Source organism: Vombatus ursinus, unplaced genomic scaffold (genome assembly GCF_900497805.2).
Source record: "Vombatus ursinus unplaced genomic scaffold, bare-nosed wombat genome assembly UNPS02014935.1, whole genome shotgun sequence".
NCBI classification, from domain to species: domain Eukaryota; kingdom Metazoa; phylum Chordata; class Mammalia; order Diprotodontia; family Vombatidae; genus Vombatus; species Vombatus ursinus.
The window spans coordinates 2710533-2771203 of record NW_020954713.1 but is presented as its reverse complement, the minus strand read 5'-3'; the positions used below and the strand labels follow the sequence as shown (position 1 = coordinate 2771203).

The 60671-nt window shown below is 39.4% G+C and overlaps 2 protein-coding genes across 5 annotated transcripts in view; one reads left to right on the top strand and one right to left on the bottom strand.

Moving 5' to 3' along the window:
• The first annotated feature begins 14709 nt into the window (after nt 1-14709).
• On the top strand, nt 14710-55850 carry ANKLE2 (ankyrin repeat and LEM domain containing 2). 3 transcript variants are annotated; one of them, XR_003567511.1, is made up of 14 exons: nt 14721-15084; nt 31128-31607; nt 34459-34653; nt 35243-35436; nt 35602-35790; nt 36778-36900; nt 38788-38854; nt 40793-40971; nt 41607-41713; nt 48763-48956; nt 50911-51673; nt 52521-52652; nt 53683-54969; nt 55279-55850. XR_003567511.1 is itself a non-coding variant. In XM_027844156.1 (13 exons), exons 1-13 carry the CDS (start codon nt 14802-14804, stop codon nt 53882-53884), a joined length of 2556 nt encoding a protein of 851 aa, XP_027699957.1. In that variant the 5' UTR covers nt 14710-14801; the 3' UTR covers nt 53885-55850. The 3 variants fall into 3 exon arrangements, 2 of the variants coding, with proteins under 2 accessions (XP_027699957.1, XP_027699956.1); XM_027844156.1 differs by having other exon boundaries at nt 14710-15084; nt 50911-51121; nt 53683-55850; XM_027844155.1 differs by having other exon boundaries at nt 53683-55850.
• A 4320-nt stretch (nt 55851-60170) lies between these two features.
• PGAM5 (PGAM family member 5, mitochondrial serine/threonine protein phosphatase) overlaps nt 60171-60671 on the bottom strand; it is an 8419-nt gene continuing 7918 nt past the window's right edge. For both annotated transcript variants that reach the window (XM_027844244.1, XM_027844245.1), the window contains exon 6: nt 60171-60671. This exon is cut by the window's right edge and continues 637 nt beyond it. The gene's annotated coding sequence lies outside the window, so the exon portion shown is untranslated.

Below are 60671 nucleotides of genomic sequence, written 5' to 3'. Positions count from 1 at the left end.
ACATCTGAGGCATGGAAGCAAAGTCCAGAGTAGGAGGGAGGAGAATGAGAGTGTGGAAGCAGGGGGATGTGACTAACAAAGAGGGCAGTGGAAGCATAAGGAAAAAAGAGAAGAAAATTTTGAAAAACCATTCGTACATGTTTCATCTGTTGTGTAACAGAGTTAAAGTTGTAGTGATTATATTATTTTCCAAATAAACACACAAAATACAAGCTGTAACTGATCAGTGGTCAAGTCAGAAGACAAGTCTTAAGCACGTGTTGGCAGATGAGACTGCCACACATTGTCCAGAAGTCCAGCGTGCATCGGCAGGAATATGTGCATGTAACGACTTGTTTACAGTGCGATACTATACGGTTACACGTTGCAATACTGTATCATCAAAATATCGATACAGGAAAAAAACCACAAATTTACAATAAATTATTAAATTTAAGATGCATCATTTTAAAAAATATATATATTTTTTAATGATGCAAATTTCAAAAAATATATATATATTTAAGGGTGGATTTCCAGGGGGGCACTGAGTAATTTTTTTTGAAAAGGGGGTAGCAGACCAAGTAAGTTTGGGAACCTTTGTATATCTATATCTATAGATATAGATAGATACACACGTATATATATACACATACATACATATACATACATGTGTGTATGCATGTACATATATATATGACTAACAAAAGGAAGAAATATAAAACTAGAAAAAAGTAGGAGAGAAAAAGGAACTAATAAACAAAATCCTTAAGGGAAAGGTGTAACAAACAAGAAGAGGAGATCAGAGGTGAGGAGAAAAGAGCCAATGGGAACAGTTATCTTTAAAAAAAAAAAAAAGATCAAAGTAAAGTGACTGAAGAAACATAACACTGTGTTTATAGCAAAAAAGGGAATTTGAAAGTAAAAAACTTCTACACAATGTTAATGTACCTAGGATAAGAATGGAAGAGGTCAAATAGGGAAAAATCTTTTTATCAAATTTATCTGATTAGGGTTTAGTATCCAAGATATATATAGATATAGGTATATCTATGTGTATATGTATATATCTTTATGTTATATACATATATGTATATATGATATGAACAATTTTTTAAAAACCTACAAGTATTCACAACATTAAAAAAAAATGCTCCAAATCACTAATAATAAGAGAAATAACAAAAGAAACAAATCAAAACATTCCTGAGGTTTGACCTCACACTCTACAAATTGACAAAAATTTTAAAAATGGCAATATTGAAGAGGTAGTGCAAGGATAGGCACATTAATACATTGTTAGTGGAGTTGTGAAACTGTCCAACCATTATAGAAAGCCATCTGGAAGTATGCAAATAAAGTGACTAAAATATCCATTCTCTTTGAACCTGAAATTCCATTATTGGTGAGAGAAATGATGATTTCTTTCTTATATCAATAACCAATTATTAACTGAGATTAAGATTTTTATTTTCCTATTTCCTCCTTCTCTACTAGGGCAAATCAGCCTCTGAAGAAAGGGCTGATGATGAGATTCGATTTAACATTCTCCTCAATCTTGTTTGAGGCCCTATCCAACTGGGGAAGCTTAGTTCTGATTAAAGAGTAAATTCCACCCATTATGTTCTATTCAGACTGGCTTGGTTGGGATGGGGGTTGGGGTTAGAGGGAGATACCTTTTGTATAAGTTTCAGAGGCAGGAGTAGTCTGCCTTGAGATGAGTCTCTCTTTGTCCATGACTGACATGATCAGAGTCACTTTACTTCACCCACCACTCATTATAACATTCATTCTCATTAATTGTTAACCAAGTAGAGCTGATTCCCACCTATGGGGAACACCCACTCTTCCAAGGGTATAGAAGTTTCAAGAGGCCTCCATGAGAGGCCTCAGTTTATGAGAGAAAGCTAAATGATCATTCTTTTATTAATTACTAGCTATAATTAATAAAATGATTAATTACCCAGAAATTATGTCTCAGACTTTTCATGCATCACACTGGGCTTAAACCCTAAGGAAGCATTGATAAAAACAAAATCGGGGCAGAGCCAAGATGGCAGAGGGAAAGCAGTGACTTGCTTGAGCTCTCCCCCCAAACCCCTCCAAATACCTATAAAAAATGGCTCTAAACGAATTCTAAAGCAGCAGAACCCACAAAAAGACAGAGTGAAACAAATTGCCGGCCAAAGACAGCCTGGATAGTTGATTGGAAAGGTATATCGCACCGGGCAGGGAGAGGAGCGCAGTTCAGCGTGGGTGCGCAGGCCGCAGTGACCCTGGAGCAGGCTTCAGAGAACTGAATCTCGGACAGCTGTGGTGGTTTCCAGACTTCTCAACCCAGGAACACCAAAGACAACTTAGAAGGTCAGTGGGAAAAGTCTGTGACTGCGGTGAGAGAGGAGCTAGGCCTCAGCCACAACTCTCAAGCGTGGCCTGGGGCCACGGCTGTTTCCTGAGCTTCCAGCCCATAGACTGAGGCATAATCAAGTGGCTGATCAGAGGGGGATTGCAGGGATCTCTTTGCCAGGGCTGAGGCAGGAATCTCTTGCTTTACCAGTGCTTGGATCTGGGTCACAGTTCTGAGGGGTGGTCCTGGGGCGTGGAGGAGCACTGGCGTGGTGGAGCTTGTGGCTGTAGAGAGAAAACGCCTCGCCCCTTATCAAAGCACCTTGGAAGAACTGAAAATTTTCAGATCCCTAGAAGTATCTCTGAAAACAACTGTACAAACCCCCGAAGCTTGGGACAGTACATTCTCCACATTGGAAGCAGACTTTTACCTTAACAAAGAGTTTAAAACTCCAGTAATTTGGCCGGGATCATAAGTAAGCAGTGCAAAAAGAGTCAGACTATATTATCTTACTTTAGCGACAAAGAAGATCAAAACATACAACCAGAAGAAGACAACGAAGCCAAAGCTCCTACATCCAAAGCCTCCAAGAAAAATATGAATCAGTCCCAGGCCTTGGAAGAGCTCAAAAGGGATTTTGAGAAGTAAGAGAAGTAGAGGAAAAACTGAGAGTGATGCAAGAAAATCATGAAAAACAAGTCAACAGCTTGCTAAAGGAGACCCAAAAATATACTGAAGAAAATAACACCTTAAAAAATAGCCTAACCCAAATGGCAAAAGAGGTCCAAAAAGCCAATGAGGAGAAGAATGCCCTAAAAAGCAAAATTGGCTAAATGGAAAAGGAAGCCCAAAAGATTACTGAAGAAAATACTTCCTTAAAAATCAGAATACAGCAACTGGAAGCTAGTGACTTTATGAGAAATCAAGACATTATAAAACAAATCCAAAAGAATGAAAAATTAGAAAACAATGTAAAATATCTCATTGGAAAAACAACTGACCTGAAAAATAGATAAAAACAAAATCCCCATATACTCCAAAATATTTTTAGCATTACTTTTTATGATAGCTAAAAACTATAAACAAAGTAGATGGCTATTAATTGGGGAATGAATAAATAAACTGAGGTACATGAATGTAATGGAATATTACTGTACTGTGAGAAATGATGTATGTGTGATGACTACAAAGAAGCATGGAAAGATCTATATGAACTGATGCAGAATGAAGTAAGCAGAGCCAAGAAAACAACTGTTGTTGTGTCATTTTCAGTCATGTACAGAATTGTTTTCATGTTGTTTCTCCCATTAGACTATAAGCCCCTTGAGGACAGGGACCATCCTTTGCCTTTCTTTGTACCTGCGGCACTTGAGCACAGGGCCTGGTACACAGTACAAATGTTCATTGACTGGCTGGCTGATTCCATGTAAGTCCTTTACAGATGTTATACTTCAATGCCTCACTATGGCATGGTGGTAATCCTGGGTTCTTGAAGACTATGCCACTGGAATACAAACGCTGTTTGGTTCTAGTCATTTTGGTCCTCTTCAAGAACAAAGGACAACAACCACCAACCATGCTGGAAAGGCTTTGAGTGTAGGCCCCATAACGGACCATATATATTGTCCAAGGATCAACCTTGTTGAAGTTTAGAGAGGTTCATTACCAAGCTATATATGGGTTGATTGTAGAAGGGCCATGTTCTACATCAATGGAGAAAGCACCGATACTGATAAAAGCATAGGTCTTTGATATAACACAGTTTGCCTGGGCACATACAGATTGCCCAACATGGAGCCTCCCTAAGTCTTCTACCACACAGATACTGAAAGCCACCGGAGGGACCAAAGGGAGCAAGAAAGGTCATGGTAAAAGCGGTGTTGGTCAAGGCTCAGGGTGGAGAGGAATGACCTGAGGTCACTTATAGACCAAGTGGTGAGCCAGAAGTGCAGTGACCAGGGCAGCTAGGTGGTGCAGTGGTAGAACATTGGCTCTGGAATCAGAAGGATCTGAGTTCAAATCCAGCCTCAAACACATGATACTTACTAGCTGTGTGACCCTAGGCAAGTCACTTAACTGCAATTGCCTCACCAAAAAAAAAAAAGTGCAGTGACCATATCTGGCCTTGGATTATAGAACATTGGAAGAACCAAGAAATCAAAACCCCTCATATGGAGCTCAGAAAACAACAAAAATGAAAAAAAAAAAAAAAGAAAAGAAAACCCTGAAGCATGAGACATTATCTCTCACACCCTGGGAGCAGAGCCCAACTCTAACATCAAGTTAATGGCCAAGAAAATAGGCCATTTAAAAATGAGTAAAAAACAGAGAAAGAAACCCAACCATAGATAGCTACTACTGTGATAGAGAATATCAGGGTTCAAACTCAGAAGGAGAAAAAACAGGTTCTCATAAAGCTTCAAAGAAAAATGTAAAATGGCCAGAAGCCAAAAAGAGTTCTTAGAAGAGCTTAAAAAGAACTTTAAAAATCAAATAAGAGAGGTTGAAGAAAATTTGGAGAAAAAAATAAGAGTAATGCGAGAAAATCAAGAAAATAACGAAAAGAAACTCAATCAATTAGAAAAAGATCCAAAAATTTGTGGAAAAAATAACTCCTCAAAAATTAGAATTGAGCAAGGGGGAAACTAATAACTTCATAAGATATGAAGAAATAATGAAACAAAATTAAAAGAATAAAAAAAAGAAGAGAATGTAAAATATCTCAGAAAAATAACTGACCTGGAAGGATTGAGGAGAGACAATATAAGAGTAATTATTGAAAGTTATAATCAAAACTGAAAGTTATAATCAAAAAAGAGCCTACACACTATACTTCAAGAAATTATTAAGGAAAATAGCCCTGAAGTTTTAGAACTAGAGGGGAAAACAGAAATTGAAAAAAAAAAACCCACTGATCACCGCCTGAAAGAAATGGTTGTTGTCCTTCATTCTCGAAGAGGACCAAAATGACATCACTATGCCAGAGTCAAGTTGCAGTGTGTCTGGCTATAGCTGATCAAACCAACACGAGCTCTAAATGCTCTACCACAGGTTGGGCACAAATAATCCATGTGAACATTTGGGGTGGATTCTCTAAATTTGTGCATCTCATGTTTCTTTTGAGCTGCTTCAATTCTGCTTTACTCAAAGAGCACAGCACATTCTCTTACGAGCAGTCCTGTGCCAGTGTCTCCCATGCCACACAATCAATTCCAAAGTTCTTGAGACCTTGAGAGTGTCCCTGTATGACTTCTGACCACCATCTGAGTGCCTGCCCTGTGTGAGTTCTCCATAAAATAGTCTTTTTGGTAAGGGTACATTTGGTATTCAAAATACATGGTCAGTCCATGGTAGTTGTGAGAACTCCACAGGGTTTACCAGCAGGATAGTTCCATCTCTAAGAAGGCAGCATTTAATTTCATCAAAAGTAAAGTACAAGCAAAGCTTAAAGAGATGTGGGATTCTTGGCTCAGTAAGAAGGCAGATAAAATTCAGTTTCATGCTGATAGTAACAATCCGAAGTGCTTTGATGATGTCCTTAAGGTTATTTATGGGCCAAAGACCTATGGTGCATCTCAGCTACTCATTGATTAGTGATAAGGACATGATCCTAGAGAGATGGGCTGAACATTTCCACAGTGTTCTCAACAGACCATCATCAATCAATGCTGAAGCCACTGACCATTTACCTCAGATTGAAGTCAATCCCTCCCTATCTGAAGTTCCAACTGAAGAGGTTTTGAATATCATTAGGCTCCTTTTGTGTGGCAAAGCACCTGGTGCTGATTCTATTCCATATGAGATTTACAAGGGGGGGTGGTCCATTTTTCATACAAAAGCTGATTAAAATTTTCCAGGTTATATGGCAAGAGGAGGTTATCCCCCAGGAGTTCAAGGATACCTCCATTGTCCATCTCTATAAAGGAAAAGGAAACAGATTGTCCTGTGACAATCACAGTGGGGTCTCTCTCTTAGTCATTGCTGGCAAGATTCCTGCCAGAGGCCTCCTTAATAGGCTGATCCTTCACCTGAAAGATGGTCATCTACATGAGAGCCAGTGTGGCTTCAGAAAGGGCCAAGGAATGGTCAATATGATGTTTGCTACCCGACAATTCCAGGAGAAATGCCGGGAGAAGAACAGAGGTCTGTACACAACATTTGTAGATCTGACCAAGGCCTTTGACACTGTCAGTTGTGAGGGCTTATGGAAAATTATGTCAAGGTTTGGTTGCCCAGGGAAGTTCATCAGCATTGTACATCAATTTCACAAATGGCACGCTTGCCGGGTTCTGGACAACAGATGATACTCTCGTGCTTTCCCAGTCACCAATGGAGTGAAACAAGGCCTGAAAGAGACAGCAAAATGAAAACTCATAGCAACATTACAACTCAGTTTCAAAGCTCCCAGGTCAAAGAGCAACTCTTACAAGCTACTTGAAAGAAACAATTTAAATATCATGGCACTACAGTATTGTGCAGTATTGCAGCACTACAGAGGCACACGGACATGGAATGTGATATCCTGAAGGGCAAAAGAGCTGGGTTTAGAACCAAGAGTAACCTACCCTGCAAAGTTGAGTGTAACCCTGCGAGGGGAAAAAAAAATGGATATTAATTAAACGACTGTCAGGTATCCTGGAGGAAAAGACTAGAACTGAACTGAAAATCTGACTTACAAGAATCAGGAGAAACATAAGGTAAACTAATTGTAAGGGATTTAGTAAGGTTAAACTGTTTACTTCTTATATGGGAAAATGATATTTGTAACTCTTTAAGAATGTTATCATTATTGAGGGAAGGCTGTGCAAAGTCACCAGCCTCACTTCCCTGGAGCCATCTGGGTCCAGTGGCAAGACATCAGGACGACTAGAGATGGCCCAGGATGCAGTGGGAGACCTTGGCCCTTTTATTTTATTTGTTTTTGGGCAATTGGGGTTAAGTAACTTGCCCAGGTAAGTGTCAAGTGTTTGGTCTGAGATCAAATTTGAACTCAGGTCCTCCTGACTTCAGGGCCGGTACTCTATCCACTGCATCACCTAGCTGCCCCTGACCTTGGCCCTATTAAGCAAAGGTCTTTTCAGGTTTTCACTTTGAGTGAGGCAAAGCTCATTCAGTGAATAGGGCTCTTTAAGAAGTGAGTCAAGAGATGGACGGCTCCTTTAATAAAAAAAAGAAAAATTTAGACTGTGAGCAGAAGACTTTCAGAGTTGTGGGCCAAAAGAGAAACTGTTACTATTTACATTGACTCTGAGCTTGGAGAGCCCAAAAAATAACCATTAAGTGGTGCTTGGGCAGGGAACTATGGTGCAATCTTTGAGATTCAGAGTGATTTGGCTTTAAGGCTTGATCTTTGAGAAAGAAATCTAGCCAGTAAACCCCAAGTTAACTAGGTAGCTTTCAGCCATCCAAATGCACTTTCCTTTGGGAGTGAGAAGAGGGAGAGGGAGAGGGAGGGGAGAGAAGAGAGAAGAGGATATGTTGTTAATAAACAAACACGTTGTGAATAAAATTCCAAGAGACAAAGTTCCGGATATGGAAAAATCAATGTGTTAATTAGGCTAGTCAATAATCAATAAATTGAGGTCAGTGATCTCTCTCGGCAATTAAAAATGAAAGGGTGTCTTTGGGCCATATTACCCCAAACTCTAATGAAGGGAACAAGGTCACATGAGTAGCTCTTGGTAGCCCTTGATAGCACTGACAAGCTTTGTTTGGTTCCTATTTACAGGACAAACAGAAAGGCTCAGCTTCTCCCTTGGGAGAGGCAGGAATGTGATGACATTCCTCAGCTGGAACAGGCCTAGTGGATTTTTTCTGTAAGCTAATAAAGAAATGGCCTTTTGAACAGAGAAGGGAATATTAAAAATTAACATTAATAATCAAATTATACAGTATTAAAATTAATTTTCCTAATTCTCTCTTTGATTAATTGAAAGACACAGTCTCCTCTATGGATCAGATTGACTGACAGCATTGACAGGGCCGTTGGGGACAGTATTCTTTGCAAGCAGGCTTTGGGAAGGATTGAAAGGGAAGGGTAACTCACTCCTACTGTCCATTTCATCAGCAGCTTAGGGCTCAGATGTCTCATGCAGCTGTCTGGTTTCTGAGAACATCTCCTACTGCAATTATCTGGTCTTTTGGAAATCTCTCCTCTCAAGCATTCTGGAATAGACTCAGAGTCACTTCTAGCAGATCTGCTAGGTCACTTGTAGATTCCCCTTTCTGTTAAAATATCTTGCAAAATAGATCTCAACACAACTGAATTCAGTCATTTTAACTTGGCTATGCCAATAACTAGGTCATGTTGTAAGAGCTACCTCAAACCTTAAGCTCTAATATGAACATCAAATTAGGAACCTCTAGATCAGAGAATTTACATTTTTTCATATTCTTTTCTGCTCCTATCCTCATCTAAATAAGGTACTTGATTCAGAGACTGCCAACCACAGGTTGAAGGGAGAATCTAAAAAAGAGAACCTATGAGGATATGACTCGTAGAATGAGTCCTTCTGGTTATGAATTTGATATTTACCAAAGTGGTTATGTCAGCGAAGGTTAAAGAGTACTTTTTAAATTGGCATTAACTCCACCATCATTTCACTTCTGGCATCCAACAATTTCATCCTTCACCTTGGATTTAAGTCCCAGAAATGGGAGAAACTTCAGTTTATTGCCTGTAATTTTCTTGTGATTTAAGTTAGCAAATTGTTATGTTGATATATTCAGGAAATTCAAATAACAGCTGAGAAATCATAGATTTTTACAATTTGTTACTAGAACATGCTCAAGGCTTTTTGTATCCTAGTAGAAAAATTTATATTTGACACATATAATCATCTGATCTTGTTATTTTCTCAAAAAATTTTCACTCTAGCTATTAACTTGAGGTATTGCTCTAGTTATTTAATCTAGCTTCTCGATCTAGTCCTATACTTGAGCACATAGCTAACACCCTTTCTAAATATGTTACTTCTATGCTTAAGCTCAATGGTCATGAATTTACCTAAAAGATGCTTCTTTAACTTCAATTGTAACAAAAGGCTAATTGGGTACATGAATAGATTAAGTAAATAATTCCAGATTGTATCAAATGAGTTGTTTATAGTAAAACATGTTTACCCTTCAGGTCATGCTCTACACATAGGTGTTACTCCCACGTTAAATAATACATCTAAGTAAAATTGGATTTTCTTTTAGGGTAGCACAAGATAGGCCACAAGTTTCTCTCTTCTAAGAAAAATGATTATGCTGAAGTTCTTTTCTTTAACATAAAATAAAAAATGTTTCTGATTTGACCTCACTAAATAGTAAAATTACATCTTGGTTGCGCAAATTCTTACACCATTGTCTGATTATTCCTATATCATTCTGAAGGAATGAGAATACTTCAGGGACTTAATTTTATACTTAGGACAATTCAAGCACTAATTTACTCCTGCTTTGGCTATGGAATGACTAGAAATTCAGATAGAAAACAGTAAGATCATTCTCACTTGCAACTTATAGAAATTTGGATGTTTTAATATTAATCTAATAACTAAGAGATTCAGTACTGCAATGATAACTTTCCACTGTTCGCTTGCCCTGATAATAAAAATTTGATATGAGAAGAAGAAATAAGGATATAGTTATAACAACCCAGGCCCAAGCCCAAGGGCACAGAATAACTCAACACAACATCCGTATCAGGATAAAACATCCTTGGCTCTGTTTGATTCCAGGTAAGAGTCACAGTTAAGTTTCTGGCAAAGTCCCATTTCATTTACAGGGTGCCAAGGCCAGACTCAGAATTTAACCGGGTAGGAAACATTCCTGATCAAAAGGAGGTAACACAATTCTTCCCTTTTAAAAATATACCCAATTAAATACTTCATAGGTTTTAACCTTTTCATAATAACCTTTAATAACTTAACAATAATTTCATAATTTGTATAAGTGATAGTTGAATAATTTCAGATAAAACTTCATCTTTGCTATATGCAAACCTGGAAATTTCCAGTTTCTTAAATTACAGTACTTCGGAATATTACATATAACAAAAGTTTTCAAACGTTTTTTTCTTTTTTCATTTTTTTTTTCAAAGTTCTAACATCCAGATGAAAGAGAAGCTGCTTTCCTAACAGCATATTTGATACAGCAGTTTACCGAATTTCACAATATTATAAACAATATTATGGATTTGAAACATGCAACAAAACCCATTACCATGACCTCAATTCAGTTAAATGCATTTCCAAATTACCTTACACAGAAAATCCTTCATCCTCTTACATGTGGCTTTAATACAGCTGAACAAATTTAGGTAGGACTTACTTCCTTAATGTAAACTGATTTATAATGTGAGCTGATTTATAAACTTTTTCATTCTAACTATAGAGATGAAGCTAGTTCTTCCACCTCTGAATCTGGAAGCTCTCAGGTTTAAGTATTACAGGACCTTACACCATATCACCAGTACAGCTAAAACAAATTTATAACTATGTCAAATAGCAGGGCTCAAACATCTTATCAGAAAAAGAAAAAACAACATATTTTTGAAACATTATAAATCTTAATAAAATAAGATATACTCAAGAAAAATAGCAGCTTTTAGACAACTTCTTTTTTTTTTGGGTGAGGTGATCGGGGTTAAGTGACTTGCCCAGGGTCACACAGCTAGTAAGTATTAAGTGTCTGAGGCCAGATTTGAACTCAGGTTCTCCTGACTCCAAGGCCAGAGCTCTATCCACTGTGCCACCTAGCTGCCCCTAGACAACTCTTTAAAAACTAAGTTTATAATCTAACAGTATCTAAATTACAAGATAAGTCATTTTTCTAACTATGTTGATGTTTCCAAGTTTCACAATATAGACATGTATTTAATTTTACATTAACAATACTAAGAAATACATATAAAGCTTTATCAATTTAAATTCTCAACTATTATTATTACGTAAGCTCAAAGTACACCGGGCTAAGTATTACAAGCTACTGCTTTTAAAATCTCTTACTCTAAGATTCTAGGTGGAAGACTGATTTTCTGGCGCAGGCAGAAAGCTCTAAGGAATTTCGTCATTTGCTGGCATAGTGGCCCCTAATTACTCAGGCAGAAATCCTTGCGAGTTTTCACTGACAGAGTTAACTAAATAATTCTCAATTTGCACAGTATAAGGAAACACAAGGTACTATAAAACAGTCATAACTGAAACAGAATAGGGCACTGAAGATCATAATAGCCAACATTTACATAGGGCTTGATGTATAATATATGGCAATGCCGGATGCTAAGCGCTCTACAACTGGAGCCCTTACAAATGATCCTGAAAGGTGGTTGACTAGCAGATGTTTATCTGATTTCACTTTCAGGCAACTAAGAAGTTAGGCAGTTCAGTGTAATGAGTAGGGATACGGACTGGATTTTTTTCTTTTTATTATATCTAGTTCTCAACTAAAATTAAATTACTGTCCTTTAACCTGAGCATAGGGCTAGATCTTGAAGTAGGTCAGTCTGCTGCCAGAGTTCAGCACTCAGCACTATTTCTCAAACCTAATTACTTCAAACTGTTAGCAGGGTTGGAAAGATCCTACAATTCTACCTTTCTCAGATGAGGACATTTTAAGGGGTCCTTGCTATGCCAATCGCCACAGAAAATCATTATTATTATCTTCTACATTTCTCACGAGTTTTTGAATTGATCTGTCTGTTTAGAATGTTGACTTATTCTTTGTGAAATATGTGAAACACTATTCCTCAAATTCATTGTGTGTGATTTTTTTTCTGGTTAACTGATTTACTGTATTACAAAACTATGTTTTCCTTTTGAGCTTTATAAAAATTTCAACATAAAAATATTTATCTCTTTTAACCATTAAATCTATAACCCAAGAGAATCAAAGGTCACTTTTCTAATAATATTTCTAATACAATAAATTATCACATTCATATTAGGTACTAATTCCATACAGCTAACAAATTGGTAAGTAACTTGTAAGTAAGGTAACTTGGCTTAAGACAACACAGCTAACAAATTTTCTATCTATGTATTTTCCCAACACTTGGTCTTATTGCCAACTAGCAAAATAAAGTTATAATTGTCCCACTTAAAATGAAATCAGAATTAATTCAATCACACCTGGATCTATATTCCCAAATGGTATCATACAGTATACTTAAGTAATAATAATTTCAATTATTTAGCATTATTCTTTATTAAAGACTTACTATGTATCAGGAGGGGCAGCTAGGTAGTGCAGTGGATAGAGCACAAAGCCTGGAGTCAGGATGACTTATCTTCCTGAGTCCAAAACTGGCCTTAGGCACTTATTAGCTGTGTGACCCTGGGAATGTTACTTAAACTTGTTTTCCTCAGTTTCCTCATCTGTACAATGATCTGGAGAAGGAAATGGCAAAGGACCAAACAGCCAGAATGAAGTGGTTATCCTTGCTTGGATTGCTGAGAGAGGCTGGGATATCATGACCAGGCCTTGCTACCATGTGTTACCTCCTCCGCCTTTCCTCCTAAAACCACAAAAACTTTTTCATGAGTCCTTTTGGTTGGGAAATCCACTGGATATCCTCCAGGATGGCAGGTTTGCTACCCTGTTATCTCAATTAAAGATGCTTTATTCTTCAACTCATGGCTTTGATTTATTTCAGGACGTGACATGTACAAAGCCACTGTAAATACATTAGCTCACTTAAACTTCGTAAGTTTGTGAAGTATTAATTATTATGAATACAGACATTTCAATTATGTCCATTTTAACATTCTCCATTGTACACCAATTAGCTCATCTAAACTTTAGAAGTCTATGAAGCATTAGTTACTATTAATATAGACATTATGAATTATCCCCATTTTTGGAGGATTTTGGAGGCTCAGGTTAAATGACTTCCTGTGAGTCACATAGCAGTAGAGAATACAGACAAGATCTGAATTCAGGTTTTTCTGCCTGGAGGGAGGTACAGTATAGCTTTTGATCTGATACTCAGTCATACCTCTAAAAGTAGATGAATATTTGTCAGATATGTTGTAGAAGGCATTCTTTCTATTTCAGGCATTGAACAGAGCCCTGAATTTGGAGTCTTATCACCTGTGTTCAAATCCCTGCTTTGCCATTTATATTCCCCTGTGTGACCTTAGGCAAGTCACAGCCTTTGTGGACTGAGGAGGTTAGATTTAATGGTCTTCAAGGTTCCTTTCGTTCCAAATCCTAAGAACTACATGCCACCTGAGATTCCTTTCAAATCTGATACTCTATGGTTCATTGATTCCTGAATTTAATCAATTAATCAATAAACATTCATAAAGCACCGACTATAAACCAGTCACTGGGAATACAAAAAGAAGCAAAAGGCGGTTCCTGCCCTCAAGGAGCTTAAATTCTAATGGAGGAGACAACGTAAAACAACTATATACAAAGCACGCTATATAAATAGGAAATAATAAGAAATAGTTAAAAGAGCGAAAGCTCTACCTAAGAGAGGCTAGGCCTGGGAAAGATCACAGTCAGGCAACTTTTTACTAAGACCAAGTTGCAGAGGTGTGGCTGATCTGCATTGGGAGACGGAGTTTCCTCCCACCGGAATTTCCCGACACTAATGAAAATGTAGGTGTGGACAAAAACCCAAACAAAAACCGACCAATCATTCCCGAGGTCTGCCGGGGGGGGGGGGTGTACACACTGGACGCCCTTTAAAGTTTGCACTATTAACATTTTCTCCGTCTAATCCACAACCACCATAAATTGCGCCCGTTTCCCGAGGTGTAAGGGGCCTCGCTGGGCTCCAGCCCCTCGGCCCGGGCGCCGGCAGGGCTCGCGGATGCTGCTGCCGCCGCTGCCCAGGACGCGCTCTCCCGGGAGGGGATCGGCTGTGCGGACACGAGGGGCTATCATGTGGATTACCACGCGTTAGGAGCGTTAGGAACCGGGCAAACCTGGCAGGACGCTACCCAGATACCAACGAAGAATGGGACCCAGGACGAGGCTCCAGTGGGGCAGGGCCCCTGGGGTGGGGACACTGGGGCGGCTCCGTTGGGATGGGCGGGGCAGAACTCGCTCCAATCCATTCAAGGAGGAGGAGCCATAGCTTATTTAGCGGGCTCGCCTCGTCCCCATGACGGAAGGAGTTCGGGTGCGCGTGCGCGTGCTCACTGGTATTCCGGTGCCCACCGTTGAGCCTGAGTCTTCGGGCACCTCGGCATTTCCGGTTCCCGTTTGTGTCGGGTTCACTGGGAATTCCCTGCTGTCCTCCCGGTCCGCGGAGGAGGCGGCTGGCGTTCCGAGGATCCCGGTGACCTCGATACCGTCTTCCTTTTTGTCAGGCAGCGCTCGGGTCAGGCGGGCTGCGCGCGCAGCCGACGTCGTGAGGGCCCTGGCAGGACCCCGGCGCTGCTGAGGCGGCCGGAGCCGGAGCGGGAGCCGAAGCCCGAGTGGGAGGCGTTGTCGTCTTCGTTGTCGTTGTCGTCGTTGTCCGGACGGGGGCGCGGCGATGTGGTGGGGCGAGGGGCCCAGCGAGTGGCAGACGTTGGCCTGGGAGTTGCTGGGCGCGTCCGCCGTGGTGCTGCTAGTCCGCTGTCTCGTTCGCCTCCGGGTGCACTGGCCGGGGGTGATCCGCCAAGGCGTCGACCGAGGCCGCGGCAATCTCTGCCTGGACTCCGGCCCGGACCTTGACCCCGGCTCCGACTCCAGTCCTAGTCCGAACCTCGGCCCCGACCCGGCCTCCAGCCCGGCCCCCGGCCCTACATCCTCGGCTCTCGGCGGCCGCCGCTCAGGTGAGACTGGAGGACTCGGGGCCCCGCCGCTTTCCGGCCTTGCTCCCCCTCTTTCCCGGCCTAGCGGTCTCTCCTCTCCCGCAGCGTGCCCGCGGCCCGGCAGTAATAATAACAACGATAACGACCTTCCCGTTTTTGTCTCTTCTTACGGAAGAGGCTCCTCGCGCGTGGGGGCCGCGCCCGCTCCCCTTCGGGTCCTGTAGAGGTGTCCCTCGGGCCCGCCTGGCTCTCTGCAGTCGGCCCTTCGGAGGCGGCCAGGTTGCCGAGGCGTGAGTGCCGGACTCGGGCCTTCCAGGCTGGGCGAGCCCCTTCATCTCTCTCAGCCAAAGTTTCCACATATGTTTTAACAAAAAAAAAAAAGACAACAAAAAAAAAATCTCTTAAAAAATACTAGCGCTTACGTCCTAGGGATGTTGTGATCAAAGGAGCTGAGCTACATAAAGCATTTTGTAAACCTTAAAGCAGTATGTAAATGCTGTTATCACCTTCATCGTCTTTCTCTTTAAAGCTGGCCCAGGAACACCCAGGTTCAAGTCCTGCCCCTCACTCTTACAAATTGTGTGACCTTGGGCAAATCACTCAACCTCTCACCAACCCTGGCAACTTTTAAGTCAGTAAGTTGCCGAGAAGTGGCTCATCTGCACTGGTAGAGGTAGTTTACTATCCAAGAATTTCTCTCCACCAATAAAACCACAGATTTGGAGGGAGAAATTTTTGTTACTATCACCGTCATCTTGGCATGCTGGGGTGAGGGGGAGCAGAAAAAGTAGAAGGAGTGCCTGGTGTCGGGATGAGAAATGGAGGGGAGAGGATGAAGGTGATGATGCAGATACAGCTTGCTTCAGAGGCAGGAACACTTGGATTCAAGTACTTTCCTAAGTGCATTTTCTGTTGACCCCCTAGGAAAGTCTTCTAATCTCTAGGTGCTCCCAGGCAGCTCTGTAAGATGAATTGCAGTTCAGCATCCATAGAGAGAATTCTCACTTTGTTGAAAATCATAGGTTCCTAAATTTTGAGCTGTAAGGGAAGGGACCTTAGAAACCATTTAGTCCTACTTTCTTGTGCAGATGAGGAAACAGTTTACAGAGGTGGGCGCTTGGATTTTAAGTAGAAGAGGTGGTATTTGAATATAGGTCTTCAACTCCAGATCCAGTGTTTTTTTCACTGTACCATGTTTCTGTGGTCTAGATGGAATCATAGCTGACATGAGTATAATGCTTGGTTCAGTCAGTAGACAAGCATTTATTACGTGCATAATGTTCATTGAGCAAATAGACTGTATTAGGAATTTTGGAAATAGAGACAAAAACAAAACAGCCTTGGTCTTCTAGAGATAAGGACATGGGTTTAGAACTAGGATGGACTTTAGAGATCATTTAGTCTAATACTCTCATTTTACAGATGAGAAAACTGAGACCCAGAGAGGTTTATGTCTTGCCCAAAGCCAGCGTTTTAGTCTTCTTATGCCAAAGCCAGTGTTCTGTCCACTATGCTTTGCTGCCTTCAATTTATTTTAGGTACTAGGGTAACTACAGGAGGAGATGGCACCTGAGTTTAAACCATTCAGGAAGCTGTGAGTTCTAAAAATGGAGTGATAAGGCTAGGCCTTCCAGGCATGAATGAAGGTTCAGAAATGGGAGGGAGGGGATAGAGTGCCAAGTTTAGGGCACAGCTAGCAGGCCAGTTTGAGTGGAAACAGAAAGTCCATGAAGGGAGTGATTGGAAACACACCTAGAGATAGATGTAATCAGGAACTGGGCTAGGAAGGGCTTTAAAAGCCAAACTGAAAAGTTTGTAGTATATCCTAGAAGCAGTTGAGAGCCACTCAATATTATTGAGCAGGGGGGTGACATGTTAAGAGTTAGACTTTGGGAAGGTGATTTTGGCCATTTTGTGTAGAATGAGTTGGAGAAGTAAGTCTGGAATTAAGGACTCGAAGTAAAGAGGATATTGCAAAGTAGTCCAATTGATTAGAGCCTAAACACACTGGTGTTAGTTGTGTCAGTGGACCTGATGGAGGCAGGGTGTGGGGGAAGGGGCATTGACGCAGAATGAAGATGGTGACCGACTTTATCAGGCTTTAGGCACCCTCCCAGCAGTCCTGTGAGCTAGATACTACATTCATTAACTCCTTTTACACAAGAGGAAACAGGCTCAAAGACAGGAAGTGACTTGTTCATGGTCATATAGCTAGCTAAGTGTTTAAGTTAGGATTCAAACGTAACTATCTCTGGACTCCAAGTTTAGCACTTTTGCTACTATGGTAGGTTGCTGGACATTGGTTTGTAGTGTCTGGACCTGGAAGGAACCTTGTTTGAGATTGTTTGGTCACACTGAGGCCCTGAGAGGGAAGGTATGTGCCCAAAATTGTGCAGCTAATAAGCGCCACAGCTAAGACTTGAACTCTTCCTTTTACTCCAGATTTGGTGTACTCTTTAAAAAAAAAAAAGAGGATTTATTTTTTTAATCTTTTTTTTAACCTCACTACAACTTCTCCTAGTATTCCTCAGCTTCTCAGAGAACCATCCCTTGTAACAAATAATATTTAAAAGAAAAAGAGAAAAAATAAGAAAAAAAGGAAAAAACAATCAGCCAAGGTCCAGTACATTTTTGACCACATCAGGTGTACCCTGGTGTAGACTTCTGGATCCCATCCTAACTAGGTCTTGATTGATGGCTTTCCTAACTCACACATTCATTTCATTCTTTGGCAAACATTTATCAAGTGCATATTATGTGCAAAGCCTTGTGCTAGGTGGGTAAGAGCACATTTACCTGTGCACCTGTGTGACCATAGAGTGGTCTACTTTGCCTTGACCACATTTTGTGTTAAAAATAATCAATATTCACAAACAAAAATAATATACCTATGTAAAAAGGGGAGGGTTGAATGGGAAAAAGTCTTTGTATCAGATTTCTCTTATTAAGGGCTTGGTATCCAAGATATATTAACAGTTAACTGACATATGTAAGACTAACAGCCATTCAAAGCATATGAAGAGTTTTTTTTTTAATTTAGTATTTTTTCCCAAATTACATGTAAAAACAATTTTCAACATTCGTTTTTAAAATTGAGTTTCAAATTCACTCCCCCATTGAGAAGAAAAGCAATCTGATATAAGTTATATATGTATAGTCATACAAAACATTTCCATATTAATAACGTTGTAAAAGAAAACATAGACCAAAATTTAAAAAATAAGAAAAAGAAAGTAAAAACAATATACTTTGATCTGTATTCAGACTCCATCAGTTCTCCATCATATCATGGATAGCATTTTTCGTCATAAGTCATTATGATTGAATCATTATATTGCTGAGAATAGCTAAGTCATTCACAGTTCATCATCATACAGTATTGCTGTTACTGTGTACAATTTTCTCCTAGTTCTACTCATTTTACTTTGTATCAGTTCATTTAAGTCTCTCCAGGTTTTTCTGAGAGCATCTGGCTCATCATTTCTTATAGCACAATTCCATCATAATCATATACCACAACCTGTTCAGCCATTCCCCAATGATGAGCATCCCCTCAGTTTCCAATTCTTGGCCACCATAAAAGAGCTGCTATAAATATTTTTGTATAGATGGGTTCTTTTCCTTTTTGTTTTTTATCTCTTTTGGAATATAGACCTAGTAGTGGTATCACTAGGTCAAAGGATATGCATGGCTTTATAGGCCTTTGGGAGTTCCAATTACTTTACATAATAATTGAATCAATTCACTATTCTGCCGACAATGCATTAATGTCTCAATTTTTCCATATCCCTCCAACATTTATCATTTTCATTTTCTATCCTATTAGCCAGTCTAATAAATGTGAGGTAATTTCTCAGATTGTTTTAACTTGAATTTCTCTAATCAGTAGTGATTTAGAACATTTTCTCATAAGGCTATATACAGTTTTGATTCTTCATCTGAAAAGTGACTGTTTATCAGTTGGGGAACGGCTCTTATTCCCATAATTCTCTTATTCCCATAATAGAGAATTATTTCTCTATATATTTGAGAGGTGAGGCCTTTATCAGAGAAATTTGCTTCAAATTTTTTTTTTCACAGTTATGATTATTGCTCTTCATCCTATTTCTTCCCTGCTTATTCTATTCTCTCTTTCACCTGTCCCTCCTTAAAAGTGTTTTGCTTCTACTCTGGTCTCCTCCAGTCTGCCCTCCTTTTTATGAGTACCACCCCCTTCTCTTGTCCTTTTCCTCTCCTGTTTTCCTGTAGGGTAAGATGGATTTCTGTTCCTAATTGAGTGTATAGTTGTTCCTTCTTTGAGCCAGTTCAGAGGAAAGTAAGGTTCAGGTGTTCCCCACCCCCTCCCCCATCTTTCCCTTCACTGTAAAAGCTCTTTCTTGCCTCTTTTAGGTGAGATAGTTTGCCCCATTATACCTCTTCCTTTCCCTTTCTCCCAGTGCATTCCTTTTTCTTACCCTTTAATTTTATTTTTTTAGATGTCATTCCATCATATTCAATTCACACCTGTGTCCCCTGTCTATGTATACTCCTAACTGCCCTAAGGATGAGTTACAAGTATCATCTTCTCTTGTAGGAATGTAAACAGTTTAATCTTATTAAGTTCTTTATGATTTCCCTTTTCTGTTTACCTTTATTTGCTTCTCTTGATTTTGTATTTGAAAGTCAGATTTTCTATTTAGCTCTGGTCTTTTTATCAGGAATGCTTGAAATTGAAAGTCCTAAATTTCTTTGAATGTCCATTTTTTTTTCCTTATACAGTTTCCAGAATAAGAATTGTAAACTATTAACCACATGAAAGCATGCTCATTAATAATAAAAGAAATGTAAATCAGAACACCCTGAAGGTTTTATCTAATTCTATGCAAATTGGCAGAGGTGACAAAAGTTGAGTTTAGTCTGTTGGAAGAGTGGTGGATAGATAGGCACATTAATGCTAAAGCTATTTGGAATTATGCAAATAGTGACGAAATATCTTTACCCTTTGACCCAGAGACTCCATTATTAAACCTCCCCAAGGAAGCCATTGATAAAAGTCCCCAAAGAAACCAAAATATTTATAGTAGTATTTTTTTTTTTTTTTTTTTTGTGAGAGCAGATAGAGCTAGAATGTTAGTCTGGAAGCATAATGAAGGATGGACTGGAGGCAGGATAACGTATTAGGAGGCTATTGTAGGCCAAGTCAACAAGTATTTATTAAACACCTGCTAGTGTCAGGCATTCTGTCAAGCACTGGGTTTGCAAAGAAAGGCAAAAACTGTCCCTGCCCTCAAGGAGCTCAGTTTATCTAAGGGGAGAGACTGAATGCAAACAACTATGTACAAACAAGATAGAGGCCAAATTGGAGATAAACTCTTAAGGGAAGGCTTTAACTTTATGGTGGATTGGAAAAGGCTTCTCACAGAAGGTGAGATTTTAGCTGAGACTTGAAGGAAGCCAGAGAAGTCAGGAGGCTGAAGTGAAGAGGAAGAGAATTCTAGGCAAGGGGACAGCCAGTGAAAATGTTGAGTTGGTAGAGAGGTTGTGTCTTGTTAGAGTGTCTTACCAGAGTCACCTGGTTAGAGTATTCTAGGGGAGTAAGATGTGAGAAGACTGGAAAGATAGGAAGGGTCCAGGTTAAGATGGTCTTTAAAATACAAAGAGGATTTTATATTTGGTCCTGGAGATAATAGAGAACCACTGGAGTTTATTGAGTAGGAGTAGAATGACCTGGTCAGCTCTGTGCTTTAGGAAGGTTATTTTGATAGCTGAGTGTATGATGGCTATTGTAATTTCCAGACACCAGGATGGTGGGTAGCAGTGTCAAAGAAGAGAAAGAGGTGTGTATGAGAGATGTTTTGAAGTTAAAATCAATAGGCTTCAGTAACAGATTGGATGTGCCAGGGTTAGAGAGCTAGAGGAGTTTAGAATGACATCTAGATTGAAAGTTTGGGTGACTGGGAGAATGGGGCGAAGATAACGAATTCAGTCTTGGATGTGTTGATTTTAAGATGTCTGTGAGACATCTAGTTTGAGGTGCCTGATGGGTAGCTGGAGACAAGAGGGAGATCAGCAAGAGGGGTTAGGGCTGGATAAGTAGATCTGAGAATCATCTGCGTAGAATTGATAAGAGTCTAGCTATGTCTTAATGAAGACATGTTTTTAAGATATTGGAAGGTGACAGGCATCATCAAATAATTAAATATGAAAGTAAATTACTGATGTGGCATAGTTTTGCCATTCAGAAGGGTGGGGTGTTCCAGCTCCCATTTTGATGACTTCTGTCAGTGGTCTTCCCCAGAGATGGTCTGGGCAGCTACAGAGAAAGACTCAGAACTGCCCTGGCTGGGAAATTACCACCCCTGGGGTGGTATTTTCTACCTCTTTACTTTTTTTTTTTTTTTACAATGATAAACAGTTTTTATTCAGGCAATGAAACATGAAAAAAATATGTTGTACTTATTAAAATAATTCCATTTGTGTAAGTATAACTCTTACAAATATTTACCTAACATCTAGAAAGGGAAATTATTGTACATATAAAATTTATGTAGATGATCATTACATCTACAGTGCAGTCCTGGTAGGAGTCAAGCAGCTTTCACTCCTCCCTATGGGAGGGTCATCAATCACTCACTGTACGGCAGTCACAGGGGCACAGCGAAAGCAGGTATGCAGTTAGGGTGGTCACTTATTGGCACATTTGTTACTATGTATGGAAATCTATTGGCAATGTACTCGTGCTTGACAGCAACACTGAGGAACATACTGGCACTTTTGAGAATTAAAAGGGGCATCTGGATCGTACCACAAGGAAAAAAAGACTCCAGGTTAGATTGAATTAAGACTTGGGAGTTGGCTTAGAGTTCCAATTCTCATGACTACAAGACCATTTGAGTTATCAAATAAATACAGAGGATTACAGTTATTAACCTGGCTGTTCCACAAGAGCCTGAAGTATCTGAATTTGGGATCTTCCCCAGAACCACCATAGACTTAATACATGTTTGTCAAACTGATTTAAAAATTTGACTGGCAGAGAACTTCTGTAGAGTGGATTTGACATGCCACTTTAGACAGATCTACCTCTTTTACAATTTTAATTTTACCCTCATTTGCATCCCCTCAGGGACTGTCTAAACCTGGGGTGGGGAACCTGCTGCCTGGAGGCCACATGTGGCCTTTTGACTGAGTCCCAAGTTCTGTAGAACAAATCCTTTTTATTAAGGGAATTTGTTCTGTGTAGTTCTGATTCAGTCAAAGGGCCACACTTGAGGACCTAGAGAGTCACATGTGCCCTTGAGGTGGCAAGTTCCCAACCCCTGATCTATAAACCATCTTGTATATCTGACCAAGTCCTGTCTCTGCAGCTTCAACAGGTGGGTGGTCTTGGAGACCTCTAGTGAAGGAAAATCCAGTACTATCAGACAGCCTATTCTTTCCTCTTTCCAGAATTTCAGTTGTTAGGAATTTTTTTTCTCTTATTGATGTGAAATTTGTATCTCTGCTACTGCCACCTACATTTCAAGTTCTGCCCTGTAGGGCTAAGCACAACAAATTTAATTTTGTCTTCCACATGACAGCCCCTTAAATACTTGAAAACCGCTATCATTTTCTTTCTTAGTCCTGACAGTGCCCAAGTCCTTCAGCCGAGCTTCCTATGGCATGGCCTTGAGCCTCTCAGCCTTTTCCTGATCCCTGAACTTTGGTTGTTGGTTGTGGAAATGGTCAGTGTGGTCCAACTGAGTAAAGCATCATGGGACTATCACTTCTGGTGGTCATCTTCTCTCAGTGCTGTCAAACATCTTTTTTTGTTGTTGTTCAGTTGTTTTTTCAGTTGTGTCTGACTCTGTGTGACCCCATTTGGGATTTTTCTTGGCAAAGATACTGGAGTGGTTTGCCATTTCCTTCTCCAGCTCATTTTACAGATGAGGAAACTGAGGCAAACAGGGTGAAGTGACTTGCCCAGGGTCACATAGCTAGTGAGTGCCTGAGGCCAGATTTGAACTTAGGGAGAGGAGTCTTCCTGACTCCAGGCTCACTTCTTTATCCTCTGCACCATCTAGCAGCCCAGACATCACAGGAAAGTTTTCTTTTTGGTTATTCCTATTATATGTTGTCTTATATTGAGCTTGCAATTCTCTAATATCATTTGTTTTTTTGTTTTTTTTTTTTCACTTGGTCTACAGTCTTTCTTGGTTTCCCTCATCTAGTCTTTGGGATTTTGATATTTTGAGTCCAAGTTAAGACCTTTACATAACATTCTCTTAAATTTTCTCTTAAATTTGGCCTATCCTTCTATTCTAAACATCCATGCTAAGAAGTGATTTTGGAGTAGCTCTGGTTTGACTCTGCCCTAGACACATACAGTGTTGCCATTGTATACCAAGCAGTTACCCTCTTCAAAGTTTCAGATTTTCCTTATCTGTCAAGTGGAGATAATCTTTTTAGTACTTAACCTCTCTCAAAGCGCTTTTTGAGGCAAGTGCTTTGCAAACTTTAAAGTGATATGTAATTGGGAGTTGTCCCTAGCTTTGGGACATCTTTTTTTGGGACATAGTTTTAAGTATGTCATCAGTACCTTCCTCTAAGTTATTGGTAAAAATGTTGAAACTGTCAGAGCCAGGGACCTATTTCTGTGTCACTCCTAGTAGGCTGTGGGCATTTACTGTCCAATCTGGAGGCTGAGAATCTTGGTGGAGGACTCCAGGGCTTTTCATGTAGGAGGAATGGGAGATGGAGAAGAGCTTCATCAGGAGAGGCTGGCTGTGGCTATTGCATGCACGCTAAATGATGTCATAGCCTAGAATTGTGTGCTTCTTCACTTTAATTCCCAATCACATGGTTCAGTCTCAGCACTCATTTATTTGCATTGGTTTAATTGGCCACTGTGCCAGGCACTGTCCTCGGCACTGGAGATAGAAAAACAAAACACATACGGGCCCTGCACTTGAGAACAACCACAGGGCCATAGCCGGTATACAAAGAAGATAAAGGATATAGTAAATGTACGGTTTAGATTAGATACAAGAAGAAGATATGGGAAGAACAGTTTTTTGCTCTAGCTATAGACGTTTTAGTACAAAATGACGATCTTTCGAGTCCTTTCTCCTTCTTTTGTGAGTACTTGTGAGAGTCAATTTTCTTTGCATACAGTTATTCAACTTGCTTTGAGTCCATTTGAATGTGCTGTCATCTAGTCTACATTATTCCCAGAGGCAGCTAGGGGTTGTCAACCTCTCACAGAATTTGTTCTAAGAAAGAAACAAATGATTTAGGTTGTGTGTCCACGTTTCATTTCTCTCAAGCTGGCTGAACATGCATTTCATGGGAGTTACAGTCCAGAACTGGCTCAATTTGGGGGTTGGGGGTACAGAGTTATATACCTTTTCAACAGGGGCTGTTATCATTCCACCATCATTCTGCCTCCTGATAGAGGAAATACCTGTTCTGTCAGGTCGCCCTCCAATCATACTGGACCACTCCCAACATGGGCTGTCTAGGGGGAAGAATCTGTCTCCACCCACGCCTGGGCAGAACACTGTGGAACTTCAGTACCTGTGATGAAATAATCTCATTATCATTAATGTCCTTCTGAAGGACTTTAGAAGAAGGGAGCTGATGAGGGAAGCTGAGTCTAAGAGTGATTTTTCAGGGTGCAGTGGATCGAGCATTGGGCCTGGAGTCAAAAAGACTTGAGTTCAAGCCCAGTCTCAGACACTTATTAACGACCGGTATGGCCTTGTACAAGTCATTTAATCTGTTTTCCTCAGTTTCTTTATGGAGGATCATAATAGCACCTATCTCCAAGGGTTGTTGTGATGATTGAATGAGATTATTTATAAAGCTTAACACAGTGCCTGGTACCTAGTAGGAGCTATATAAATGCTATTATGACTCCACCTTGTCCATATAGATGTCATAGGCAAATTTGTCAAATTCCTTGCTGAAATAGCAATCCCAAACTGTGGCATTTTCTTGACCACAGAGTAAAAGGCTAGTTTAACCCTATTAAAATATTGTATATAATGTCTTTTTTTTTTAATGTGTTGACCAATACTGTTGACTTTTTTATTTTCTCTAAAAGAAATTCTTTGTTACAAGGAATAACTTTCGGGGAGTGAGATAGATCTAAGCAATTAAAAACAAAAATATCATAAAAATATCTTTAAAAATGGAAATGTTTAGTATGCTATAATTATTACTTAGTGAGCCCATCCTGGATACCCCTTAGTCATCCTTGTCTAAGTGCCCATAAATCATCTGTTCAATAATTAATTCTAGATTTTGCTAGCGTTGAACATCAGCCTCCTTTGTTTATTTGTTATTTTCTGGATTCCACCTTTTTCGTTTTCTGAAACCTTTTCTTATGTAATTTCTCTAAGACCGTGAATGTTGGTTCTAAAATCACATTTCTAAGTTTTATCAGTATATTAATTCACCTGAGTTATTAGTTCAGTATTAATTCATCTAAAGACTGGACCTCATTTAAAGAAACTCTATACTCTGTTATCTTGTCACCTTTCTTCGTATTTTTTAAATTCAGTTTTTTTCAGGTAATGAATATATGGTTTCTCTCTTTCCCACTCCTTCTTCCTCTCCCCCTCCCCCCCCAAAAAGAGATAAACCCTTGTGAAAAATGTATAGTCATTCAAAATTAATTCCCTCATTGGCCGTGTTAAAATATGTATGTATGTATGTGTCTGTGTGCGTGTGTGTATATATGTCCCAATCTGTACTCAGAACTAATCATTTCATTTCATCATGATTCCTCTGGAATTGAGGTTGGTCATTGCATTTGATCAGAGTTGTTGATTTTCAGGCTTGTTTCCCTTTAAAGTGTTGATGTTATAGAAATTGTTCTCCTGATTCTGCTCACTTCTTTCAGCCTCAGTCTATACAAGTCTTCCCAGGTTTCTTTAAAACTTTTCCTCTTCATCCTTTCTTTCATTCTTTCTGTCTCTCTTTTTTACTTAATAGTATTTTGTTTCCAATTACATGTAAAGGTAGTTTTCAACATTCATTTTTGAAAGATTTTGAGTTCCAAATTTTTCCCCTCCCCCTACCCCAAGACGGCCTGCAATCTGATATAGGCTATACATGTGTTATATTATACATATTTACTCATTAGTCATTTTGTGAAAGAAGAATCAGAACAAATGGAAAAAACCATGAGAAAGAAAAAACCAAAAAATTGAAAATAGTATGCTTCGATCTACATTGAGATTCCATAGTTCTTTCTCTGGATGTGGACAGCATTTTCCATCACTAGTCTTTTGAAATTGTCTTGGATCATTGTATTGCTGAGAAGAGTTAAGTCTGTCATAGTCTCTTCATCATTTCTTGTACCTTGGAGTAATACTCCATTACTTTCATATTGCGTACATACTTGTTCAGCCATTCCTCAGCTGATGGCATCTGTTCAGTTTCCAGTTCTTTGCCATTGCGAAAAGAACTGCTATAAAATTTTTGTACCTAGTTCACCTTCCTTTGTGAATTTTTCTCCTTATTTCTTTTCTCTGCTATCTGTTCTAAGCTTTTCCTGGAGCTAATCACCTCTATGTTTATAGCAGATATCCTGGTCTCCTCCTCCATGAAGGTAACTGAGGCCATCTCCCCATACTTTTCAGTTTCAACGGGAGAAGTTTTCCTCTTCCTGGTTAAGATTAATTCTCATGATCCCATCTCTTGACCCCTTCAGGACCTTTCTGAATGAATGAAAAAAGTATTTATTAAGATTTACTATGTGTGAAGCACTGGGCTAAGTGTATTGCTAGGGATGAAAAGATGGACCCTGTTCTCAAGGAGCATACATTCTAGCAGGAAGAGACAATACATTTTTTGCGAGTGTGGGGAGTTGTGCTAAGGAGTAATATTTTTCTTCGGAAATTTACAGGAATATAAAGAAGAGCCATACCCTTTCCAGGATCAATTACAGAGTTAAATTGGTTGTAGTTTCTGATGGGAGGTCTTTCCTGCTTCCTAAATGCCTTCCTTCTACTGTTTCCTTTCTATTTGTGTACAAACATGCATATCTTGAATTCTTTTTTTTTTATTAATTTATTTTGATTTATCAACAATCATTTCCATAGGCTTTTAGGTTTTCTGAATTTCTGAATTCTTTAAAAAAAAAAAAAAGCCTTTCTTTGGCTCCTCTCCCCCATTTAGTGACTGTCTCATCTCTCTCCTTGCAAATATAGTCTGAGTTTTATATTTCTGCTTTTTAAACATCCGTTCTTCTTAACATTGATAAGCTGTAGAGCATCCATTCCCATAATTCTTTGTATTCGTACTTATAACTTCTTGTTATTCAGTCGTTTCAGTAGTGTCCAATAGTGTCCAACTCTTTGTGACCCCACTTGGGATTTTCTTGGCAAAGATACTGGAGTGGTTTGCCATTTCCTTCTCTAGCTCATTTTACAGATGAGGAAATTGAGGCAAACAGGGTTAAGTGACATGCCCAGGGTCACACAGCTAGGAAGTGTCTGAGATCAGATTTAAACTTAGGAAGGTAGTCTTCCTGATCAGGCCTAGAACTCTGTCAAACTGTGCCACGTAGCTGTAATTTTTCAGAGGGCAGTAATGTGATGTGCAAGAACCAGTTTGTTTAGCTGTTTCCCAGTCAGTGTGTGTACTTTGTTTTCAGTTCTTTGCAAAAAAGTGCTGCTATAAATACTTTGGTATTGAACCTTTCTTTCTCTGACCTTCAGATAAATACCTAAAATACCTAGCAGCGAGGTCTCTGGGTCAAAAGGGACAAAAGGGACAAACATACTAGTTACTTTTTTTTTTTTTTTTTGGCTAGACAGTGGAGTTAAGTGACTTGCCCAGGGTCAGTCACATAGCTAGTGTCAAGTGTCTGAGACTGGATTTTGAAGTAAGGCCTCCTGACTCCAGGGGTAGTGCTTTATCCACTGTGCCACCTAGCTGCCTCCTCTAGTTACTTTTTTAAAGCATAATTCCAAATTGCTTTCCAGAATGATTGGACTAATTAATAATAATGTATTAGTGGACTTATCTTTTTGCAGTTCTTCCAACACTGACTATTCCCATCTTTTGTTATTTTTGCCAGTTTGCTGATTTAAGTGCAACCTTAGAGTTGTTTTGATTGGCATCTCTCTCTTTTTTTTAAAGAATGTTTTTATTTTTTCTGAATTACATGTAAAAACTATTTTTAACATTTTTTACAAAATTTTTTTGAATTCCAGTCTCCCTCCCTTCTTTCCTCCTCTCACCTTTCCTTAAGAAGGTACTAGATTATACTAGTACCATATCTCTTACTGATAGGTGGCACGGTGGATAGAGTGGTGGGACTGATCAGGAAGACTCATCTTCCTGAGTTTAAATCTGACCTCAGACACTCACTAGCTGGGTGACCCTGGGCAAGTCACTTAACCCTATTTGCCTCAGTTTCCTCATTTTGTAAAATGAGCTGGAGGAGGAAATGGCAAAGCACTCCAGTCTCTTTGCCAAGAAAACCCCAAATGGGGTCATGAAGAGTCGGACATGACTGAATGATACCACCTATTTCTCCACAACCCTACATCATTAAATTTGGTTATTGTGTAAGATCTTCTGGTTCTGCTCACATCACTGCATCATTTCATGTAAGTCTCCCTAGATTTCTCTGAAACTTTCCCCTTCATCATTTCTCACAGTCTTAATAGTAGTTAATAATATTCCATTATATTCACATGCCATAATTTGTTTAGCTATTCTCCAGTTGATGGGTACCTCCTTGTTTCCAGTTCTTTGCCACAGCAAAAAGGAGCTGCTCTATAAATATTTTTGTACATATGAATAATTTTCTTTTTTTTTTTTTAATTTTCCTTGCATTTAGTAATGGTATTATTGAATCAAAGTATATTGTTTTTAGTAATTTTTCAAGCATAGTTCAAAATTGCTTCTAATCTTTGTCACATTCTTCTAGTTCTAGACTTTGGTAATCGTTATCTTCTTGACTCCTGAATTGTTTGGTTCTGGGTAGGAACCCTTGTCTTTGGTGAACTGAAGTGCAGAGAAGCATTCCTCAAGACTTTTACTTTTTCAGTAGAAAGATTAGGTAGCATTTGTCATACATAAAACTGGAAATCGCTTCTTACAAGATTTTAGGCCTAGGTGAAGGGACTGATATTGATAATCTCGTCTAACTCTAGGTCCAGCCATTTGGTTTACTCTCTAGATCGTGCAAGGAGTTAATGGCAGTGTTGGGACTGGAGTCCAGGTCTTCTGTTTTTCTTTGCGCCGTACTACACTGCTTATTGATTTTCTTTTCTTTATTTTTCTTTTTTTTTTAATTTAGTTTTTTTTAACCAAATTCTCTTCTTTTCTTCTATCCCTCTCTCACTCATTGAGAAGTCAAGAAAAACAAAACCCATTATAAATGTGCATGGCGATGCAAAGTGAATTCCTGCATTAGCTATATCCAAAAAAAAAAAAGGATAAAGAAGAAAATATCCTTCATTCTGCTCCTTCAAGTCTATTACTTCCCTCTCTGGAGATGGGCAGCCTCCAGGAGCGAATACACATGTTCTGTGGCCTCATGCCTGTTCCAGGAACAAGATATGATACTCCACATCTTGGCTCCAAGCAATCTCTGACTGTTCCCCTTGCCTGGAATTCTCTCTCTCCTCTGCTCAGACTACTGACCACTGACTTCCTTCAGAAATCCCATTTTTTACTAGAAGCCTTCCCCATCCCCTCTTAATTCTAGCACCTTTTTTCTGTTAATTATTTCCTATTTATCCTCTATATAGCTTACTTTATAGATTGTAAGCTCTTTGAGGGCAGGGACTATCTTTTGCCTCTTTTTGTGTTTCTGGAGCTCAACATAGTGCGTGGAATAGAGTAGGTGTATAATAAATATTTATTGATTGGTTGATTGATAAATAACTTACAGTCTTAAAGATTTGCCTGAGGATATCGAGAAGTTAAATGACTCATCCATGGTCACACTGCTGGTAGTTACCAGAGGGAGTACTTGAGTTATGGGTCCTGACTCTTAAGGCTGTCCTTTCCATTGTGCCATGCTGCCTCTCGTCTTGAAATAGAAATACTGTATCGAAGGTCACTCTTACGTAAACTTAGGAAAACGTTTGCTATATTAAGCAGTTACGGTGGTTTTGTGTGGTTTTATTTTGTTGTAAAAAGCTTCAGTCGTCTTTACATAGTTGAGAGTAAAGTTAATCTGGTTTGTACTCTCAGCTTTAGCTGGTGACAACCTCTGTGAGTTTGTTTTCTAATCTATAAAATCTTGGAGCAGGCCGAGGTGATTTTTAAGTGCTCCTTTCAACTTTGATGTGTGTGAATCTGTGCCCTGTATGTAGTGGGCAGTCCGTGATCATTGAAGAAGTGAATGATTTGGAATGAATGAAACTGAACTCAGCTTAAATTTTATATGCCGGAGATATGTATATATTTTTATAGTGTTTTATTTTTATTCCAATTACATGTAAAGATAGTTTTCAACATTCACTTTTATAAAATTTTGAGGTCCAGATTCTTTTCTCCCTTCCTCCACTTCTCCCCTCCCTAAGATGGCATGCAATCTGATATAGGTTATATGTATGTAATCATATTAAACACGTTTCCACATTAGTCATGTTGTGAAAGAAAAATCAGAACAAAAGGGAAAAATCACTAGAAAGGAAAAAAAGAGAGAAAATAGTCTGCTTCTATCTGCATTTAGACTCCATAGGTCTTTCTCCAGATGTGGATAGCATTTTCCATCATGAGTCTTTTGGAACTGTGATAGATCATTGTATTTCTGATAAGAGCTAAGTCTGTTATAGTTGATCATCATACAGTATTGCTGTTACTGTGTACAGTGTTTTCCTGGTTCTGCTTACTTCAGTCAGCATTAGTTCATGTAAGTCTTTTCAGGTTAGAAAGAAAATATCTTAAAGTTATGACTTGTCTTGATAATAGATAAAAGGAACCATAATTAATTTACTGATTATTACTTTATGTAACAATACCTGATGGTAGCAGATAGAAGTTAATAACATTCCAAAATGATAAAACATTACAATCAGCAGACAAAAAAGGCATATTTTCAACTTATGTCATTTTTGTAATCTTGTCCTTAGGTAAACTATCAATGGATGTTATTTTGGCCAGATTGAAAGCTCTGAATCCAGATGATCTTAGAGAAGAAATTGTCAAAGCAGGACTCAAATGTGGGCCTATTACATCAACAACGAGATTCATTTTTGAAAAAAAACTGGCTCAGGCTTTGCTGGAACAACAAAAAGGAGCTGAAGAAGTTTTTTTATCTCCTCCAGATCAAGCTTCAGAAAATGCTGCTGTTAATCAAACAACAAAACAGACTTTGAAGTCTACTGTGCTGAACCCAGCAAAGCATACCAGTTTATCTGAAGACAGAGATTTTGGTTATAATATGGGTTTGAATCCTCCAGAAGAGGATGCTTTAATTCATAAGATCTGTTCTGTACCACTTGCTGCAATGGCTGACGCTGACTCACAGAAAGACATCTCAGTTCCATCCAAAGATCCTCCTCTGTACTACGGAGTATGTCCAGTTTATGATGACATCCTAGCAAAAAATGGTAATTTTAAAGTATTTCTGTTTCAATAACCAAAATAACCTTTTCCTTTTGTGGGATCTTTTGATGTGTGGTTTCCTCTTGAGTTACTTTTATTTTCCTAAAAGTACAGTACTGTACAGTGGATAAATAATTAGTAAAAGATTACTGAAAAGATAAAATAGGAAATCTAGATTTTTTTATTTTTTAGATTTTTTTATTTAGGATAAATCAATGTGTAATGAATCCATTATTTCAGCATTTTACAGTTACAACCCTTTTCTGTCATAATTGAATATTAGTTGATGGGAGTAAAATTGGATACAGAATTAAACTAATCATTATGACAAGATAAATAACTTGCTTACATTAGGAAATACTTTGAAATCCTGTATGGTTATTTCTCCAGTAAACTTTGAACCTTAAAATTGGGTTACTTAAAAGACCACCCAGGAAAGAATACAGGAAAGTCCCATTATAATCAGCTCTTTGAGAAATCCCAGTTATTTTGTTGAGAAGTTTTGCCATGACTTAATTGTACAGGTGATGCAGCTGATAACTGGCCTCTGGGGGCAGCATGGACTGGTTGAAAGAAGGCTGAAAGTTTAAATCCTGGCTCTGCTGCCTCCGCCCTGTAGGACCTCTTTGGGCAGATCACAGAACCACTCTGGTCCTTATTGCTTCATCTGTAAAACAAAGAGGGTAGACCAGATGACCTTGAAGGACTTTGCCAGCTCTAAATCTGTGAGCCTATAAGCTTTCTTACTCTCATGTTCAAAACACTTCTCTTAACAAACTATGAGAAGCAATTTGAACATGAGGACAAAATGAAGAGAGGTATAAGAGAATACATTCATCCCTTCTCCTTTCTTCCATTAAGCTCTTAGGTCTTTTTTGAATCATGTTTTGGTGGTTTTTCTGGGGATGTTAAAAGTGGGAAGGCATGACTGATAAGAGGAGGAAAAGAAAGGGAGTATTTCTTAATCCACCCCGAGGGCAAACACACATTTTACAGTAAAGAATAGCACAATGCCTGTCATATAGAACATTGATTGTTAACACCAACAAATGGGATATATTTTTTTTTTGAGGCAGTGGGGGTTACATGACTTGCCCAGGGTCACACTGCTAAGCTAGTAAGTATCTGAGGCCAGATTTGAACTCAGGTCCTCCTCACTCTGCTCTATTCACCTAGCTACCTAAACAAGAGATATTTCTAAAAAAAAAAAAAATTAAACTTGACTTTTTTGGCAAAGCCTGGAGGAGACATTAGTTGTACTATGTCTTTTTAGAAAAATTGATGTGTAGCCAAATTAATACTGTTGTATAATGCACCAAGTATTAGATTATGTACCATATTTTATTATGGAAAATTTTGTAATGGTATTCACTAATTTCTTTCTTTCTAATGCTTGGATTCACTCCTCTTTCCATACTCACTTCCACCACCTTAGGCCTACTCTTTCTAATAAATTTTTGTCATCGTATGATTCCCCTGCTCATGAATCTACAATAGTTTTCAAGTTCAGACTTCTTTGTCTAGTTTCCCAGGCCCGCTGTAACCAGATTTCTGTCTATGTAGCCATATTTATTTCCTACTTCTCCCTAACATTCATCCTTTGTTCCTATCAAGTTCAGCTCCAAATTTACCATATTTATTTGTACTTTTGGTTTTTTAAAAAATATATTTAATTTTTCCTTCAAAACATTTTAAAACAATTTTTAACATTCATTTTTAAAAAATTTTGAGTTGCAAATTTTCTTCCTCCTTCCCTCTCTTACCCCCTCCCTGAGATGGTGGGCAATTTGATATAGGTTATACAATCATGAAAACATATTTCCATGTTAGTTGTGTTGTACAAGAAAACGCACACCAAAAAAAAAAGCATGAAAAAAAATAAAGAATCCACTTTTGTTATTTTCACTAATATTGTTCCTAGTATTTGGAGTTCATTCCCCAATCCCATCCATCTTTCAAGCCCCTCCAGCCCAAGTTCTGCCTCTACTCCATCTACTTCTGCTACCCTATTCTCATTTCTTTCAACTACTCTGATCTCTTCCTCCACACTCCCCACCACTTTGAAGAATAGCTCCATAGTGCTATCATCCATGTAATCATACGTATTCCGAGAACTGAGGCAGTAGGATAAAAGGCCTTGGTTTTATCAAAGATGGGATCAGATGGTGAAATTGTACAGTCTTTCATTTTAGGACTAAGTACTAAGATATATTTATAATATTGATAAATAATAATGGTATTCATTATAAATCCCTTCTCTAAAATGCCTTTGGATTCACCCCTTCTTTTCATCCTAATGCCACCAACTTGGACAAGTCCAACAAGTTCTCCTCATATCGTCTTCTCCTGAAAGGGAGACATTCTGTGTGGGTATAGCAACTCAAGTTTACTTATCTTCTGTACCTATGAAAACAAAACAAATAGCAGGGCCTTAGTAGGTCTTTGATGAAGTAAAATGTGTCATCTAATGCCACTGTGGGTCTTGTAAGAATCAAGGCAATGGGACCATGAGTAGGATTGAAGAGTCACAGGCATTGAATCTCATAGGATCAAAACCTTAGACCTATTGGGGATCTCAGACATTATCTTGTCCAGTCTTTTCATTTTATAGAGAAGGAACTGAGACCTAGAGATGTTTAGTCTCTTGCCCAAGATCTCATAAGTAGCATGTAGTGTGCAGTTGGTATTTTGTTTTATCTAGGGCCTTTTTTCTTGCCTAGGAAAAAATGAAATTTTAGAGGAAAACTGGGAGGCTAATTTTAAGATAAATTTTATTTAAAACAGAGGAGTGGTAAGAAGTGAAGTAGGTTGTCAGATTGTGGTTTTTCCTGTTGAAGTTCATGTTTTCTTATCTAGACAGGATTCATGTTTATGAGGACAAGAAGGAAGCTTTGCAGGCTGTCAAAATGATCAAAGGGTCTCGATTTAAAGCATTCTCAAACAGAGAAGATGCTGAGAAGTTTGCTAAAGGAATCTGTGATTATTTTCCATCCCCAAGCAAAACTTGCTTTCCTCTCTCTCCAGTGAAAACAGTACCATTTTTTAATCAAGGTAGGTAAAACCTTTGCTATTTGTCTTTCAAAATCCTGACTTTTACTCGGAAATATTTGGGATTCTTTTTCCTGATACATTGTAATGATTTTCCATATCTCAATAAGTAGGTGTCCTGGTCAACAGCCATATTCTTTGGGGCTAAGCAGGGTGATTTTTAATCCCAAGGGCTGTAGTGGAAGGGTAAGTTAGGTTCTGTAGTCCTACCTGAAACCATCCATGCCCTAGTAATCTGATTGCTCTGATCATAAAAGGAGATCCATTTCCCTTCTAATCCTCCATACTTGCTGTATTACCCTTTTGGAGAAGTGGCCCCCATCCCTTTATTTGCATGTCATCTTCTGCCATGAGCTGGGCCCATTGTGGAGTGGGATGGAAGGGCTTAGAGGTCTGGTCTGAAGGGTGGCTTCTACATAAGACAGACAAGGTATACATAAAAACATTTTATGTCATGGGTAGTTGCACACATAATGCATAGAGGAGGCAGTGGTTAGTTGTTAATATTTATTATGGAATTTCCTCCCCAAATTGGAAATTAAGTCCAAAGAGACTATTTTGGAACATTCTGAATTTTGCCTTTTGACGACAGATGGTTTATGCTCACCTGAGTCAGAATCAGTTAACAAAGAGCGAGCAAACAGTTTTAAAAGTCCTCGTACACAAGACCTGACTGCCAGACTCCGAAAAGCTGTGGAGAAGGGTGATGAAGCTATGTTTTCAGAACTTATCTGGAATAACCCACGCTATCTAATTGGTTCTGGAGACAACCCAACAGTAGTACAGGTGAGCCTGTTTTCATCATGGACATCATCAAATAAACCATTAACACACCAAATATAAAAGTGATCTCTTATCACCTGTTTGGTAATGAGAACAGGTGCGTTTACAGTGAAATGGGGGTACTTGTTTTAAGTTTCAGATGACATATAATGTGCAGTTTTGTTTCAGGAAGGATGTAGGTACAATGTCATGCATGTGGCCACCAAAGAGAATCAGGCTCGTATCTGCCAATTGATTTTAGACACTTTGGAAAATCCTGAATTTATGCGACTTATGTACCCGGATGATGATGAGGTCATGTTGCAGGAGCGTATTCGATATATTGTTGACCTTTATCTTAACACTCCTGATAAAATGGTGAGTTTGCCCTTTCTTTTTTCCAGTTATCTTTTATAAAATAAAAACTAGTCTTGTCTCTAGCAGGGCCTCTTAAACTTTTTCTACTAGCAACTCCTTCAGCGCTTCTTAAACCTGTAGGGGTTTGGGACCCACCGTTTACATAGGAAAATATTGAGTGCCCATTACTGATTGTTAGATATTTATTGTGTGTCTGTTCTGTTTCCCCATACTGTGAGGTGGTTGATGAACAAGATAAGATACAATCTCTGTCCTTAAGGATTTTCTAGCACAGTTGGGAAGAAAGGACATATACACCTGAAAATATGACTGATAAGTACCAGATCAATGGAGAGCTTAGAGTAGGGTAGCTTCACTTGGGAAGGAGGTCTTTAGGAACATAGTACTTTGTTCTTCTTTATAAGACTTAGAAATGAATGAAAGGTCAGGGTCTTACACAAATAAAGCTTTAAATGTGATGGTGATATAACATTCCCCCACAAAACTTCCCAGCAAGAGCGGCATCTTCCGTTTTGTAACTGCAGGGCTCATTCCCCACAAAGTTTGTCTTCATTTCAGTTGATTTCAGCAAGGGATAGGTTATTAAGGCTTATGTTTGCTTTGGGATAATATAAAAAAAATTCCTGTCTGAAGTTTTCTAGTAAAGTTCTCTTGTTGTTGCATCTCTTAAAGGTGGAGGGGATTATTAGCAGGAAAAGAACCATACATGCCAGCAATCTTTTGCACAGTTTTAGACTACTAAACTATATCTCTTCTTTACAGTTATCCATCGGTAAACTTTGTTTCTTGAATTCACACAGTACTTTAGTTTATCAATTGATCAGCTAATATTTATTGAGTAACCATTGTGTTAAATTGCCAGGGGAGAGGCAGCAGCACATGTGTTTTATGGCATTTTAATATTATGTTATTTTATTTTTAAGCAACTCTGTGAGACAGTTAATATGTAAGTGGAAATGCTAAAGTGTGAATTTGCCTTTATTTTAGGGAAATGATACTCCTTTGCATTTTGCTTGCAAATTTGGTAACGCAGACGTGGTCAATGTACTTTCTTCACACCCTGGTGTTATAAAAAATCCTAGAAACAGATATTTACAAACTCCTGAAGATGTAAGTTAATTATTAAATTTAATAATTAGTTGCAATATTATTTATTTGTGAACCTGACCATGAACTGTTTTTGGTATGTGAAACTTTTGCTTATTGGTCCAGTAGCACATACACAAGGCATTTTCCATTCATGGTAATTGATGGCACTGAGGTGCCCATATTCTTATCATATTAGGTTCTGCAAACACTGATTAAGCTCTCCTGTGTTCAGGGTGCTTATCAAGGTGATGTGGGTACAGAAACAAAAAGTAGCCTCTTCTCTCTCTGGCATTCAGTCAGCGTTTATTAAGCACCTACTCTGTGCTAAGGCTGGGGATGCAAAGAAATGGAAAAAACAGTCTCTCCTCTCAGGGAGCTCACTCTCTGATGGGGGAGACAACAAGCAAACAACTCTACACAAACATATCTATGTACAGATCAAATTGTGGGTAATATTGTGTATGTGTGCATTATATATGTGGAATGACTCGTGCTGCTTTGCATCTGCAGCCCTACTTGGTTTCAACTCCATGGGACAACATGTCCCTTCCAGGATGAGCTCATCACTTCTAAACTTTAACAGCATGCTGCTGAATCAACCATCACCCTCCTTAGCCACCTTTCTCCTCTGATTGGAGAGCTGGAAGAGAAGTACCACCCTCCTCCCAGTACCTTTCTTTGTTAAGGGCAGAAACTGGACTCATACCTCACTCCATTTTGCATCTGCTGTTCTGCCTGGTTTTGATTCCAGGGAACAACATACCTCCTCTGGTATCTCTTCCCCCTCCCCCAGATAGCTCCGGAGGAGAAAGTGAGGCTAGTGACTCTGCACAGCCCTCCCTCACTGTAATCCAATTCACTTGCATGTCATGGCATCACCTCCCTGATGTCATGGTCCTCTTCACAAAGGAAGGACCAGCAGCAATGTCTAGTGTCTAAGCATTCTTTTTCAATGGAAATATCTATGCTGTAAGGGAGACTTGTGTCATCTAAAAAAGCCTTGGCCAGAATAAAAGAGGAAGAGAGCAACTCAGATTGCCTTCCAGAAATTGCAGTTTTTTTGGTGACCTTTTCTTCCAGAACCAAAGAACCCCTTTTTTAATACCAGTATTCTGCCAGTGTTGATGTATGGCTGCAAGACATGGAATACAATAGTCTCCAAAGCCTGGAAAACAAATGTCACACAGAGGGCAATAGATAGAGTAGAAAAGTGGGGACCAGCTGCCCCACAGAACAGACTAGACTAAAAAAGTATTAGAGCAGTGTGACTGGAAGCTAGATTGGTCATGTAGTAAGGATGGCATGTGCATGGTCCAAGCGTTCCACCTGTGTCTTCATGGGGTCAGGAGAAAGAGAAGAAAGCCTCTCACCTGTTGGTATCACCCTCTGGCAAACTTCTTCATCACTCCCAAGTCCAGTGCTCTACACACTCTGCAACCTCAGACACTTCCTAGTTGTGTGACCTTGGGCAAGTCACCTCACTGCTGTATATCTCAGTTTCCTCCTTTGTATAATGGGGGTAATAATAGCACTCGGCTCCCAGGGTTATTGTGAGGATCAAGTGAGAAATCATTTTTGTAAAGTGTTTTACAAACCTTAAGGCACTATGTAAACACTAGCAGTGCTGACAGATGCAGGAAAGAGTCTTTCCATATTTGGGTGGGGTTGTGAGAAGGGGAATGAGTAAAGGTTTGAGGAAAAGAGATAGGATTTGGTCTGGGCCTGAAGGATTGGTAAAGATATACTTAGGGAAGACATGTTTGAAAATCCTGAAATAAGTTTCTTTATGTCTATTAACAAAATACAGTGCCAGAATTATCAATCTTTTTTCTTTCCATAGCAATTTCATGGTCCAAAAGAAGAATCAACAGAATTTAAGATATTGTTTATTTCCTTATCTCTCAATAGGTAATTTGTGAAAGAAGTAAAAATAAATCTGCAGAATTGAAGGAGCGAATCAGAGAATATTTAAAAGGTGGGTACTTGAAACATGGAGTAGAAATCAGAGCGTTTGAGGGAACTTGCATCAAGACCCCTGCTTTCAAGCTGGTGAATGCCACAGACAGGAGTCATAGCACGTCAGAGCTAGAAGGAGCTTTGGAGACGATCCAGTGTAACTTCAGTTCACAGGTGGTGAAACTGACTCCTCCAGAAGTTAAGTGGCATCCCCAAGTCCCCCTCTCATCCTTGCCGCCTAGTCCGCTATTCTGATAAGACCATATGATTCCAGACAGACTGTAGAGGTAGGATCGGAAGTTATCTGCACAGGAAGTAGTGTTGGGGAGGAGGGTGGGATCACCCTGGGAAGAGTGCGAGGAAGAGGGCGGTCAGAGACTGCTCCACAGGTCTCTTGCCCTGAAAGGGAAGATTGTTGGGTTATGGGGAGTCATGAAGGAAGAGAGGGTGAGAGACATTGGCATGTTCTAAGGGAAGGCAGGGGAAGAAAACATAAGGAAGGAGATGTTACTATGTAGCATAGCAGTCAAAGAAGATGAGGACTGAAAAAAGGGCCATTGGATTTGATGAAGGTCATTAGTGACCTCTGCCTCTGTTTCTCCAACTGTAAAATAGGGATAATAATAGCATCTTCCCCTCCCAGGGTAGTTGTGAGGATTAGATGAGAAAATATTTGCAAAGTGCTTAGACCAGCTCCTGGCACATAGTAGGTACTTAATAAATGTTTACTTACTGACTGACTTGTTCAGGGTCTTGCAGCTAGTAAATGCTTGAAGCAGGATTTGAACTTGGATCTTTCTGATTCCACATCCAGCCCTTTATCTACCAAGCTCCCTAGATATGAGCTGTGACTTCTCTGGAATTTCACTGATGTGCTGCAAATTGCTTCTCTTTCACATCTCATTAAATGGTTTTATGAGTTAGCTGTGGTCAGAATTTAAACACCCAATGGCGTGGCGATAAGCGTCTTTTGTCTTGTTTGTAGAAAAGACATCGTATACTGACCTGTTGCTGAGTCCATACTTGAAACCCTTCCAGTTTGATAGCGCTTATCCCAGAGCTGGCACTATGCTGGCATGCCCTTCTAGACCTAGGGCTTACCTTGGTGGCCTGAGAAGTCAGCAGAGGACAGCGTAAGGGGAGAATCAGTAAGAGAACACCTCCCCTCCACCCCCCCAAAAAAAACACGGGGTGGGAGGGGGCCACACAGCCCTTATTTAAGATTGTTTTTATTCCTAATGCCTTAGTAGTAACTATGGTTTTTCTTCAGTAACTGCCTGTTCCTTAGATGATACCTGGGCAGCCTTTTTCATAGGTGAACTCTCACCCACAAGTCTAAATTTGCCCAAGTCCTAACTCAGACTTGGGAGGTCATTTGGAATAACAGGAGTCCGGTAAAGGGAGATGTATATCTCAACATAAGACAGTAAAACAAACCACCTTATTGAAGGGAGATATGAAATGAAGGGCAACTGGGAAAATGCGTGGAAGTTGGTCCACTGGGCTTCCAGGCAGAGTTGGGTCCCCTCCTGGGGCCCCAGGGGAAATGGGACACCCTTTTTCCTATACCAGTCAAATCTGGGTTTTTATAGGGTTTTTTTCTGAGTCCAACAGGATCAGATATTGGGGAAAGGGAATGAGGAGCCTGGACCTGGAGACTCATGCTGATTCATGCCAGTTGAGGAGAGGGAAGATACAAGTAAAATGCAAAAAGATTCCAATTGAAAGGGAACAATGAATATGGTTTTAATTCTGTTTGTAATTGCTTTTTAATTAGTCATGAGATCATGAAAATGGAGTTTTGAATTGAGTAGTTTTTATAATGGAAAAATATTTGTTAGATTATATTCATTGCTTATCATATATGATACTCATATATGATAGCTTGAACTAATCAGAAAAGTAGTATAACACTGTATCCTGAATTTTAAGTGAAAATGTACTCTTTTTTCTTCAGGTCATTATTATGTGCCACTCTTGAGGGCAGAAGACAATTCTTCTCCTGTGATTGGTGACATATGGACTTCAGATCAGGCAGACGGGCGTCCTCCCATATCAACACCCCGATTTGGGAGCAGCCCAAAAGATCCTGTTTTGAGTGTGAGAGCTTTTGCAGGGCCATTAAGCCCATCCAAGGTGGGTGATCATGGAAGCATCTTCAAGTAGAGCTTCACTCCTATAGACCAAGCATGTATTTTGATAACTGAGTTACTAGTTTTGTATCTAGTTGGGGAGATCCTGATCCCATGGAAAGCTCTAAAATTTTCTAGATTGTGATTAAAAGTAATGGCTTCATCTCTCTAATTAAGCAGCTAATAGGAGGATGATATTGGGCCACTGGAAATATTTTACTTTGTTCCTCTAGGAATGAGTCACTTGGTTGCTGTGTATTTCTTTCTCTGGGGAAGAGGGATTCTTAGGAAATTATACTTGAGTGACTTGGCTAGGATGATGATGTTAACTAATCAAGGCCAGAGTGAGGTTAAAAATTTAGGAAGAGCCCCTCCCCAGTTAGATCAGGGTCATAATTTGTAGATGTTCCTTAGAACAGCAAGTGTCTTTGTGGGGTTGTATCCTTCTTTCTAGCCAGGGGGATTCATCATGTCCATGTTTAGAACCTGGAATTTTTTACCGTATTGAAATTGATAAATTTTCCCATGCCTACTGAGTCTGTAACATTTTCTGTAGAAAACAGTTGTATTCTTAAGTTTTCTTGGCTTAGTAAACAACAGATAATATTTATCATAATATTTGAATTTTTCTCTTCTTAGGCGGAAGATTTTCGCAGACTTTGGAAGACTCCACCTCGAGAGAGAGCTGACTTCTTTCATAATGTCAGGAAATCTGATCCAGAAAGAGGTGTTGAAAGAGTAGGAAGGTATACAGGGGGCTGTGCTAAAAGTAATTAAGTATGAAAGTTTAGCAGTAATGTTGATAAATGAGTTGTAGCATTTTTTAATTTTATTTTATTTTGGCTAGGCAAATTAAGTGGCTTGCCCAGAGTCACACAGCTAGTGAATGTTATGTGTCTGAGGCCGGATTTGTACTCAGATCCTCCTGACTCCAGAGCTGGTGCTCTATCCACTGTGCTACCTAGCTGCTCCCGTATTTTTTTATTTTAGCAAGAATTACTATAGTCGGGTTAAAGTAATTTGTCATCTGAAGAATTTTGCTTTTTATACTGTGATACAAAATTTTCAGTTATCTTTTCCCTGTTTTTTTAGTTGCATAATAGTGATGGAAGTTTTTGTTATTACTCAGTTATATTCTACTCTTTGTGACCCTATTTGGGGTTTTCTTGGTTAAAATACTGGAGTGGTTTGCCATTTCCTTCTCCAACTCATTTTACAGATGAGGAAACTGAGTTAAATGACTTGCCCAGGGTTACACAGCTAGTAAGTGTCTGAGGCCGGATTTGAACTCCAGAAGATGAGTCTTCCTGACTCCAGGCCTGGTGCTCTATCTACCGTGCCACCTAGCTGTCCTTGATGGAAATTAAGAAGCCTTGAGAATATATTATAATTGAATGTGTGTTCAATTTTGTTAAAAATTTTTATTTTCTTTTAAAATATTAAATTATGATTTTTAAGTTTCATTGGACCCATATTAACTTGTAGTATAAATGTCTTGCAATTCTCTAGAATAAGTTGATTTATTTTGCTGCACAGACCATGATTTGAGTAGGGTGGCTGTTCTGTCTGTCAGTGCAGAGCATCGCTCATGGCTTTTCCTTATTCCGCCATAGAGGATCCACTTAATGTGCTAGAGGTCTGCCTTTGGTTCTTTTCCTATCTTGGGGAGGGTACCCCTGTAATACTTGGGGTATCTCCTCTGTTGTTGTTGCTTTTTGCTACATGACCAGCCCACCTCCTTTTTTGTTTAGACACATACTGGGCAATATTTCATGATGTACTTCATCAACCTTTTAGTACCACAGGTGATTAATTTAACTTTTCTTTTTTTAATTTGAACTTAATAGTCATTAACAATCATGGACATTTCAATGTATAAAGAAAAACAAGAAAATAATTGTTGAGTATCCAACATGTTATGTATAGGTTCTAAAAAAGTTCTATATTTAGATATTATATGCATATATTAAATTATTAAATATTAATATTAAATTAATTAAATATATAAATATTCTATAGGTTCTATATTTATATATTACATTTTAAAAGATAGAAAAAAACAGCTATTGAGTAACTGCTGCCAAAAGGCAGATAGACACAGGAGCTTTGGGAATTGGTAGAACCTTCTGGGTTTCTCTCCCCACCCCCAGCCAGCCCTGCTTTCATCTCAGCCTTCACAGCCTTCATCTAGGGATGTGGCTCCTGTGAAGAGGGACCCGCCTTTCCATCACCTGTTAAACACTGGCCACACATAGTAGTTGAGTCAGCCTTACTGAAGCAACCAGACCCCTGAGGGAGAGACAGGAGGCACCTGATGGGGACACCCCAGAGCCCTGAGCCCACGAGTCCTGGGAAGATCAAAGGGTGAGGTCAGGGCCTTCAGCCATCCTCCTGCAGGAGCCACAGACACAGCTCCTAATGACTCAGAAAGTTCTTGTCGCCAAAGTTCTTGGAACTGTCACATGTTTCAGCATCAGAAATTGATATCATCTTATCAGTGGGGTTGACATTAAAGAGGAGGCATTAACCATCTGCTTTGCTACTGTGCCTTATGGACCATGGAACCTTTCTCTCTGACTTGCAGCTGAAACCTCCATCCATGCGTGATGTTTCCACCATTAGAAGGAAAGCTCCTTAAGAGCAGGGACTGACTGACTTTTCTGTTTGTATCCGCAATGCTTAGCCCAGTGTTTTGCATGAAGTAAGCAGTTAGTAGTTGCTTTCTTCATTCATCAAAAAAATTCTCTATTTGTATCCCCTGCTGTACTTTTTAGTTCTGGGCATTTAAAAAATGATGCTCTTTTTCATACCTAGTATTATTCCCTAACATATCATCCTACCCCCTAAATAGAAGGCTTTTTTTTATATGCATAATCAAAAACACAAAAAAATCAACACATTATCCATGTCTGAGAATGCTTGTTTGATTCTTTACCTATTGTGTCTGTCACCTCTTTGACAAGAAGCAGAAGGTGTGTTTCATCGTTGGTCTTTTGAAGTCTTGATTGATGGCTACATTAGTCAGAGTTCTGAGGTCTTTCTATTTCTAAGGCTATAAACTGCAGAAGTTGCCAGTGTGCATGCGTAGAAGCTGTTTGCTCTTTGGAGGTTGACTGCACCAATAAAGTCTCAGGATTGGACCAAAAGAAAATAGATTACCATGAAAATGGAGACAAATTCTGCTCCATGCTGCATCTTTTAAGTGTTATCAGTGTTCTTGGATCATTTGGCTGATTCTCATGCCAGCCTCTCTGGAAGATTATTTTCTCAGCTGCCCTTTGCTGTTTATGAGGTAATATTGCTCAGGCTTGATTCCTCCTCCTCCTTAATGTTTTGCAAGTGGCTTTGTACTCTTAAGGAGGCTGTATTTTCTAGTTCAGGGTGTTTATGATCTCTTTTGGCCTTGAATTGTAGAGTATTTCCTCTTTTTTAAAAACATTTTAATTAATATTATTTTTCACATCATTATAAAGACAAAAAGAAGAGGAAAATTAGCAAAATCGATCAGTGCATTGAAAAAGGCTGAAAATACATGTAATGTCCTATACTCATGGATCTCCCATCTCTGCAGAGATATCTGCACATCTCTTATCTCTTTTGAGCCATGCTAATTCTTTGTAATTTTACATTGACTTTTTTTTGGTAGTTCTTTCCCTTTTCGTTGCTGTAGTTATGGTGTATATTGTTTTCTTGGCTCTGCTTACTTTACTCTGCATCAGTTTGTATAGCTCTTCACATACTTCTCTGTATTTTTCACATTCGTTATGTCTAAAGCACAGTAATATTCCCTTACATTTGTGTACCACAATTTACTTAGCCACGTGCTATTCACTAGGTATACGTTTTGATTCCAATCCTTTGATGTCACAGAAAGTACTACTAAACTCTTGTAGAGGATATGGAGACTTTCTTCTTATCAGTGGCTTCCTTGGTGGTAGTAGAGTCGGGTCAAAAAGTAGGATGTTGTAGACACCCGATTTACAGAATTCCAGCTTGCTCTTCAATATGGTTGTATGGATTCACAGCTCCCCAAGCAGTGCACCATTGTGCTATCCTCTGACAGCCTGTTCAACATCAATTATTCCCATCTCTTTGCTAGTTTGCGGGGGTATGAAGCAAAGCCTCAAAGTTGTTTTGATTTCTCTTTTAGTAATTTATAACATTCTTTCCTGTGATTTTTAGTAGTATATCTTGACCATTTATTTATTGGGGAATAGACTTGGTCTCTATTATCTGTTGTTTTTAATTACTATTTTCTAATGATTAAGCTTCTCTGTGAAATTTCTTTTACCTCATTTTTTGGAGTTGACTGCAGCAACTTCAGCTTGACCTTTATCATCTCATTCTGTGTCTTCTCATTGATGTATTTTATTCTGTTTGATATTTTCTTTGACAGTTGCCTTATCTAATTAGTCAGCAACCTCATTGCTTATAGAAAGTTTACTGTACAATGAAGTAATTTCTTTCTGTTAAAATATAATCAGTTGCATTTTCATTATGTAGTTTAGTGCTCACTTTTTACTCTCTTCTTAAAGAAAACATTTATGGGGGCAGCTAGGGGGTGCAGTGGATAGAGTACCGGCCCTGAAGTCAGGAGAACCTGCGTTCAAATGTGGCCTCAGACCAAACACTTGACACTTGCTAGCCGTGTGACCCTATGCAAGTCACTTAACCCCAATTGCCTAAAAGTAAAAAAAAAAAAAAAAAAAAAAAGGCAAACATTATGTCTTGATCTTGAACCTTGTTTTCCCACATGGTTTTTGCTATCCTCTCTTTTTGTAATAAAATCATCTTATAGAAATTTTCCCTGACTTTATATTTGGCAGTGAATGTTGGCACAAAGGTACAATTATATTCACAGTGATCTCTGCTTATCGTCATCATGAGCATTGCCAGTTAAGATGACCAAGTGTGCCATGAATTTTTTTTTTTTTGCATTTTGGGTACTCGATGAAACCACCTCCACCAGTTCCATTATTCACCACTCTTGAGTACCTGTGGAGCTATCATTTACCTGCAGTTTAAAAATTTCTCCTTTTTATTGTAACAGTGATCACTTAATTACTAAATTAATGACCTTTTTTCAGTCCTTGTGCTTCTTGACCTCTCTGCAGTCTTAGCAGTTACTTTTAGCAATTACCCTCTTCTGCTGGTTGCTCTTTCTAGGTTTTTGTGATAATATCTCCCTCCCAGTTCTATTTCTCAGTCTCTTTTGCTGAGTCTTTCACCAGGTCATGTCCTGTCTCCCAGGGCTCTGTCCTTGCTTTTCTTTTTCCTTTATAATCTCATGATTAGTGATCAGCTTCCATGGAGTTTAATTATCTCAGATCTCTCTCTCTCTCTCTCTCTCTCTTCATATATATATATATATATATATATATATTCAGTCCCGGTCTCTCTTCTGAGCTCTAGTCCTGCATCACCAGCTGATTATTGGGCATCTTTGAGTAGATGGCCCATAGACATCTCAAACTTAGTGCACACAAATCAGAACTGGTTACCCCTGAGCCCTCTGCTCTTTCCAGTCTTCCTCTGACTGCTCCCAGTCACCCAGATTTAGAACCTCCATGTCATACTTGCACTCACTCCACATCTCTACTGTCACTTTTATTTCCACAACATCTCTCCTACATGTCGAGTTCTGTCCTCAGGCCTGGACAGTTGTCACTTGGTCTCTTTGTCTTGGTTTCTTCCCGCTCTAATCAGTCTTCTGCTCAGCTTGTAAAGAGCACGTCTGAGGAGCACGTAGGTGGCGCAATGGATAGAGTACCGGCCCTGAAGTCAGGAGGACCTGAGTTCAAATCCAGCCTCAGACCAAACACTTGACACTTACTAGCTGTGTGACCCTGGGCAAGTCACTTAACCCCAATTGCCTTTAAAAAAAAAAAAGAGCAGGGGCAGCTAGGTGGTGCAGTGGATAGAGCACCAGCCCTCGATTCAGAAGGACCTGAGTTTAAATCTGGCCTCAGGCACATAACACTTACTAACTGTGTGACCTTGGGCAAGTCACTTAACCCCATTGCCTAGCCAAAAAAAGGAAAGAAAAAAAAAAGCACATCTGACCTGCTCAGGTACTTCCAGCATCAAAAGTAAAATGCTCATTGACTTTTACAGCTCTTCACAACCTGCCTCTTTCCTGCCTTTCTAGACCTTTTATACTTTGCTGCCCTCTGTGTAGTCTATGATGTCACTGTACGGGCTTACTCTCTGTTCTTTACACACAACACTCTGCCTTATTCTGTGCATTTTCACTGGCTAGCTTTCATGCCTACAGTACTTTCCATCTTGAACTTGAGCTAGCTTTTCTGGTGTCCTTTGAGAATCAGCTCAAATCCTACTTTCTGTGAAAGGCCCTTCCTAACCTAGCAGCTCTCCACCCCCCTTGTGGGTGTGTCTTTCTTTGTCTCTCATCCTTTCCTTCCCTGTACTCTGTATGCATCTTGTATATACCTGGCTATTTACCCATTGTCAGCTCCATTCAAGTGTGACCTCCTTGAGGGCAAGGACCCTGTTTTTGCCTTTCTTTGTATCCTTCTTTGTATCCTTAGAACTTAGCACATACAGTGCCTGACATACTAGTAAGCACTTCAGAAATGCAACTGACCTGAGTGCCAACCTGGATCTTTTTAATTCTTTCAGTATTGTGTCACTCCATTTTTCATTGTCCGGAGATTTCATCTTGAGTACTGCTGTCAAATTAATACTTGTTGATGGTTTCTACACCATGTTCGCTGTTTCTTTTTCCTCTCTTCTGCTACTCTGCCCCCTTCTCTGGGAGTGAAGTTGAGAGACCTCACAGGACCAATCACTTCTATATTTTTGTCAGTTTCAGTAGGGTTCTTTAGACAAAAGGTGAGCAGTCTTCTGACAGTTAGCCTTTGTGGGCTCAGCTGGGCTGGTCTTCAGTCAGAAGACAACTATTAGGACCATATATGAAGTCTTTCTAACTTAGTTGAATATTCCAGACTTGCACTCGGCTGGCAGGGCCTTCTGGAACCCAAGGTTCCCTCAGAGAATTGATGACTATTGAGTCATCTGAGTGGCATCCTGGGGCAAGATAATGACTTTTTACAGTGTTTTTCAGTAGGCTTCTCATATACACATATATGGAATACAAATATTTGGAACTTGTTGATTTCTCTGAAAGTAAAAAAATAACAGTTTCAGCTCCTACTCTTTTAAAAATTCAGGCCCACTGAAGAAGTATGTTTTCAGGAACAAGAACAATAGTGGAGTTTGATTATTGGATTAGATTGACAGTCTCATCAAACAAAAATCCCTGAGACTTTTTCTGAGGGATCAACGATAAATGATTTAGAGTGATGTGACAAGTCTTTATTTACTTGTGGGTATGAAAAGTACTCAAGGAAAGGTTCCAATTTTCATTTTCCCAACTTGTAATGGAATAAAGATCTTTTTTTTTCTTAAGATTACATGTATAGTGAAAATAGTAGCCAAACACTGCTTTGTATAACTGTGGGGGAGAGGTTCCTTTATGTAAGTTTTTTCACTATTTAATCTTTTTAACCAAAAAACCTATTCCTTTGATTATTTTGTTCAGGATTTTTCTCCACTAATTTATAGAATTCTTTATTTGTTTATCTCATGTTGTTCCTCTGCTAGACTTGGATGGAAAGAGATTTTATAAATGTTAAGTACAAATACTTGGAGTTCAAATAAAAGATAAAATTACCAGGACTTGAAAAATTGAGGTTACTTGTTCAGTAAGTGTATGCCTTTCACATTAATTTTTTTTAAAGTTTCTTTTGTATGTGTTTTGTTTTATTTATTACAGGGAGTTAGCCCATGAGCTGGGATTTCCATGGGTTGAGTATTGGGAATTTTTGGACTCTTTTGTTGATCTGTCTTCCCAGGAGGGCCTACGAAAACTAGAAGAATACCTTGGTCAACTTGAAATGAGTAAAAGAGGCCATCAGGAAGCGGGAGAAAATGAGACTTGTAACAGACCTAAAACTTCTAATACTTCTGGTAAGAAACAGATGTTTATGGTTTGGGTGCCATTAAAAAAAAATGCTATCCAAATCTCAAACTGCCAAGTATGATACCTTTAATAAGTCAAACATTATGTCTCTGTAGTTTCTATCTCTAGTAATCATTTTTGGCCTTCTTTCACCCCTGCTTCCAAAAGGTCCAAATTTACTTCATATGTAGCTCAGATGTGCTTTTGTATATGATATAGTCAGAATAAAGATTGTGGTCAAAATGAGGTATGAAACTTCCTGCATGACAGGCACCGGTCACAACTAGCAGTACCTCAAACTCTAACCCATAGGGCCTGTCAGGTTCAGCATCTACAGTATGTGCTTTGCAGATAATTTTTACTATTTTTTTCCTTTTATATATTTATTAAATGGTTTGTGTTTTTGCGTGTTTGCTCGTTTGTCCTTTTGCCCATATTCAGGCTCCATTCTTTGTGTCCAGGTTTAATTTGTTATAGAAGTTAAAACCATAGTAGTGGGTTAGGTGTAACTCACCATGTGATATTCAACAATTTATAGGAACCTAGCAGAGGTCATTTCAAGCCTCCTTTTATTTTATGCAGGAGCCCCTACTGTAATATTCCAGACTGTCATAACAGTTTCTCCTTAAACATTTCTTAATGACCACTCTACTCATCATCTCATGAAGAAAACCCCATAGAGAGCCATATTTCTCTCTGTAACTTTCACCCAGTGGTCTTTGTTCTGTCCTCTGGAGACATGCCCAAGAAGACATCTGCGTGGTGCCCTTCAGCTGTTTGAAGAGAATAATCATGACCCCTTATCTGGAATATTACAGAAAAGAGTCAGACTTGCAGGAGCTGGATGGATTTGACAACTTAATATGTTTCCATAGAAAATTGATTCTATGTCCCTTCTAACCATTCTCCAAGCTTCATGTTTATGGATACTACCTAATTTTTTATTTTTTAGGCAATTGGGGTTAAGTGACTTGCCCAGGGTCACACAGCTAGTAAATGTCAAGTGTTTGGTCTGAGGCCGGATTTGAACTCAGGTCCTCCTGACTCCAGGGCTGGTGCTCTCCCCACTGTGCCACCTAGCTACCCCATACCTAATTTTTTAAACATATTATAATGAACCTGTGACCAGAAATCCCACTCCCAGGATGCTCTGGTCATAGGTTCATTATGATATGTTTAAAAAATCAAACCAACTGAAGTAATGACATGAAAGAGCAATTAAAAAAAGAAACCAAAAAGCATCTTTTTAAAAATCACAGTACACGGAGTTCAAATCTGCCCTCAGACACTTGACACTTACTTGCTGTGTGACCCTGGGCAAGTCACTTAACCTACATTGCCTCACCAAAAAAAAAAATCACAGTTACAAATTTGAAAACTATTAAATGTCTAGAAATATGGCTTATATCCATGCTCTTAAAGGCATTTATTTTTCAGTCCTGATAAGAGTATTGTAAAAAGTGTAATGAACAAAGAACAGGAGTTTCCCCCCACCCCTTCCCCCATCACAGATGCACACTATACACACATGAAAATTTTGGAGGGAAAAATGACCTGAAAGAAAGTTAAGACATTAGAATTTTGACAGGTAAAATTTTTATTACTACTGACTGGCAGCTTAGAAATACCTAAGGTTCACAGTGTCATACTTTATTATACAATCTTACATTATGCTTGCTGTTGTATTTCTAGCAAAATGCCTTTGAATGGAAATGTGTGCCAACCATAGGCTTAATTTGTGTTGATTGCTTTTTATCCAAAACTGCTATTTTCATTTTAATCATCAGGCATTTTATATAGCCAAAATGTGTATTTAGGGAAATGAGTGGCAGAAATTAAAATTATCTATCACCTAGCTCATATATGGAGGCTATATTAATGGAAATTATGATTAAAAAAAACTAATGGATATCTGTTAGTCATATGTTTAAAGTGACCCCCTTTACCTTTTACCTTATACAGGCAGGAGTAAAAAATGCAGCAACTCCATCTCTGTGGGAGCATATCTAGATGAAGAAGATGACATGAGCCTAGAAGAAATTAAAAACAGACAAAATGCAGCACGGAATTACTGCCAGCCACTTGTTTCCCAAGAGCCTGCCATCGGTGCTTTTGGAGATTCACCATGTGATATTCTTTCCATGGAACACACATCACACCTACCTGGCAGACAGTATGAGAAGGGGGGTTCTTCCAACAGAAATGGGTTTTGTAGCCCTGTAACTAAAGATAGGATCATCAGCAGGGAAAAGCAGAAGTCACCAAGTGGGGAAGAGTGCTTTCTTTCCCCTGTCTCCAGTTTAATGACAGAATTTGACAAACTAACATTGCAAGACCAAGGAAATAGGTTTTTCGAGAAAACAAACCAAGTTATGGCAAAAATTGATGATGAGAGAATTCTGACTTTAGGAATGAATCAAGTCAAAATTTCCAGAGACCAGGTAGATAAGATTGGTGCACATCAGATAAAGGAAAACTACTTGTTAGAAGAAGATGCTACCATGGCAGGCAAGTCTGGAAATGGCAAAATAAGGACAGGAAAAGGAATGTCACCTCAAATTGAGAGATTGTTTTTGGATTCCAGTGCTCAGGATGGAGGGTCACAGTTATGTGGCCAGGCTCACTTGCAACCTGGCTCTTCTCTCTTATCTTCAGAATCTCCTCCAAGGTTGTTTTCCAAGATTCCACCTCCAAATGAAAGAGCCAGGAAATTCTTTCTTCAAGGGTATGAATTTTGACTACTCAGCACATACAGTGTACACATACCCCAGTCCTTTTGCCAAAGCCCTTTCTGGCCATTTACAGCCTCATACTTGGGTTGTTGTTTTTTTGTTGTTTTTTTTTTTCACTTATATTAATAGGAATTTGATATTCTGAATTACTTTAAGAGCTATCCATCTTTTATATTGGAAAATCATTTTAAGATGTCTTTTCTGTTATCAGGAGGACTTTTGGCTGGGCTGTTTTAACGAACAAATCCCTCTTCCTGTTGATTTCCAGTTTATAATGGCATGGTAGCCAGGGAAGGAAGCACAGCTATAATTTTTAAGTCTTTCCTAAGAATTTCACCTGTGAAGGGAAAGGATAAAGTTTTAAGTTAATCGTAATCACCGAGTGAGCTTGCACTTTTGCAGAATGTCTAGAGTTCATATAAAAATGCATTTAAGGGTCATACTCAATGGGTCAAAGCCCCCAAAAAAGGGTCATGCTGCAACCCCTGATAGATCACCATGACGACTGAAGGGAAACATCCACCCACCCACATTCTTGGCCAGTTGGGTCATCTCTCGTTGGGGTCAGATTAGCTTTGTTGCTGCCTCACACAGGCAGGACTTTCTTGGCCCCTAGTGGCCTTGGCTGTGATCCCTTGTGAGCTGTTTTGGAATGAACATGTGATTGCTTCTTCCTCATGGGAAGAGGCTGTTGGCATGTAGACAGTCAATCTACATGCATACCAATTCTTGAATAAAAAATGCTAAGTCTAGTACTCTTATAGTTAATCTAGTTAGGAAAAAAAAGATTTTGGGGAATGTTTTTGTTGTTTTTTCCATTCGGTTTGTTTTGTATTCTAGGGAAGAGCCAACCAAACTGGATCGGGATGTTTTAGCAGCTATAGAGCGTGTTGACATTGATCCTCAGAAATACCCTGCTATCAACAAATGGAAGAATACTGTTCAGTCCTTTTCTGCTTTAGAAAGGCAAAGGTATTGACACAGATTTAGTGGAAGAACTTGCATCATAGTTCTTTGTAATTGTCTGCTTGAATAATGAGCTTTGCATGAAATCGACACCTGGATATCTAAGGCCTAAATTAGAATTGCAGTGTTTGAAATTGTATTCGGTATTCTAAATAGAGGAGACAGCAAGTTTTGGAGCCAGGAATACTTTATGTGCAAGCCTTCTTTAATGCGGGCTGGTTGTATGACCCTGGAAAAGTCATTTCCCTGGTCTAAAACTATAGTTACAAAGAGATGGTGCCAGCCCGCTTGGGAGAGGAAGACTCCTCTCTGGGCTCCTTCGATCCCAGTGAAATCACAGGACCAGTCCAAGTTTTATCCTAAGGTTGTAAAATATGGTGGGCCTGTAATCTTACTTCTGCGGTGTAAGTGAAGTGTTTTGCATTGGGGGCAGTTGCTGTGCTTTGGTGAGCTGGATGAATAGTGGGATGCATTGAAAAGAGCACTTGTCTAGAGCTTAAGGCCTGGATTCAGAGCTCATTTATTGACTCTCCCTGTATGACCTTGGACAGGTCACTTAATCTCCTTAAAGCCTGAGTTTCCTGATGGATGTAATGTGGGGATTGGCTGGAGACAGTCTCTGTGGTCCCTCCTAGCTCTGGCTCTCGGTCTGATCCACTGTCTCATGGAGGAATGTGGCCGTGAATGCCGAGGAGGCGTTCCCTAGAGATGGGCTGCTCTGTGGGAAGCAGGGTGCCCTGGGATTGGTTCTCAAGGCCACAAACCAGTCCCTGTTTCCTCTCATGCCACACGCTGTCAGGAGCTCCTTTTCTGTTAAGAAGGCATTTCACATCTTCACTTTTGCACACGAACACAGAACTCCTGAACTGCTGATGGTTAGCATTGTTGGTGCTTGGTAGGCTTGTGGGTTTGTCTCCCAGTCGTTTCTGTGATGCACAAAGTCCACAGATGTTTGTTTCTGTGCTACCTTCCCACCATTGACCACAAATTACAAAACATAGTAGTAACATTCCTTTGCTTTTTTTTCCCTCCCTAGCTGGCCAAGCCCTGCATTGAAAGGAAAACTCAAATCGCAGTGTTCGACTTTGGGTTCACCTCGAAGCTCTGTGTGTTCCAGCCCTGGAAAATACGGCAATTCTTCATGTTCACCTAGTTTGGGGAGCCCTGGACGGTACAGCCCAGCATATGCTAACTTGGTATTAAAGTTAGGTCAACCTCCAGAGCCACCCGCCCTGTAGAAGATGAGTCTTTTTTCTGGGGACCCCATTTAATTTTCTTTTATTCTTTTTTTGTTTAAAAGTGGGGAGGCACATGGAAGAAAATTTTGTTGAAATAACACAAAAGAATGTATTCTGATTATTTATTAATCCTCGTTTGAAGAGGACAAATGTACAATTTTTTAAAAAATGCAAATATATATTGTTTATTATCCCAGTTAGATTACTGTTGATTTGTGAGAGTTAGCAAAGTGTTAACTCAGAGAAAAAATTTTAAATAATCCTTTCTGGTAAAGCAGTGACAAATTCAGACTGTCTTAATTAGCAATTCTTAATAAAAATGAGGATCTTTACAACAGAACAATACAATAACCCACTTTACCCTGTGGACAGTTTTAGCTGTTGGGTGAAGTGCGTGATCACCCTGACAAAGAACGGCCCAGGATCTAAGCAGGTGACTCTGAATGTCAGGGAGTCATAGCACTTGGTCAGAGTTAGCCATCCTCTGATTCCTCAACTTGTAACAATTCACTTTTTATTAAATTTCTACTTTATTTTCTCCATAAAAAGGAAAAGTTTGGTAACTTTTGGCTTTGGATTTTTATTACATGATGGAGAGAAACACCTCTCTGGCTAACACCACTTCAAACCGGCTTAAAGAAAATTGTGTTGAGGATGCTGAGCGAAAACCTTTTATATAATTCTTACTTTCTTGTAAACATCAGTGTCTGAGATGCTAATAATTTTGGTTCACTGGGAGCATTAAAAATGTTGACTTGAAGATAAAAACTGGGCTTTTTTACCTGCGAGAACCAATGGAAGTGGTCACATCAAGAACACTAGCAATAACATTATGGCCCTTCTTACTAGCAGGGTTTTTGTAGTCCAGGTTAGTGTGACCCCTTCTTTGGGCCTAAAGAAATTGCCAACTCAGTTCCTTAGGTTGGAAGCGGCCTCAGAATGTTGCAGTGGCAAACATCTCCTGTGCCTTAGCCTTGGGAAGGAGGCCACTGGCGTGTTTGGCAGGTGTGTGCGCTGCCGTGTTATAGGAGGCCAAGAGAGGGCCCCTCTCCCTCGCAGGCAGCTTCTCCTGGCTCAGGCTTCAGGTGAGTGGAAGAAGGATTTGTAGAAATCTCTTTTACAGTTTTAGAGCTGTAGGACTCGAATGGAGCTTTAATAGCCTCTGAGGACTGCTGCTGTGTCACTGACCGAGGCTGTATGTGCAAGGTGGGCCCTCTTCTGAATACCATGGAGGCTGCATATGACCTCCAAAATTGCTCTTCATGTTTTTGTGAGCTTAATAGTGCCTTTTGTTAAAAAACAAACAAAAAATAATTCTTTGACCTTCCTTGTTTTAAAAAGTTGTAAGCTGACATCTTAAGTTTGGGCACTTAAGATGTTTATTTCCTTTGTAGGAGTTTTTAATTGAAATATACACGAGAGGCTGTTACTTCTGCATGATGACTGGAGAAGGATCTAAGTTTTGGAATCAAGCTGTAGATTTTGAAATTGTAAAGATTATTACAGTTATTGTTTAACTCGTTGTGTACAAGATAATTTGGGCAGTGAGTAGGTGGAAGTCATGTGTCCTCTTAAGAGCAGAGCATCATTCTGAATAGGAACGAAATGCTGTTACCGCATTCACGGTGGGGGGGATGTCTCCACCCTGACTCCCTGTTACACTAACCAGTATACTAAGGTGTTTGTATTAACTTTTCTTTTGTACATAAAGATGGAAATAAAAATTACCGTATCTTTTTTTTTTTTGGTCACAGTGCTTTTTAGACAGTTTTCTCTAGATTTAATATGTTCTTTTCTCACATGTTTACACTATGTTCTCTACTGACATTTCAAAAAAAAAAGTTTGCAAAGAGGTTGCTGCAGAGCAAGTTTGGCATGTTGATTCAAGTGTCCTACATTAGAGCACATTCACTGTCATAATGCTTTGTACCCCATAATGAAAATAAATTATTTTTAGTTCATAATATTCTTAATTTTGGACAGGGTACCTTTCTTCACAATATTTTAAGCCTTGTTTTGGAAAGCATTCAAGATACTAAAATGCTGATGAATTAATTTACCATTATTAGTACCTTTATTTTGTAAAATGCTTAAATCTAGCCCAGAAAAGGATGATTCTGGTATCAGCTGAAACATCTTGCCCCCAAATTTTGTTAATGAGTTAGGGAAGAGTTTCATTGTAAAATTGTTTGTGTTTGTGAGGTTATGAAATATGTGATTCATTTGCTGTAAAAATTACTTTTATGTGTACATGGAGCTGAGGTCGGCAGTCCCAAGTCCCCAGTTAACAAAAGAAAAGGTCCTCCATGAAAACTATATTGGGATGCATTAAACTTAATTAGAAAAACACGTTGTGAGCAGTTAATGTTATCATCAGAAATGTAATTTGCTTACCTTTTTTCACGAATTGAAAGATATGCTGAAGTTTCACCATTGCTTTTTTCACTGAAAAATGATCAAGTAGTTAAAGTAAGCTGTTGTAAAAGTGTGATTGGGGGATGTGGGATGGATGAATGACAGGAGCTTGTCGATGACCCTTGAAAGTCACCTGTAAGGACAAAGCAACCTAACCTTTTCCCCCTCCTGTCTAATTTTTGAAACCAACAACTTTTCAGGAAACAATTCACTTCAAAAAGATTGGTCACTGGGAAGGTTCAATACCAGCTGATGGAGTTTTTTAGACTGCAAGCCTAATGAGTAGACAAGTGATTGACAAAAAGGCACTGTAATAATAGAATGGATCAAGAGGCCTGGTGTTGAGAATATAGGAGTTGATAATCCCACAATACACTGCCCTTGTCACACCATACATGGAGTATTGTTAAGTCTAGGCACCACATCTGTGGAAGGATGTTGACAAGCTGATAACTGTCCAGAGGAAGACAAACAAGATGGTGATGGGACTAGAGACCATACCCCATGAGGATCAGTTGAAGGGACTGATAATGTTTACTTTGGAGCAAAACTCTGAGAGGACATGAATGCTAGGTTCCAAATATTTGAGAAGCTGTCATGAAGGAGGAGTTTTGCTTGGCTGTGAAGGGTAGAACTAAAGAACAGGAACTAAGAAGAAAATAGAGGCCCAGTTTAAGACAAAACTTGTTATGTTCATAGAGGTCCAGAAATGGAAGGAATTGCCTTGTTGATGCAGTCAGGTGAAAGGTGGATGGCCTTTATGTTAACATAAATTTTGACTTGAATGGCTTAATTTTAAGGGCCCTTTCAACTTGATATTCTGTGAACTTGCAAAAGCTCTATTTTTGGAGACCTTTGAGGCCTGGGAGGGAGCCCCATTCTGAACCTTAATCCCAAGTAGAATTGAGAGAGCCTTAAAGTGTTTCAGGGTTAGAGAAGATGGTTTCTCAGCTTTGAGAAGGACTTGATTTGTCTTCTTTTAACACCAGATTTTGTAATTCCCTAAAAGGCAAATGCTTATGGGATATCGCACTCCTAATGTAAAGGTAAAGGTCCATAATAATTTTTTCAAATGAGACTGAATCAATATTTCTTAATGTTTTCTTAAACAGGCTTTTAAAAGGTTTATTTTTTTTTTAACAGTGACACAAATGCTACATATTCTGTGTTTGTGCAAATAGGGTCAAGAATAGATAATTCTCTTCTAAAGGGAAAAGAACGCTAGAACACAACCAGTGGCACAGGAACTGTCACAGAATATTAGAGCTGGAAAGCTACTACAGGACATGGATGCTGGCACGGAACACAGGTGGTTGTTGCTGAGGTGACATGGGAGAGCCTCTAATCCAGCCCTCCTTTTATAGATAAGTAGCTTTAAGGCTACCCAGAAAGGGTTACCCAATACCTGTGATCTTTTTGTAAATTGTTTTAAAAATAATTGTTATCTTTATTTATAAGTGGAGAGGCCTGCAAAGGTGATCAAAAATGTAGTTGAAATTCCTTAGGACACAGAACACTCTTTCAAATCATCTAATTGAAACAAAATTTCAAGGAAAAGGACTTTAATTTCACACTAAATTTAACTGCCTATAGCAGTGCTAGATCAATAGCTGTGCCCACCTCCAGCCCTCTGTACTGTCAAGTCGGTGTCTTCAGTCACACCTGGCCTAGAAATAAGTGTTGCAGGTCTTAAACTGAGGTCTTGAGTAGATAGTTGTAGTTGGAAAGGGAATGGGATTTGTTGTTGCAAGTCTGGTCTTCAAATTCTGGATCTGATTCATTGTTCGTGTGACCTCAGGCAAGTCGCTGAACCTCTGATTAGGAGTAAGTACTTAAATTGTTGAATTAAGTTTAATTTCCTACTTGCTAAGATCAGGCAGTTAAGACTAGTAATTGTGTGATTAGTTTATTTCTTTAACCCATCTTGAGTCTCCTCAAAGTCTAACTCAGTTGGTAATGATGGCTTGCACTTAGGGAAAACTTGAGGGCCTACAAAGTGCTTCCCTTCTAACAGCCTGTGAAGCAGGTGGTTTCATTGTTAACATGATGGGAGCTTCTGACTGTACATTTACTCATCGCTCCTATAGAACGAGTAAAGGCCCCTGGGTCCTTATACTTCAAATGGTTGGGCACAAAAAGGCTGTCAGAACCCCTAAACTGTTTCTTCTAGATAGGATAGATAGGATAATTCTTCACGAAGTAGCTGTTTAGGAATTTACCTACATTCCAAGTTTTTTTACTTAAAGAATGAGAAAGCATACTGCTACAGAGATTCCTTAGCTTTGAACCCAGCTGCAGGAGCCGTGCCTAGAGAATACATCTTGGCACAGAACAACACGCCTTCTATGTGGCTGTGTTTATTGCCTGGTCTCATCCTAATACTGCTTCTGAGACATGTCCATGTGGTATTTGGATCTTCCCTGGTTCTTTCTCTTAGGCCCAGGCTGGGGAACCTGCAGCCTCAGGGCCACAGGTCCTGCCCTCTAGATCCTCAAGCCGGGCCCTTTGACTGAATCCAAACTGCACACAATAAATTCCCTTAATAAAAGGATTTGTTATATAAAACTTCCAATTTGCACTTAGGTAAAACTTGAAGGCCTTTCCAACAGCCCTGTGAAGCAGGTGGTTTCATTGTAATACGATGGGAGTCAAAATGCCATACCTAAGGACCTAGAAGGCTACGTGTGGCCTCAAGGCTGTCTTAGTCTCTGCTTTGAGGACACAGTCTGCTCCAGATTTCTCCCTGCCCTCCCTCTTCCCTCAGGTAAGGGAGCTACAAAAGACAAGAATAAAAAGCATTTGGTGCAGCATGGTATATGGGAGGAGCACTGGATTTGGAGTCAGAGAACTTGGGTTTGAGTCTTAGCTCTACCAATTAGTCTGTGTCCTTGGGGAGGGGTCACTTCACTGTTTTGGACAGTAGATTCATCTACATGGCTCAGTGGATAAAGCACTGGACATACAGTCTGGAAGACCTGGGTGGGCTCAAACCTTGCTTCAGACACTACTCACTGTGAGACCCCTGGGTGACACTTGACCTTTGTAAAAAGGGGATAATGTTTGTGCCTCCCAGGGTGGGTGTGAAAGTCAAATGAGACAAATTGTAAGTGCTTTGTAAACCCCTAAGTATATGAATGCTTTGGATTAGTTTACAAAACAAGGGAAGGGAGTAGATACCATCTAAGGTCCTTTCCAGCTCTGGATATGTCATCTGATATAATTAATTCTTTGGTGTATGCAGTATTACTGATGCAGGCATTTTCTGATCAGGAAATAAAGCAGTTCTCTCCAGGGGCTCTGAGAAACTATAGCAAAGTACTGATTAACCTGCTTGTGGGGGCCACTGTCTAATTCATAGACACTGGAAAAGAGGACAAAATCAAATGAGTAACACCAATAAAATAAAACAATTTATTGTGTAAACGTTAAAAAAGTCGATAGACAAAACGATAAGTTATCCCAATTGTTTGCATTGATTGATTGCAGTAAAATCTTACAACCACTTTTTCACAGTAATTTTCCTACCACCTTGTTTTACCTGAATTAAGACATTTGTGGCCAGAGAATATTTGGAACAGACACTTTTTGTCTAAATACCCCAAAGCACTTAAGGGTTACTGGTGGCTGAATCCTTAGTTGGTACGCGTAAGACATTAGCATCAACCAGAGGCACCCCAGTTACAATGTGAAGCAAAGACTTTAGTCTGGGCCATTAACAGACCTTCAACTAGATCATCTTTTCTAGTGTTGGAGACCTTTGTTAAAAATTCTTGGGCAGCTAGGTGGCACAATGGATACAGCACTGGCCCTGGAGTCAGGAGGACCTGAGTTCAAATGAGGGCTCAGACACTTGACACTTAAGTAGCTGTGTGACCTGAGCAAGTCACTTAACTGACTGCTTCACAAAGGAAAAAAAAAACAAACCACACCTTGCAACATAGTAGCATCCTCCCAGTAACACTTGTCAAACTCAGCTGTCAAACACCGGTGGCTTTTTCAGCTGGACAAAGGTGTCTGTGCTAGCAAAGACTTCACACTTGTCTCAAACAAGTCTCATTCTAGGGGGCACATATCATCTCACACAAGCTTAGGACAGCTCAAATCTCCTCTGACCAGCCACAGTGGTGGGCTGTCTTGTTATCCCAGCAGCTATTACAAGTTATAAGTGGGTAAGAAGTGGGTTTTCAAAACCAGGTGGTAAGGACCTAGAAAAATGGTGAGAAAACTTTAATTACATACCTGTCTGTAAGACAATGAAAAATAAGTTTTAGTAATCTAGGGATCCAGGAATCACTTGAACTAGCCTGAACGGTTCTTCAACTGCATGACTGATCACACCAGACTGTCCCGCTGTAAACAGCTGTAACCACTG

What these genes read in the sequence shown, in the direction of transcription:
- ANKLE2 (XM_027844155.1), top strand. Translation starts at nt 14,802, where the DNA reads ATGTGGTGGGGCGAGGGGCCCAGCGAGTGGCAGACGTTGGCCTGGGAG. An exon ending in AATCAGAGAATATTTAAAAG is followed by an intron (nt 38,855 to 40,792) that starts GTGGGTACTTGA and finishes TTTTTTCTTCAG; the next exon opens with GTCATTATTATGTGCCACTC. An exon ending in AGGAAATTCTTTCTTCAAGG is followed by an intron (nt 51,674 to 52,520) that starts GTATGAATTTTG and finishes TTTGTATTCTAG; the next exon opens with GGAAGAGCCAACCAAACTGG.